Consider the following 69805-nt stretch of genomic DNA (forward strand, 5'->3'; position numbering starts at 1 on the left):
TACGTAATTGTGAGAGGTGAAAGATCACAATCACTACTGTGAAGGATGGTATTATTAAAGTAAAGGGCACTTAGATTCATTCGTTGGCATTAATCATTATGTCTGAATATAACCACTTAACCACATAATTGTGCAAAATAAGTAGTGATCTAAAGCCTCGGGCTGGGGATGTTGAGGGGCATTAAACTATGTCCTTGTTCTAATGAGGACAAATCCCTGAAGATGAAGTTATTTCACAATCACAGCCACTGTTATTTCACAGTGTGAGCCTATGGCACAAGAAAAAGCATCAACACAAAGACTACCTTGTTTGTTTTATGACATAGATTTAATATAGCCCAGTGGGTCTGCAGCTAATTTATTAAATGACAAAAATAATCATCACAAAAAATGCGGAATGACTAACAGCACCCTAATTTGGTTCCAAAATAAAGCTCTACTATAATGTAATAAATACAAAACACCAATTTTAAATTAGTACTTTAATTCCAAAAAACATTTGTTAAAATCTAAATCCCAAATTCAGAACTCATCACACTGTTCCTCCAGTTTCATTTTTTCACAGTTCATCCTAGGATGAAGATGCAGGGTTACTTGGATGCACACTTGGATGACACGTCACACGTTTCTATGCTGCCCTCTGCAGGACAGACACTTTAAGGCAACATGACTGTCTGTTAACAGAGCAGGCACAGCACTTCAGATGCATCATTTCACTGAACCAAAGTCACAGAACAGTAACTGGGATAAGACAAAAAACATTGGTAACCGGAACTACAAACTCTGTAACTTTACTTTTAGAACATGCTTTGACATACAGCATGTGTTTCTAAGCAGCAGGTCAATCATGATGATTTTAACAGTCGTCTTATAAAACAGAGAAGCATCCTGAGACAAACTCTGACATGCATCTAATTAGACCAAACACTAAGATTAAAGAAATGCTACAGCAGTTCTTCACAGGCATCTTTATATATTTAAAAAGAATTTTAAGATATCAAGTGGTTATTGAAAAAATTACTACAGAAGCTGTGAGAAGCCAGTCAGACAGATAACGAGTGGTCTTTTTCGAGGCAAAAATTGATTTTTCGTCACTCCTGTGTTAATGCAACTCATTCTCATTCCCAAGGCTTCAAATGCAGTCATTTTAGATGATACACACAAAGTGTCCGTTGGCATTGATGCACTGACACACTGGATTATGGCATTAGTTAGCGGCTGTCGTTCCCAGTTGGTCACATAAGGATGACCATAAACTACTCCTTTCACATCTGAATGTACTTGGTAAGTTTTTTTTCTTGAATGTAGAGTGTTAATGTTGTGAAGGGGCATCTTGTAAAAAGTGTGATCTTTCCTAAGCAAGTAGTTTTTGATGGTTAGATGTAACCAGTGGGTGATAGCATTTAGAAAAAATAAAAAGCTTAGAAATGTATTTTCTTTTGAAACGTGATAAAGGAAGTGGAAGCCACCAAGCTCTGAAATGTGGCACGAACTGCAGTCTCCTGGTGACAAACTCATGACTTCTTTCACATCTCCTCTAACCTCCGAAAGCGTATTTTGTCGGCCTTTAAAAGAGGACCCATTATGTCTCAGCACCTAATATTGCCTCAGCCAGTGCATCAAGGGACAGACGCCAAAAGGACACTTCATGGTATCTCTGCAGCACTGGCAGTATCTCACATAAATGCTTTATCTGTCACCTGAGAATGAGAATGAATTGATTTATGACTTAAGAACAGGCAGGACAAAGAAAAAAAAAAAATTCTATATTTAATATTATTCATATGGGAGAACAGATGAAAGAAAACAGACTGTTTAAGAGGGTAAAACTCTTTTTTTTTTCCTTCTTCATAAATCTGCCCAAAATTCACAATGTGTTTGTACAGTACAATTTTTGGTCAAGAGGTTGTCCCTGTGTTTTGAATGGAATATAAACTCTTATGTGAGAATGAGTGCAAAGGACAGTAACACTGATGACTATAAAAGATAAGAAAAGGTGGTAATTTAGACACATTTTACTTCAAGTTAAACCCAACACACCCCTAACACGCTACGATACATTTCTATCCACAAGAAATTCATAAAAGTAATGTTAAAAATGTGCCAACACACAATGTAAGTGCCTCATGTTTATACTAAATGCTGAAATTAACATTAGGGCATTTAGTTTTATTTATGATATGGAATAGAGATACCTCTAGTGGCCAAAATTAGTACTGCAAAAAACACTTTTTCCCTGTAAAATAACAAATTTAGAAAGATTACTCTGGCGAAAGAAATTCCAATTAGTCAAATACAGGAGAGTTAAGACCGTAGATAATGTGAATAAACCCTCACTTTGCCACCAGGGCTTCTACACAAAAGAGCCTCTTCATTAGGATTTTGACAGCCTCCTCCTCTGCTTCAGTTTCTCCAATAATTTCCTTCTCACTTATAAAATGTAGCATTAGCAAGACTGGTCCTCATCTCCTCTAGATCTGAGAGTGAAATGCTAACAGAGGAAAGAAGTAAAATACAAAACATCTGATAAACTACAATGTAACTTTAACCTGCGGAAAGTCGATTTCCAGTTCTAAAATATAAATTAATCAACAAGGAAGATAACAAAAAAAATCAGTACCAAGACTACAGCCCACATGGTAAACGTTGGTTGGAATGGTTCTCCAAAAGTTGAATCTGTTCATCTGGACGTAGCGTTTTGTGGGAGAAACGTTTCGTCACTCATCCAAGTGACTTCTTCAGTCTCAGCTGACTGCAGGTTTCCCCTTCAGCCCATTGTTCCTTCAGTGGGCTGGTTTCAGTCATTATGCAAATGTACTGTTTATAAGATTGGGGAAACCTGCAGTCAGCTGAGACTGAAGAAGTCACTCCCACAAAACGCTACGTCCAGATGAACAGATTCAACTTTTGGAGATTTACTTTCCTGGATGATTGAGGATGCATCAAGACGTTGGAATGGTTATTATGGAATTATGTAACAGCTTGTTTAGTCATGCTTCAGTAATGGCTTTGGTATTTACTGTTACTGTCTATCAGAGTTACACTGAGGACAAGGTCATGCTGGGTTTGTTTATAAGCTTCATAAGTAGATTTTACAACTCTATAAATCCTAATCATGGTCTTGGTATAATATGATAACAATCAAAGGTTAGAAAAGGACATATTTAAGCAATAATTGTTAATTAAATTGTTACAATCACGTACCAATCTGTAGCTAAAATTATCATGGATATCTATCTATAATTTTATTATCCGTCATTCTAATAACCCATTACAGACCCTTTAGATTAAGTCATTTCTAACTAATATCATACCATTAGTATTTATGGTAATCAGAAGAGGATTAGCTCCTTACTGGAAGTTGGTGCTCCAAATATAAAAACAATTCGACTTCTAGCTGTAATGTAGAGGTAGAGCTAAAGGAGAGGGAAAGCATACACCAGCATTATCAAACTGTGCATGTCTTCCTTCCTTCCCTTCTTTCCTTTGATGAACAGCAGAGTGACTGTGGGTGTATTGATAGGCAGTGAGGGTGGCTGAAGAGCGGCTGGTCGGAGGGCAATCAGGAGATGATACGAATGCCAAAGTATTTCTTGAGCTGCTCAAGGAAGATGAAGGTGAGCACTGTGTGGGGAATCAAGCGGATTCCTGCAGGAACAAGTCCCTGTGAACAAAAGTTACCAAGAGATTACTATTTGCAAGTTTCCTCAAACAAATCTTCAATTCAATTAGAGCTGCTACATGAGATTAGGCAATAAACTAAACAATACTTTTAATATTTTATTTCTTATTTTTTTATATGGGTATTTCTTTTGTCTTATTTTTATTTTGTGGAGGTAACAGGTACAGGTGTGAGGCTGTAGATGATAAATAGCTTCTTGGTGATCTCAGAGTCATTTGCAGCAATCTTTATTCATCTTTGCTGCCCTGTTGAATAAACTAATAAATAAAATGTTGCAGTTTGTGTTTATGCACAATGACAAGGTCAGCAACAGTTATCTCCAGCAACAACAAGAATAAGGAGTACTGTAAAAGATTATCTACCCCTTCATCCACCAGATCATAGCAACATAATCAATACAGGCCTGAAAGTCTGTCATGTCTGTATTTCCTTTGGTAGCAACATTTGTTTACCTCAGTTGATGTAGGCAACAAAGCTATATTTGAAGTGGGTTTGTATTCAAGGCAGGCCTAAACAGAACGTCCCTCTGATGGTTTAAATAAGTAGTCATGTTCATGTTTTAAGTCTTTTGACTGGGTATACGACTGTAAACTGAATATCTCTGTATGATAACAAAATGTAAAGCTGAATATGTAACCTGAATCCACAAACTTGAAGTGGTTAATAAAATGTACCTGATTAGCTATTTTAAAGCCTATCTGCAATTTTAATGTTTACAGCAAATGATGAGTAAACATAATACTTACGCTTCTTAAAATTTTAAAATAATCCACAGGCGTCCTCTTTGTTATTAACAGTGCTCCAGCTTTTAACTGACTATTGCTTTATTTTCTGTGAGGAAGTAAGAGTATGTGTAGGTGTACAAGTGCTGAGTTTGAGGTAAAAATTGGCCACATTTGTTGCTCTTCCCGCACCTGATTTTTAGTTTTGAAAGCATTGTGCTTAAAGTGTTTGTACAACAGTGTTTGACATTAAATAACTAAACTGAACCTTGTGGGCACATGCTAATATTTGTTCATTCAAATCGCACATAAAGCAAACACTTCTGTTTCACTATTACACTAGGCGAAAGGTAATCTTCAATGTACTTGGAAGTTAATATCAGAGCTTGAACTTTAGAGATATTTATCGGTTTTTGATCAGATATTTCTGTGGTTGATAAAGTTTATTTCAGGTCATACAACCCCCCTAAAATGTTTGTTTTAAAAGTGAGTAAAACAACTGAAATCATACATTTAGGTTTTAAATCTATTTTGTTTTGTGTGTCTTTTACCTTGTAAAATGCCAGTGGACCCAGTTTGGCCGTTTCTCGTAAGCAGTGTATCACCCCCTGTAGACAAAGAAGTATTAGTTAAAACTGAAGACCAACAAATGCAGAGGACTGAGGGATGAAAGTGTGAGAAATTAAAAAGTTATAAGGAATGATAAACTTACTGTATACTCTCCTTTTGAATTCATCAGCCTCGTCTTCAGTACATCTAGAGGCTGACACAGGAATGTAGCACAGCCTCCCTGCAAATGATGTAGATGCAGTTCATATGAGCGAAGATCAACTTGGTGCAAAAAGTCTGTGTAGTCAGTCATCCAGGGCATGATAGTCTTGAGAGCTTGAAAAGAAAGCCACTGAACTTCTTTAACTTTGTGAAGGCATTTTGCATCTCAAGATAAAGGCCCGTTCAGTTCTAAAAACTGACAAAACCTAAAGAAGTCCACTTGCTTATTAAAGCTCTCAAGACTTTATACCAACTGAATCCGACCACCACTGCACCAAAATAAAACCAGATACTTACAGCAATGAAGCTGGAAAGAAAGTGTGTGAATATGTTATCTCCCATCATGCCTGTTCCTAACACCAGCTGCTTGGCTTGGTCATAACATGCCAACTACAGAAAAAGAAAATAAGAGGAAAAAATATGAGTGTTAATGGTAAAAAGAAATAATGTTCTACAACTTTAAAATTAAATAGTTTGCTGCAATTTGGATCATTTAAAAAAACTTCTTGCCCAAAAGATAGTCACATCCTAGAATTTAGTCAGAACATTTTGAGTTTGGCTCCCCCTAGTGGTAGTACAGAAAAAAAGAAGATGTCAACAGGTGGGGGTGTTGAGTAAAACTATTAAGACAGCTGGCTGTAACAGTTACACAGCAATCAGTCATGCTTGGAGAAGTGATGTAACAAGCACAGCATGTTGTCAAAATATTCTTGCTTTCTTCATACACTCTAGAGCAGTGGTACCCAACCTTTTTTGTGCCACAGACCGGTTTATGTCTGACAATATTTTCATGGACCGGCCTTTAAGGTGTCGCGGATAAATACAACAAAATAAAACCAGTACCGGTACCAAAAAAAAGTAGATTTATTCATAACACACGGGAAAAGACCCAGGGAAACAGAGTTAACGATAAAAATGATTAAAAAAAAAAAAAAATAACGCTAAAACCCGATAAAAACCCTGAAAACCATCAATTTTTCCACCCGAGCCTCAACTCTTGCAGCCTGGTACCAAACGACTCACGGACCGGTACCCAGTTGAATGCACTAAAAATACATTTAAAATGTATTTTACATAATACACTCTTCAGATCATGAATTGACTAAATGATTTTAAAATACAAATGATGCCCTCTGTCAGAAAATATGCATATCACATTAATAACCCAACAATTTTAAAATAAAAAATGCAAATCGCCCATCATTGACCCAAGAACTATTAATGTCTCTAACATTCTCAGACATTATGATAATTGTTTAAAATTGGTATTGTTAAAAAAAATAAAAAAAATAATACACAGATAATGTTTCCTGTTAAGAAATTGTAGCCTGCGAGCAGATTTGGACTATCATAACTTGCCTGTCCCACAGTAACCATTGCTCCTCTGCTGGAGGCCATGGAGGCTCCTGAAAAGAGTTTCCTTATGCCCTCTGCGTAACAGGATAGAAATCAGAAGTCAGACATGATACCTGTGAGAGCTAAACATGAAGCTATAGTATATTCTATTTGGTTTTTACCTTCTCTGAAGACTCTAAAGAGCCCATCAATGGCATGTTTGTAGCTGGAAGAAAAGAAAAAAAAAAATAAAGCATTAAATTAATAAAAAACATTTAAGCCAAAATGTTTAGACTAGGAATTACAACACTCACTTTCTCCTCAGTTCTGGTGGTAGTTTCATGTCATTCTGCATCCTAGGGGAAAGCACATATCATATGTTCCGATTTCAGTATTTAGTGATTGCAGTAATTTGGATACTGTAACCATACGTTACCTGACATTCACCATGTCTGCAGGGGTCCCAACAAACCCACCAGTGAAACCTGTTGGAATGCATGTTTGTGAGAGCCCAAGTTACAGAAAAAAAAAAAAAGGCACAAAGAAGCAAAACATGTGTTTGTGTTCCAACCTCCAAAGGCTCCCAGCAGGACCTTCTGGTAAAAAGGCATGGGGCCCTGGTTCGTGCTGCCCAGCATGTCCCTCACTGTTTCATAGATGGCAAATCTGGTGAGGGAATATGACATCTGACAAGAGGAAGAAAAAGACAAGAACAGAAAGAATTCTTTATTTAATTATTGAAAATTTTGCATTCTGCCCCCCCTTTTCTTTAAAAAATAAAAATAAAAACAAATACTGTTCTAGAGAGCAAAGCAGTTTTGACAGCAGATTGTAGATTGGTGAACTTTCATACATTCTTCATTCATTATGTCCCAAGTAAAATATTTCAAGCCTTTTTTAAAAAATAAAATAAAAAAAAAAAAATTCCAGGATTCATAAGTCTTATACTTGGTGCATGAAGATAAAAAAAAAAAAAAAAAACCCACACAAAAAAAAAAAAAAAAACCCACACAAAAAAAAAAAAAAAAAAAACACAAAAAAAACCAGTAGCTCAAGTCACCAAAACATTTGCCAAGATCCATCAAAAGAGGATTTACAACACAAAAATTTTCAGTACACTCATACACTTGGCTGGGCCTCCTTTACCATAACTGCCAATGCCCCACAGATGTGACACAGCACTCAGGTCAGGCGAGTTAGCCTGCCAGTCAATCAGTCACATGGTCGGACTACTGTTTAAGAGTTTTGACACTATAGACAGGTGCTAAGACCTGTGGGAAAATGATATTGGCCTCTCCATAAAGCTTGGCAGCAGAAGGAAGCATGAAGTCCTCTAAAATCTTCTGCTAAATGGTTGCTGATAAAACCACGAGCAACAATAGCTGATGACATAGCACCCCAAACCATCACAGACTGCAGAAACTACACACTAGACTTCAAACGCTTTAGATTCTGTCTCTCTTCACTTTCCTCCAGACTGTACGACCCTGACATAAAACAAGGAAATAAAATGAAAATCACTTTCATCTGTAAAGAGGACTTTGGACCATTAAACAGCAGTCCAGCTCTGTTTTCTTCAGCCCAAGTACGATGTTTCTGACACCGTCTCTGGTTCAGGATGAGCTGTAGCTCCATTCCTGAAGATATTTGTGCATGGGGGCGCTTGAAGCATTGACACCAGCCTCAGTCCACTCCTTCTGAAGCTTTTCCAAGTTCCTGAAATTACTTTTCCTGGCAATCCTCTCACAGTTGTGATCATTCAGGCTGAGTGTTGACCTTTTGATACCACACTTTCCCCTCCTAGTCAACTTTCTATTGACCTTGTATTGATCTATGCATCGACACAGCATTCTGCAGCCAGGCTTTGTCACCTTTGTCAACTGGACAACAGTCAAGCCAGCAGGTTTCCCATGATTGTGGCCGAATGCGATAGAGTCCACAGTACTATTACTGTTTAAATTTACACAAAATCTAAATAAAATACAATAACAATTTGAGATCATTTGGATTTCTGATTTTTATGAGCCTGTAGCCATAAGAATTAAAGTTAAAACAAAAATATTGGAAATATTTGACTTTATTGGTAATGAAACAATATTATAGCTTTCTTTTTTAAATTAAATTACATAAAACCTTTTCAAAATAATCTTGAAATTGATGAATTCGTTTAAACGTTTGGATGTATTTGGTATGGCTTAGGTGCGTGTGCCTTTAATTACAGGGTGGTTGAGAGGAGAGTTTAGTTCATTTAAGGTCTAACAGGATCAAACTTGAACCCTTTATTGACAACTGTTCATTCTCACCGTGGTCACACCTCTGCAACATTTATAGACTTGCAATTCACCAGTGACTTATTTGATCATATTCTGCTGCCATAAACCAGTTATTTTATTCATCAACCAAAGGTAACTTCACATAATATTCAGCACTACAGTGTTTAAAGAGTAACATTTTAATCTCAGTGCTATGCATTTGCTACAGGAACTAAACATTCTGTACTGATTTAGATGCTTAAAGTAAATGTCTCACTCTGTTTTAGTAAGAGAAACAACCAATGAACAAAACAACACACACAAACTCAAGAAATCCTACAGTATGCACACAGGCACCCATACCTGTCTACACAGTGAAGCAGACAGACCACTGTATAGAGCCAGGACTCCGTCGTTCTTCACCACATGAACGGCCATTCCTATCATCCTCTTCTTCACCTCCTGCTGCGTCTGTAAGTGTACCTGGAAAGACAGTCATGTAGATAACACAGTAAATATACAGTAAATAATGAAGAAACTGATATAATGTGTGCTCCTATTGTGGCTGACACAGCAACCTCACAAACTTTTAGTTGTATGGAACAACTTGTACCGCAAGAGGGGACTCTTAAATGCCCTGAATTTTACTCTCTGGTATTAGTAAAGCTCTAAAACACTCACCAAGCTCTGATGAGACAGTCAAAGGAGGAGGAGTCATGATAATATGTGCAATTTAGGCAATCATACAGAAGTTTTCCAAATGTGTTACCAAGATGTACTTGTGTTTTATTTTTCTTATCAGAGAAGGTCAGCGGTCCACAATGTGGCTTTAATCCTACGTTATTACAAAGATTACAGCCTGAAGGTCACTGAGCCATCAAATCAAAATGTTGTCACTGTCTAATTATTACTCTGCAGTAAAAGAGCTGCACAACTAGTCATGATTCTTTGAGTTGTTTTTTTTGTGGGGGAAATTTAAGGGGAAATGTAATATTTATTTCCTAGTTTTACTTTGGAGCTCTCAGGATCTCCTTTGTCACAGGTCACTGTGTTTCAAAGTATCAGCAGTGACATGGAGAACTACTGACAGTCTGTACTGAATTATGTTGGGTTGGGCTTAGGACTCTCTGCTACGGCGAGGCAGCCAAGTTCTTCCACCCCAAACTCATTCATCCATGTCTTTATGGACTTTGCTTTGTGCAGTCAAGTCTTACTGTTCTAAACTCTTCCCACAAATTTGGGAGCATGAAATAGTCAGAATGGCTTGGTATAGTGAAGCATTAACAATTTCTTTCACTGGAACTAAGGGGCCGAGCCCCACTCCTGAAAAACAACACCACACAATAATCCCCCTTCCACCAAACTTTACACTTGACACAATGCAGTCAGACAAGTACTGTTCTTCTGGATTGAGTGATTAGTCTCTCCAGACAACATATCTCCACTGCTCTAGAGTCCAGTGGCAGCATGCTTTGCATCACTGCATCTAACACTTCGCATTGTGCTAAGTGATGAAAGGCTTGGATGCTGCTCAGCCATGGAAACCCATTCCACAAAGATCTCTACGCACTGTTCTTGAGCTAATCTGAGGGCCACATGAAGTTTGGAGGTCTGTAGCTATTGACTCTACAGAAAGTTAGGGACCTCTGTACACTATGTGCCTCAGTATCCACTGACCCCGCTCTGTGATTTTACATGATCTACCACTTTTTGGCCAAGTTGGTGTCACTCCCAGTAGCTTCCACTTTCTTACAATACCACTAAAAGTTGAATGTGAAATATTAAGCAGTGAGGAAATTTCATAACTGGACTTGTTCCACAGGTGGCATCTTATCACGGTACCACCCTGGAACTCACTGAGCTCCTGAGAGCGACCCATTCTTTCACAAATGTTTGTAGAAGCAGTGTGCATGACTGGGTGCTTGATTTTATACACCTGTGGCCATGGAAGTGATTGGAACACCTGAATTTAATGATTTGGATAAGTAAGTAAAAACTTTGGTAATAATTAGTATTGGGTGTTAACTGAACAATCACCACCCCAGCTTAAGCTGAGTTAAACTGGGCAACATTTTGGCATTTTACATGTTTCTGGAATCTTGTTTCAGTTACTTTAAGCATGGCTGCACTTGAGGAACATTTCCATTCTGTTCCTTGTTTATGCCAACACTGCTGTACGTGCTTTGTCCTCAGTGGTTACTATACTTAAGCTATCAGTGAACCAACACGAATTCACAAGCCAAGAAACACTTGTGCACACTCACCGTGTTGAAATATTACACCAGGATGAGGTGATAAGAGTCTGGCTAAATTATTGTCTTTCTAGGTGAGGTCAGAAAAATCTAGTTTAGCAACTCTCCAGTACAGGTTCAGAAAACAAAAAACACTTTATCTGATGGTGTAATAGATCTCCTGATTAACACAAAAAAGGTATGCTGATAGGGCATGACTAGGCAGTTTTCTTATTTGACGTGGGTTTGGTGATACTTACGCCCTAGCTTGAACAAAAATACAGGTCATTCCTAAATACAGATGTTAACATTTTATGGAAATGTGGTATTTTGGTATGTGTAGGCTTTGTAAGTAGCAAAGTCACAAACTGCCTTAATGTTGGGTTACAAACTACAGAATAAACCCTCAGTTCTTTTGTGTATTATATGCTGTCATTATAAGTTTATCCTTTCTTTTCTTTATCCAATGACAGCTCCCTACAAAACCAATAAAGTTGTTATTATGGTGTTTAACTCGTGGGTGACTGAACGTTATTACAGAGGAGTAAAAATGACATACTTAGGCTGCAGTGGAACACTGCTCAATGCTCAGACTGAATATTTTAAATCTGTTTTCATGCTAAAAGATAGCAAGACAAGCAGTGACAAGCAAAAATGGAATGCCATTCACTTCAACCGTATATCAAAAGTAAACAGATTCAAGAACGTCTGAAATTCACTTTTGTTAAGTAAACAAACAATTCTTTCGCATGGGATCCAATTCACTCTGACACAAAGAATAACAATGAGCAAAACAGCATTACCATTAGCTTTCAAAACAAACCCTTTCATTTTCACAACATGGAAATGAGCTTTCTTTACTTGCTCTCAGTTTATGGAAATAACCACAGTACTGTACACAACAGAATAAAAACTTGCACAGTCACTCTACTGTCTCACAATGAAATCACTTTCTAGTTTGCTAATCTTAGGCAAGAATAGCTTGTCAGTAATACATCTCAAAAACACCTTAAACTACTCTTTAAATTCAAGGGTTTTTTTGTTAGTAACCTGGAGGACAAATATTTTCCACTTTTTTATCATTTCCTGAAACCTAGTCCTCAAGGCCACATTTGTTTTGGTTTGGCACTATATAAATAATTTTGAACTGAACCAAACTGAATAGAAGCATCAATAATTTATGTTTTAAATGATACTTTTAGAGGTCAAAGGTTCATCACTGTCATGAACGTGGCCTTGATTTTTCTCTGCCATTAACTTATTTTTGAACCTTTCCTATAATTTTTGTGCCAACTCTGAAAATGAAGCTACACTTCAAAAACATCCCAAACCAGTTCACAAGCTAAGACACACATAAAGCACTTCAGGACATTTTCTGCAGTGGGGTAATTTCGAGCCTTAACTACATAATTACACACCACAGGATTTCCTGAGGACCAGTTGGCCTTATTAGGGTCACATGCTTCTTTTTTCTGTGCAATCAAATTGGAGTAACATAAAAAAAAAAAAAAGTATTTGAGTAATCTGAGATGTAGAAATGTACTTCTCTATGCAGCAGTGTGACGAAATCAACATGAATGAACACGAATGGGCCTACAAACACTCTCAGATGTGTACTCTCAAGCAAGCAGAGTAAGTGACAAAAATATTATTATTTCTCAGTGTGATTAATCTATTGATATCCATCTATACATTCTCTACCATGGAGTGAGAGGCAGGATATATTGCCAGCCTGTCACAGCACCACTTTCTATAATTTTACTCAAATAATCAACACGTTGCTAACTAGACCTGTATATCCTAGACTGGGAGTGCCCAACTCTTAATTCATAAGTCACATATGTGTCTTGAGTGGGCCAGATCAATAATGCCACTCTTCTAAAATTTGTCATATAACGGAAGGTATAACTTATCAATTTACACAACAGACAATGAGAAGCATGAGATAAGAACAATTTCAAAAATATATTTCAGTTTTCCATATTTAATGAGCCTACTGTCATTGCAGATCACAGGCACAGAACTGCACATGTAGTTTTAGTAACTAAACATCTTTAGTACATCTTTATGATTTAAACAACTTGTCTAAATATAGAAATACTTTTTTTTTATCCCATTTTACTACTGTAATTAAGGCCAACATCACTACCAAAAGATTAGCAGTGCATTTAAGTGAAACACTGGGGTAATCGATGCCTTCACTGCAGGTTTCACACTTTGAAGACAAACAATCTGAAGGCCCAGTTCGGGCTCCCGGACCGGATGTTTAACACACCTGTCCTGGACCATGATACCTCAAAGGCATTCTTAAATAAAAGCTGAAGGAGTGCAGCTTTAGAAAGCACAGACTGATATCTGGAAACCACTCGATTATAATTTATCCACGAATAACTGTAATCTGTCGTGTTCCCCAATACTGCCTCTGGGAACAGCTGTACCCATGTGTCAAGGCCTGCACGCCCGGCGGAAGGTTACTGTGGCACTTACGCCACTCACCTTAATGAGATCCAGAGGATGAGTGCAGCAGGCGGCTCCACATGATGCCAGCCCACCGAAATACCACCGCGACATTCGTTTTTCAGTCATGGTACTGGGCTCTGCTTGTCCCGATCAGATACAGCGGTTACTTCCTTCCTGTCAGTCCGACTCCACACGCTGTCCGGCTGCTATGGTGGCTTCGTGGCCTGCTGGGAACAGCTGCTGTAGCTCTGGTGGTCTAGAGGACACGGTTAACCTCGTTAATCTTCAAACATTCCGATAAGTGCCTGCGCTAAGGACCGGGGACTTTGGGCTCCAGCAGCATCGCGCACACTCGCGCCACATCATTTCTCTGTTTTGGTTACAAGCTGAAGCGCAATTGGAAGCAGCAGTAATTAAGAGAAGAGGAGCACAGCCAATTGTCAGCGAGGACGGCGGATCTACCTACTCTTCCCAAGGGCTGAGATCCAAAGGTCGACAGCGGTATGAAAATGCTACAGCCCCGGCACAGCAAAAACTCACATAGCTCACTTTCACGTCTATTAAGTGTCACGCGTTTTTAAAGCGACAGGCGTCCTCTGCGCAGCTGCAAACAAGACGAAGTGTCGCACTGTCCCTTTAAGAGACAACGGTCGACATTCTCACTCGAGCGGTAACGAGCCATGAAAAAAATGAGGAGTTTGGTAATGTAGTGGTACTGTGTATACGTCAGACAGCGTTTCTTCACGCGAGAGGACTTCAGGTGATTAAAAGTGTAATTTCATCACGCAGGAGGGGGTAGCATGTCCAAGAATATGCTCCAAACAATATGAATTATCTGCGTGTTTCTTTCTTTTTAAGGCAATGAAATATTAATATTTAGAGAAAGAAAAAGTTTAAAGGACTTAAAAAAAATAAATAAATATCAGCGAGGCGTAGTGTGGGTAATAGCAGGCCTTAACATAAATATTTTATGGGTATCCTTTGACAAATAAATATTACCTTTGGTTTTGCTAATTAACTAAAACCTAGTGATTAATTAAGTAAGGTTAACTGGTGATTCTAATCCGCTATATTTTTAATGACTAATTTTAAAGATTTTCTTCCATCTAGCGTGTTGTTGTCAGATCCACTGCTGAGAACACTCATAATGAATTCCCTGTCCAGAGGCCACCCTAGCTTTGCAGCTTGATGTTTAACTTTTTGCACTGAAGCTCCTGAGCTGGCTCTGAGTTAGCAGAGAACTTATTTTCTCTTCAGACTAAAAGAATAAGCCTAAGAGGAGTTGGAGTTGAATTTATAGAGAAAAAATGCCTCTCCAAAAATATTACTACAATTTAGGTAGCCATCAGTTTTAAAATGAGTTTTAAAACTGATGGCTTTTTCTGATGGTTTTAAAACTGCTCAGAAAACTGCCTTTAACATATCTTAACTCCTTGTTCGCATGCTGTCCCAAGCTCTCCTATGGTTGCAGTAAGGCTGATAGTTTCTTACATGAGTTGTTTGCTTAGAGGGAGGATTATTAGAGGCACTGTAACTCATTTATGATACATAAATTTTTACAGTGTACATCAACACAAACAATAAAGTGCAATCAAACAAATTAGTGTAATTTGAGCCGAACTGAACTGAATTGCATTTTAAACATTTTTCTTTTGTATTTTTTCTTCTTCATTTATTCTTTAAGTTGTATCATATTGCAGCTGAGGGTGCCTGGAAATAATTATGCTGTGAATTATGTTGTGTCAATACAAAAGAGATAAGGGTGACTGAAAATAAACTCACTGTTTGTTCCTTTCCAAGAAGGAAGAACTCCTTGCACAGAGCGTAGGTTTTTACTTGCCAATATATTGCCCAGTTGCTCAAAACAGGCCTACCTTTCTTTCTTTTCTTTTCTTTTTTTTTAACTGTAATTTTACTGTAGCTTCCCTGTTTTGAGCAGAAGGGCAATATGTTGTTGTGAAGGGTTAAGAGGGCAGCATAAAGGAAGAACTACACACATCTTCTCATGTGCTATGTGCTTATTTTCTTTCTGATATAAAACTAATGTGATTTAAAGTTTTATTTCCCAAACATAACTCGCATCTTAAAAACTCAAAATTATAGTAGCTCAGTTCCATATATGGACATGCACTGGTGTGTTTAAAACTTGCAGACATTATACTTTACAACACAATTCCAAAAGTGATACTAAAAGAGCAGTGTATGCCCAAATGTATTGTTTTTATTAGGTCATATTTTAAATGTAAAACTATAATATTTGTCTGCTCTGTCATAAAACTGGTAATCAGCATGTAACCCCTATAGACATGGTTACTAGAATTTTTTGTTTTTTGCCTTGTATTATTATTTCCGACACCCCTTGAACACACTTTGATTTTCCGTAGTTCAGGGAATGCAACAAAAGCACGCTGTTGCATTAAGCTAGAAAAAACGGAGCAAGACACCGAGAGCAATCAACAAGCTACACAGTGAGTCTTTTGATATAAAATAAGTATTCAAAAGTACCTTTAACAGTATCTAACTTAAAGTTATGTACTTTTCAGAGCCGTTTATGTGTTTTGCTCTCGACCAAACCAGGTGGAGCTTGTGTTTGTTTCATGGGAACTCTGGTGAGTTACTAAAGATGATAAGTTAGCAGGAAAACCTTTTCTGGTTTTACATGTGGTAAATACTGCAACAGTGTGAATTCTGTATTGTCTAAAAAGCTAAAACCAGTCGGAGTACTTGTGTGAAATGGAGTGTTGTACTTTATTTTATTGTCTATTTGATTAAGCACTTTCACAAATGCACAAAACTAATGCAAGATGCACTTTTCTTTTAGCTATAAATGTTATTCAGTGCTTTTTCTGCACTTTATCATTCCAGTTATGGGTTGATTCATGTAAATAAGTTATTTAAAACTAGTTACATTACAAACATTTCATGATGTGATTACATATGCCTTAAAAAGGGGTATATAAATATATTTAATTGTAATGCTGTAAAGCAATACAAATTGAATTCATAGAAACAGAACAATGTTAAAACAACAGTGTACTTGATTTTGAAAACTTTATGAGATCTCATTTTATTTAGAAAAACTGTTAAGAACTATTTTGTTTATTGCTCTGTACTGTATGTGCAGCCTGGTTTTTTGTGATCCTGGATCTGATCGCGAAGTGGTTCTGGATATGGATGGCGAGCCAGACCCTGTGAAAACTCTTTGCCGAATCCAAAAGCAGTGTGGCCAGCTGTTCTGGATGCAGGAGTAGATCTACAGATGTGAATTACTTCAAATCGCAGGATTTCAGATAAGCAAGAGCAAAAACTACTTACTCCATACGGATCGTTTCTCTGAAAAACTATTGAACTCACAATATCCTGCTCATCAGGAGTCAGGTCTAAAGAGACTGCTCATTTTATTTTATTTTATTTTGGTTGTTATTTTCAAAAGAGCGCACTTCTCTGTTGATCTTCTGTTAATTTTCTATGTTGTTTACATTGGGTTATTGCACCATTGTAACATTGTAATAAATCTGCCAGCTGTTCAACACTGTTCTCTCAAATTTATTTTACTCCTCTCGAATCTAGTCTATAAGCCTAACCTTACTATACTAAGCAGGTGTTACAAGCACATGGCGTGAGATCATGAAGTAAATTCAGCAAATAGAATGAGAACTCAATAATGACACCCAAACCGGTCCCAAAACCAATAGTTAAAGGTTCTTGTTGGAAGAGTGTATTGTTTCCGTACAGTTTACTGCCCCCTTGTGTTTTTTGTGTGTTGTTACTACTCAAAGTGCTTTAAGATGCAGCTGGGGTTGACTTACTGTTCATTTAAGTAAAATTGTGGTTAAGTGAACTTGGGGTTTTAGTTTTTATTAGTGCTGATTTCCAATTACTTCAGATCTGCAAATGATGTGATTTAACAATGCTCCTTCTCTTATTCTGCTGTTACTCATACTCTCTCTGGTAACAAACACATATGTGGTAGAACAAATATGCAGTAAACGGTTAACCAGAACAATGTGAACCTAATGCTTAAGCGATCATTTAGATTCTGCATATTGCTCAGGTTCAAACTGAAAAGGACAAATTTTACTCTAGAAAATAAGTAAAGGGAGCTGTGTTCATAATTGGTGACAAGTGAGGTAATCATTAACATATCATTGCAGCTGTCCTTCACCGAGAATGTGTGTTGCTCTTGAGTCCATTTTTTTAAAAAGCAAACCCAGCTTGGAAATGTTTTATTAGATTAATAAGTGTACAAAGTGTGTTAAAATCTTGAGAATAAAGAGCACTGGAAATAGTTATATTCAATACATGTTTACTCAGTTTCATTAGACATCAAATATGAACAGGATAACCAGTTGTTGTGATGGCAAACACATTTATTGTTGTGCATAGGTCATTACAATCCAAAGAAAACAATTAATTAAAAACAATAGGAATAAAAAATTATTAGTAAAGTATATTGTATCGTATATAGTGTATTATATTCATTGCATTCACTGAAAACACTGCAGTATTAAAACACAATCAGAAAAAAACAAAAGTAAAAGTTGATTTATTTTATCTTACTAAACTAGAACTAACTATGTTCTTTATTGGAAAGAACATTTAGATCAATAATGATTACTAGTGGAAAAAGTCCCAAGTGTTATCAGGGTATAAAATGTATGTCTGATAATAGCAGAAAATGAAATTTAATAATTTTTTGTGTGTGTGTTAAAAGTAAATGGCATTGCTCCAACTGCCCACACATAATTTCAGTGCACACACAGGCTGCAATATGTACACTGGCCTTCTGTACACAGACAGCCCACACACACACGCACAAACACAAGCAGAGGCAGAGTGGAATCTGACAAATGTAAGTCACATGCATTAGTAAACATCTGCAATCCACCCACAACTCATTTCACTTTCTACTCTTTCAAAAAGTCCATCCATCCATTTCCTTAGCCGCTTGTCCAAATTAGGATGAATTAGTCCTTTAAAACCTGAACCATGAAATAACTGCCAGAAATCTTAAATTTTTTTAAATGGAGTGTTTGTTGAACCTTTAGACAAAATATATATAACAATATATTAAATTTTAATCTGCATATATGAGTTTTAATTTGTATCACATTTGCTACATAAGCCATATATTTTGCAATTTAGTCATTAAAAATTTGTCATGCAATTTATATCATTTTTTAAGGTAAAAAAAAAATGCTGATGATGTAGAAGTCTCAAAAACTCACAAAAACACATGTATCAAATACAATACACTTGGCTTTAAAGGGTTAGGGTAACCTAACAAACATGTCTTTAGACACTGTGCCCCCTTGTTTTTAACTGGACCCTTCCTGCCATGAGACAATAGCATTAACCACTGCACCCATGCCACCTTCCACCTTATTATACCACCTTATTAAATAAACACAATTCAACAAAACAAACTTAACTTTATAATACTATGAAACCTATTACGTTCTGAATATCCTCTTGTAGATAATGACCTTGCAGTTTCCAGAAACTTAAATGATGAAGTTGTGACCTCTGTATCTTCATACAAAAGATTTCTCCTGTTGCTTCACCTCTCCTGTTGCTACTGTTTGTTGGCTGTCTTTTGCTGGTCTTCCGACAATGGGCATAGCTCTTGCTCCTGGTGGAGGAGAGCCGACATGCAGCAGAGATCCCCCCACCAGGAGCAGTATGCTGGCCCCCCAACCCAGGTACAATGCTGGCCCCAGTTCTCTTTTCAAAGGTGCAGCAATATTTGGATCATAGAAGTCCCTGATGATTGCATAGGCAGTCCCACAGATGGGTATCAAGTAGGCAAGGCCCGCCACAATGAAGAGCACCCCTGCTATCCTTCCCAGTCTTGCCTTGGTGTCCTGGTTATTGTCTCCCATGCAGTGAGTACACTTGGCTCCTGACACCCCGAGGATGATGGCCAGAAGACAGAGAAGTAAAGACAGAACTGTGAGGCTCCGGGCCGCTTGGGTAAACATAGGCAGTGCCAGGGTGGAGTCATAGGTCTTGCACTGGATCTGTCCTGTAGTTTGAGACAGACAGTTCATCCACAGTCCTTCCCACAACACCTGGGCAATGACTAGCTCTCCACCAACGAATGCAGATACGCGCCACAGAGGAGCAGCACACACCAGCGCCCCGCAAACCCAACCCAGCAGAGCCAGCACCAAGCCCATCAGCTGAAGACCTGTTGATGCCATTGTTGCTTATGAAACTTAAAAAAAATACCCAAAATGGATCTTTTCTTTGAAATACCCTGGTTCAGTTTTTTTTTTTTTCTTCTCCACTATATTCCAGTCATTTCAAGGGATTTTAAGCTGTTTGTATGGGTCCCTTCAATTCAGTTCAGTTCAATGAAATTTTATTTATACAGCTCTGAATAACAACAGCAGTTGCCTCAAAGGCACTTCTTCTCCTCGGTGTCCTTTCTTTTTCTTCCAATAGGTATGCTGCAAAGATGAAATCAACTTCAGGAAATTAACTTCATAGAGACACATTTCAAATTTGCTAAGACATAAAATAGTATCAGAAAATTTACACAGCAGTCAAAATGTAATCCTTTCAAAACATATCTTACACAAATTTCTTCAACACTTACTTTAATCTGTTGTCCACAGACGATGTGATGGTTTGTTAATCATTTGCGTGTTTCTAGTGATGGAGAGTAGCCATATGATGCAAGTAGTTGATGTCTTTCTTCTGTTGTGACTGACCAGTTTGTCTCACTAGATCTCGTACACAGAGATGTAGGAGGGCAGCAGTGTAATAGTGCATACTAAATACACACCACACACACAGAGCTGGTTATGCAAAAAAAATGAAATAACAGCACGAGGACACTAGGACACTTTGTTACAGACATTGTTGCTTGCTACTATGTTCTCATCTCTTTGAGTTTGAGTGGGCAGAATGAGGCGGAGGATGAAGTCAGGGAGGAGTAGTTTGAAGCTCATTAGCATATGCCAAACTAACTATAGTGGGATACTACAGAAATGGAAAAACTCTAATAAGAACTAAAAGTGACATATTAAACTATATATTATAAAATATATAATAAATTATATAATATATAAAATATTACATTATATGTTATATAATGTTTTAAGTTTTAAGCTGACAAAAAATGTGTTTGGTTTTTATAAGTTGTTCTGTGATCAGCCAGCCACTAGATGGCAGTAGAGACACTGCTAACACTGGCATAATGTCCGTTTTAAGGCCTATGTTCTCATTATTTCCGTGCTACACAGGCTTTCCTGATGGTGATATCCTGTTAACAGTTTTGAATAGCATCCTTTTCACACTGACTTATACTCCTTCTGACACAGCTGGTTTCATTGTTTCAACATGAGGCCCTGTGTTTGTTGTTGTCACTGCTTCTCCAGCCATCTTTTTGCTCAAAATAAACCTGCTAAATAACGCCACACTTAATGAGAGTAAAAACACTGTCTCTGAATTAATTACCTAAAAGTCGAGTCGGCTTCTAAACCTTTGGTCCAGTTATAACTCTACATAAATTAGTGTGAAAGTGGCAAAATGAGAGATAATGAAGGCAATTTAATAATCCATGTAACAGGTAATTTAATGGAGTTGTATTTGTTTAATTTTAATTTTAGTATGCACTTTTAAGAGTAATGCTGTGTCTGGTAATGTGCTGTTTGTTTATGAGCTGCCTGTTATGAGGGTAAAACAGGCACAAGATGTGAAAATCTGACTCCATATTCAGAACAGATTTCCACCTACCAGTTTACAGAAATTACTTATAAGAATTACCCATTCCCGCAGTTAATAATCACTGTTGGTGTAAAGGTTTTACAGGACACAATTGTCTTGTTATATTATTTGAGCTATTATTTACTTATGAAAGTGTCCCTTTTGCATTTGGTTGGTTCATACTTAATTCCCACAATATCAGAAAAATGGTAAAAAGGGACACATTTAAGAGCAAATTGTTGACACCTAGACATAAAAATCTGAGTTTTTATAACATTTACTTTGTTATGTTTTCTTTTCCACATCTGTACCAAGTGTCATTAATATTGACAATGCAAGGTGTCCCACAGCCTGGGAAACAATGTTTAGTACAGAACTGAAAGCCTTTGCTGTCATTGTATTCAGAATACAATGGGTTTAGGTGTGTTCCTCCTGCTTGGTGCAATTGAAGTTGTAAAGATATACTTATAATTAAAATATACTAAGAACACCATAAAACCACTTGCACACATTAAAAAAGAAGTAACTTTACCATGATGTGAAATGTAATGAAATAGCATAAAATTTAATAACATAGATTATAATACATGTTTTGCAATTCTCTGTTGCTGACCTTTCTTCAGATGTTTTTATGCTGTTTCCAGAACAGCTTATTACTTTGAGCTCCTGGACATGAAAAATTACAGTATTGTTTGAGTTTTAATTTCAGTTCAATTCCTGTATCTGTTTTATTTACACATCCAGTGTATTTTTGCTTTTTATTTATTTTATTTGTCTGCTGTAATTTTAACAGAATTTCATCTACACTGAAAAAAGAACCAACTTAATTGAATTATTTCAATTGGTAACACCTAATTTAGTTAAGTTCTTTGAAATGAAGTTAATACATTAGAGTGCACAACTGATTTATCTAATGTATTAACTTCATTTCAAAGAACTTAATTAAATTAGGTGTTACCAGTTGAAATAATTCAATTAAGTTGGTTCACCTATTTTCTTTTTACAGTGTATGTGTCAATCAAAGACTGGATACATAAGTGAAAAAAACTTTCAAGCTTCTCACAACAGGCTAATGGAAATTAGTTTCCAGATCTCCTTTAAAGATGTTTGCCATAGCTGAGGTTACAGTGTCACCTGCTTATGTAAAGTCTATTTTTAAGCAAATTACAATGCTTTTTTGAGCCTACTTATCAACATCTTACCTAAAGTTCTAGTTTTACCTTTGAAACCTCTGTGCTGTGAATAGTTTCATTTCACTGAAACCCACTGTGGTGAGCAAGAGTTTCATTTCACTGGAAAACACTGTGTTGGAGAGAGCCAGAGACAAAGAACGACAGAGGGTGACTGGCACGCTTCAGTACGAACATACCTGCTGTAGAAGAAAACATTACAAGGAACAACAGACAGGTTTTGTGGTTTTTCCTGTTCCTATTTTCCCTACAGCAAGATGGGTTTAACCACAACTGAAGGTAGGTATTTTTACTTTTGTGCATGCACGTGTTTTCTAACATGCTTATGTAACCTGATCCAGAACCCATGAGTTGTTTTGCTTTTTAAAATGTATGCCCACAGACTCCTTCTCCCCAGTGATCCGTGACTTGAGGATTGTTCTGCTGGGGAAAACTGGCTCAGGAAAGAGTGAAACAGGGAATACTATCCTGGGTTACACAGCTTTTAACACAGGAATATCTCCATCTTCTGTAACAAACATATGTAAGAAAGAGACTGGACATTTTGATGAAAGAACTGTGAGTGTTGTTGACACCCCTGGAATCTTTGACACATCAATTAAAGAAGAGGAACTGAAAAAGGAAATAGAAAAATGTATAATGCTGTCTGTCCCAGGACCCCATATGTTTCTGCTAGTGATCAGATTGGATGTGCGCTTCACAAAAGAAGAGAAGAGTTCTGTTAAATGGATCAAAGAAAACTTTGGGGATGAAGCCTCAAAGTATACAGCAGTGCTTTTCACAAGGGGTGATCAGCTCAAAGAAACATCCATTGAAAACTACTTAGAGCAAAGTCCTGATCTGAAGGAGCTCATCGCTGAGTGTAAAGCTGGGTATGTTGTATTTGACAACACATGCAAGAAAAATCGCACTCAGGTAGCTGATCTGTTTGAAAAGATAGACCAGACAGTGCAATTAAACGGGAACCATTACACCGGCAGCAAATACGAAGAGGCCCAGAAACAGATGAATTGGAACAAATGGTGGCGCAAATGTGGAGACACATTGAACTCTGCAGGTAATTATTTGCTTGTGGCAGGAGCGGCAGGAGCGGCAGCTGCTGCTCCTGCAGTTGGTGCTGCTGTAATGGCAGAGGAAGCAGCAGTCGCATCCGTCCGGCCTCTATTAATGTTTGTAGGAGCAGGGATTGTTAAAGGCATCGGGGGCTGGATCAGACCTAAAACAGAGAACAGCTAAGTAATACCAAGCCATGACCTTTATGAAGTCTCTTTATGAAGAAGAGGCTTTTTGTATACAAGGACAAATTCATGCTTGATATTATACCTGTTGTTTTAAACTTCATCAGGTTTAGTGTACGGTTTATGTAATTATGCTTTATTTATCATGCAATAGTTTGTTTCCATAGATAATCAAAAAAAAAGAGAATATTTATTAAAAACATATAGTTATGTAGAGGTGAAGCGAAAAGAAAATGATTCAACATCACTTAATCATATTTTAATCTGCAATGTCACTACTCTCTCATCTTTGTATTGTATTACTACATTTACAGCACTTTTTAAGCAGTATTACTTTTTCTATTTCTTTTTACAGTATTTTTTGCAGTATTTCTTTTTTCAATTTGTTTTTCTTGTTGAAGGGTACGACTTATTCAAATCATCTGTTCTGCAATGATAGTCAAGCTGGACTATGTACCTGAAGTTATCTGATACTTACGGTTCATTATAGATATTTACTGTAAATCAGGATTGGGTTTTTGTTTTTAAATTGAATGTATGATCTGATTTACAGTTTTATATTTAATTTGACTATAAAAGGGCATTTGAAAGTACATCTTCCACTAAAATCATTGCCTTTTCTTGTGCTAATGCCTGCTTTCATTGTTTTAAATAAAGTCATCCACTCTGTACCAGAATGTCATTAGTTCTTTTTTGCTCATGCCCCACCACCAAGATTGTGCAAAAACCTCCAAGTTGAAATTCATCAGTCTTGCTGATATACAACACTAATCATACACTGGCTGACAGCTAAATTACCGTGTCATGATATCACATTCAAACAGCATTAAAATAATTTGATTTTACACTAGGTCTGGTTTAGGCTATTTGAAAGGTCATGAGGTTTTCTTGGCATAAATGGATGGAAATACACACAAAACGCATAATAAATAAACAAACTACACTTATGACAAATGAAACTGAAACAAGAAATGATTCTTGGTACAAGTTTTCCTGTAAGATTCATTAGCAAATAACACATAACACTCATTCCATTGCAGGTATTAGTCAAACAGATCGAAATAGACCAATCTAACCTATAATACAGGTTGTAGGTGTAGTTGGCATTTAAAATATAACCTGTACATTTTAAGCGCCACCTAAAACTCAGTTTACAACCTTTTCACATCTGAACACACCAGTTATTTGATACTAAGCCTCCTTGCTTTTTTTTCATTTGTAATTTTAAATAAATAATGTTCAGCTTCACTGTCTTTTGTTCTTAATTGCAGAACAAGTAGCAGTGTCCTTACTTTGATCATTTTGTGGCTGACAGAAACTGACTACCATTCATTTTAACATCTGTGCTGGTCATGTTTGTACTGATGGTATGCACTGACATTGTTGTAGTGGCAGGACAATGAGGACTTGCTCTGTTTCCGCAGACGTGATGGGTCAATGGACGTCTACCATTGTTTCCCATTTCCTTTGGGGAAATGAGCTCAGAATGCTACAAATAAAAAGTAAAGGAAGCAGTGTGTCAGTGCCTGCGTATTTTAACGGTTATAAGTTACCAAGGTATAATCTATAGGTGAAAAATCTTTTTACATTTGGGTTTTAAAATCAATTATTTTGAATCCTACTAATGAGCCAAAAGAAGTGATACTCACATTCATATATAATATGTAAACGATAAAAAAGACAAACAAGTACATTTCATACCACTTGTTTACTATTAGCTTTAAATTCACATACTTGTTTTGAAACAGAAACAGAACCTAAACAAGTCACTTAGACATAGTTCCAAACCATAATGTGTGGGATACTAATACTGTATATGGAATATTTCTGTTTTTTATTCAGTGTCACAAACTGTAGCCGAACAATATCCTTGCCACTACCCTCCATCTTGTTATACAGGCACGTTTGCTTTAGCCTTGCATTTTATGCCTTTCCAAATGAAAATGGCAGATAAACCGCATAAGATTCCCAGGACAAGTGCAGGGGCGCCTAGAGCCAGGGCCACTGTGGTGTTAGCTCCCACTGCAATGACCACCCCAGCAAACACCAAGACAACAGCAGAAGCTGCGGCCACGCGTATATTCTTTCTTTGAACCTTTTTCTTCCTGATTTTCTTTTCCTCCTGCTTCTGTCTCTCCTCATCCCATATTTTCCTTTCCTCCTCTTTCTTCTGTTCCTCCTCTTGTTTCCTCCGCTCCTCCTCCTCTCTTAGCTTCCTCTGGGCTTTCTCATACATTTCATTCGTGTAGTGCTTACCGCCGTTATCCTGTACCATTTCCTTGACCATGTTGATCAGCTCTTTTACCTGTACGCGGTCATCCATGTCAATGTTGTTGAAAGCATGATATCTGCGTCCAAATGTGATCGAGAGTCTCCGCAGCTCCTTGCACTCCTTCAGAGCATTGTCAGCTTTAGCTTGATCTTTACACGTAAACAGCATGATTGTGTACATGGAAGCATCGTCTCCAAAGTTATCTTGGATCCACTTAACAGCATTTCTTTCCTCTTCTGTGAACCTTACTCCAAGCCGGATTACCAGTAGGAAAGCATGAGGGCCAGGAACTGACATTTTGACACACTCCTCTATTCTGACTTTTAATTCTTCCTCTGAGATGCCTGTATCAAACAGACCCGGAGTGTCAATAACCTGCACCAAAGTCCCATCCACTTCCCCACTCTGCATCTCACAGTGTTTGGTCACAGACACAGGGCTGGGATCCTCTTTGAAGGAAATTCTTCCAAGTATAGTGTTTCCTGTTGCACTCTTCCCTGATCCAGTCTTTCCCACTAAGACTATCCTCAAACCTCCAGACAAATCCAGACCTGTGATAGAAACAACAGACACAGAATTACTGGCATCTACAAAAAAACCCGAATCCTTTCTTTTCTGCCTTGTTAGTCTTAAGTAAGTGTGTTTTTTTGTTGTTGTTTTTTTTTTAAATTTAATCTCTGGACTATCTGGGGAAAAAAAGCCTTTAGCACATTTTCCTTGAAATATACTATGTATTCATTTGTTGTTGTTGTTTTTTTAAATAATAATAGTAAATAAAACAACATTTATATATTGTTGTTAGTTACTGTTCTTACTGTCTTGGAGCTCCTGTGATCTGTGACCACATAATTTCCCCTGGGATTAGTAAAGTATTCTGATTCTGATACATAATTACTGAAATTAGAGTAGAACAGCTACTAGTAGAGTCGAGTGACTACACAGAAAGTGAAGGAGCATACCATCAAAGTTTTTCAGACCACACCCATCAGACCGAGGTAGAGTTTTCTGCTTCTTTTCTCGGAGTTGTATTTCTGTCACAAGTTTCACCATTGAGAGAAAAAAGGTAAGATTAGTCACTGACATCTTTAAGAAGGTCTGCATCTTTTTGACTGCCTCTTTTACCCTTTTCAGTGTATCAATATCACATCCTAGAGTACTTAAATAATTAGTGCATTTTTTAAACTAGTTCAGAAAGATGATCTTACCTTCAGCCATTACTTCAGATCTATGCTTTATATGTCCCAGTTGGCCAAGTGAGTTATTTCAGACCTGAGTTCTGAACTTAGACAAGACAAACGTAGACTGTGGCTCGACACATTTCACATTAGTTTTGTGGGAAACTTCTGGAAGCCTAGTCACTGGGGGCTTCCCATTTCCTTGTATTGTCTTTGGTTTGAAATGTGAAAACTGTCTGTGTAGGCTGTCCGCAGCCCTCTAAATATGGTTAACAGGTTTGTGTTTGGACATTGCTGAGAAGTTTTCATAGCAAACCAACAAAAATATTAAGGTTTCTCATTTAATCGCATAAGAATATTTTATTATTTATATACAATTTATATATTTTACAATAACTCTATAATGACTTAGCTCTCTTTTTAAAGGAGCATGAGGGGGTCAAGAATATCACTCAAGTGCATCTTATTCTTTAAAAAAAATGTAAAGAAATTTAAAATAAAAGAAAAAGGATCTGTCTGAGCCTAGAGTTGTAGGTCAGTACAGATTAAAATGGTTTTACTTTGGTAGATGTTTGGTATTTGAAATAATAATAATAATGGACTGCATTTATATAGCCCTTTTCAAGACCCTCAAAGCACTTTACAATTCATTCACTCACTGGTGGAGGCAAGTTACAGTTGTAGCCACAGCTGCCCTGGGGCAGACTGACAGAGGAGAGGCTGCCATATCGCGCCATCGGCCCCTCACCAGTAGGCGAAGTGTCTTGCCCAAGGACACAACGACCGAGACTGTCCGAGCCAAGGCTCGAACCGGCAACCTTCCAATTACAAGACAAACTGCCAACTCTTGAGCCACGATCGCCCACGATCAAAGTCTCTTTTTTGTTTCCCATTTTAATTGACAAAAAAAGCAAAACTATAAACAAACAGTCAATAGGTAAATAAGAATGGAAAACAAGGGTATTCAAAAATTCCTTTCATGCGGATGGATGGAATGCACAAACATTTTAAAAGTACATGTTATTGAAAGTTATTATTTGCCACATTCTTAGCCATTATTTTCACTTTTTTTCCATCATAGAACTCATACCTAAGGAAAAAGGTCCATTGGATTTAATTGAATGTGTCCAAGTGCTCCAACTAATGTCACCAGAACATATGAGGGGCAACATGCTTCTACACCAAAAGGTCCCTGGCAAGTCTTTCCTCTAGTCTTTGCTTCCCCCTGCACATTTACTCTAGGTTTCCTATCTTATTGATGTAGTAATACCATCCATTGAATATTACTATGTTCTCTGTTTAACCTAGAATTTCCCTGACTTGGATTCGATTCTAACTCGGGTCATTAAAGAGAGAATATCTTCTTGGAGTCACATATTAGTTTCTTTAAATTTTTGTTCTCTTTCACGTATTCAAGATGGCGGCGCGAGCAGTCGCAGCGGCCCGGCGCTCTCCTCAACTTAGCGGTTTTCTTTTTATTTTGTGTATTTTTGTTTCACTTTTACTCCGATATGCAGGAGCACATATGCAGTACAGTAAAGCTGAACTGCTTGCGGTTCTAAACCACAAAAACCTCCACACCTTTGCTGACAATGACTGGGACTCAATTCCCCCTGAGATCCGGAGGGTCACCGACTCTAATTTCACCATACCACCGCTGAAGTGGCGTAGGCGACGGAGGCACAGGAAACAGAAGAGAGCGGGGCTGAAGGCTAGGCTACGTGCTAACCCACACGGACCGGCTATTCCGAGCCTCTTCCTCACCAACTCACGGTCACTAAATAACAAGATGGACGAGCTACGACTGCGGATCACCTCACGCTGTCTGGATTACTGTGTTATGATCATCACAGAGACTTGGCTGGACTCTTTTACCCCAGACACTGCGATTGAGCTAGCGGGCCACGCTACGTTCAGAGCGGACAGGAACAAAGAGTCCGGTAAGAAACGCGGGGGAGGTCTGCTAGTGTTTGTAAACAATAACTGGTGCACCAACAACACAGTTAAAGTCGTCCACTGCTGCCCGGACATAGAATACATGATGGTTCAGTGTAGACCTTTCTACTTGCCGAGAGAGCTCACAGCGATCACAATAATAGCAGTTTATGTGCCGCCGCAAGCTAATGCTAAGTCAGCCATGGAGCTACTCCAGCGCTCCATTAATAAACAGCTAACAACGCACCCGGACTGCGCCGTGATCGTGGCAGGAGATTTTAACCACGCAAACCTGAAATCTGTCCTGCCTGGATTCTTTAAAAACGTGAGCTTTCCGACGAGGGAAAACAACACACTAGACCAGGTCTACACCAACATCCCAGATGCTTACAAGGCCACCCCCCTGCCTCATCTCGGACTCTCTGATCATCTCTCTCTGTCCCTGATCCCTGCTTATAAACCTCTAATTCAAAGAGAAAAACCATCTGAAAAAACAGTAAGAGTGTGGACCATGGAAGCCACCACGGCCCTACAAGACTGTTTTGATAACACGAATTGGAGTGTATTTGCAGAAGGATCAGACTTGGAGGGCCACACATCTGCCGTACTCTCATACATCAGCTTCTGTACTGAGAGCGTAACAACAACAAAGACTGTTAAAGTGTTCCCGAACCAGAAGCCATGGCTCAACAGTGAGGTGAGAGCCCTACTAAGAGCACGTGACAGCGCCTTCAAATCAGGAGACCAACAAGTCTACAAAGAGGCACGCCAATCTCTGGTTAAAGGCATAAAAGAAGCCAAGCGCAAATACAAACAGCGCATCGAGGAACACTTTAACACAAAGAACTCCAGAAACATGTGGCAGGGGATCAAGACACTCACTGGCTACAAAGACAGTTGCACACAAACCAACTCCCCAGACATCACCTTACCTGACACCCTAAACCATTTCTTCGCCCGCTTTGACCAAGAAAACAGGGACACCATCACCCATCCTGCCATTACAGAGAGGGACGACGCTCCCATCCAGCTGGAGCAGCACCAGGTCAGAGCCACACTGCGCAGAGTCAACGCGAGGAAAGCAGCTGGTCCTGACGGTGTAGCCGGTAGAGTGCTTAAAGCATGTGCAGACCAACTAGCAAAGGTTTTCACCACCATCTTCAACCTCTCACTGCTACAGTCTGTAGTACCATCCTGCCTTAAGTCAGCCACCATCGTTCCAGTGCCCAAGAAGAACACAGTGAGCTGCTTGAATGACTATCGTCCAGTTGCTTTAACACCCATAATTGCCAAATGTTTCGAACAGCTCATCATGTCACACATTAAAGCTGCCATCCCTGCAAACCTCGATCCACACCAGTTTGCATACAGGGCAAACAGGTCGACAGAGGACGCCATAATAACAGCTCTTCACACAGCCCTCACACACCTGGACTGTAGTAACACCTATGTGAGAATGCTGTTTGTGGACTTCAGCTCTGCCTTCAATACAGTTCAACCCCACAAACTGGTTAATAAACTAAGCAACTTAGGACTCAGCAGCTCACTGTGCAGCTGGATACTGGACTTCCTGAGCAACAGACCCCAGAACGTAAGAATGGGAGAGCACACCTCCTCCACCCTCATTCTGAATGTGGGTGTCCCACAGGGGTGTGTCCTCAGTCCCCTCCTATACTCACTTTTCACCCATGACTGTTCACCAATCCACACCAGTAACACCATTATAAAATTTGCTGATGACACCACTGTCATAGGACTGATCGACAACAACAATGATTCAGCGTACAGAGAGGAGGTTCAGCATCTGAAGCAATGGTGTGACGACAACAACCTGCATCTGAACAAAGCCAAGACCAAGGAGATGGTAATCGACTTCAGAAGAACAAAGCGATCTGAGCACTCTACCCTCTACATTGATGGGGAGGAGGTAGAAAGGGTAGAAAGCTTCAAGTTTCTCGGAGTCCACATCTCGGCCGACCTTACCTGGTCCACAAACATCTCCCACCAGGTAGGGAAAGCACAACAAAGGCTGTACTTCCTCAGGAAACTACGTCAATTACCCCAAAGACTGCTAGTAAACTTCTACCGCTCCACCATTGAGAGCCTTCTGACTTACTGCTGCACACTCTGGTTCAACTGCTGCACTGCGGAGGACAAGAGGAAACTGCAGCGGGTGGTGAGGGCAGCAGAGCGGGCAATCGGCACCTCACTAACTCCCCTCAGAGACATCTATACTGGCAGACTTCAGCAGAAAGCCAGCATCATCATTAAAGACCCCTCACACCCTGGACACTCACTTTTTTCCCCCCTTCCCTCTGGTAAACGCTACAGGTCCATCAGGTCAAAGACAAACAGACTCAACAGAAGTTTTTACCCACAGGCTGTCAAACATGCCCTACCTCCACCCTGATTGGAGGATAACTGCACTGCCAACACTCATGGACATTACACCTTATTTATAAATCGTATTTCTGTTTATACTTCAATGCAAACAACACCCCTACCTCTTTAAACTGTATTTATTATAACATTATTTAGTATAGTTCCAACAGCACCCCCCCCACTCAATGTGCAATATCACTGATCACACTGCACCTCTCAATGCACCTGCTAGTTAGATGGCATGTATGTGTATGTATATAGATGTAAGTGTGTATGTGGAAATATGTGTGTGTATGCATGTACGGATGCAAATATGTATATATACATATATGTATGTATGTGCGTGTATGTTTGCAGGTGTATGTATAACTTGTACATATCTTTCTTGTGTAAATGTAAATTTGTCATTGTGTAAATACTTATGCTATTGTGTACTTCACACACATGGAGAGATGCCAAACTGCCTTTCACTGTTCTTGTAACAGTGACAATAAAAAGCTATTCTATTCTTCTATTCTAACCATCAAAAGATTTACCCTCAAGCAAAACAGCATCTGTAAGCAGGACTATGGTTTATGTGGAAGCATCTGCAACAACAGTATCCTGAATCCGCTTCACAGTGTCCTGCTCCTCTTGTCTGAACCTCAGTTCAGACTGATCACTATAAGGAAAGTGTGGTGTCCAACAACTGATTGCTCAATACACTCCTCAGTGTTTACTGTCACTTCATCTTCACCAGTGAATGCTGTGCTACAGAATAATTCAGAAAATCTGCAACTCTGCTGTTGAACTGATACACTTACATCGTTTTCTGCTTGCCAATCCAATATAATCTAAATTAAATAGATCTCATCACTTACAAGGAGTGTAAGTTTATGAATCATCTTAATAAAAAGTAGCTCAGTCTGCCCTAACTAGTACAAATGAGTGGTGGAGACATTAGAGGTCTTTCTGAAAGTGCTATAATTAAGTTCAAGGATATAAACCTCCACTGTTATCCTCTTTACTGCAATTCCAACTCCCAACCACCACTGTTTGTTTCACACAGCAAAAATCTACAGTAAAGCTAAAGACATTTTGTAGCATTATGTTTCAGATTTAATGTAAGATAATATAAAATAATATTATTTAATATGTATTCCTATTTCAAAATATACAAATAAAAGCTTATTTTTTCATTTTCTTTTACAGGCTAGTAAAAATGTACATGGGGCACTAAAACTCTGAAACATCAACCTCAGGCTGCTGGGTTAGACTCTGGTTTAATATTATCTTAATTAACATTAACACCATCAGAATGTTATTAAATGTGCAACCACCATGAGGTCCTTTCAAGGATTACAAAAACACATTCATTCATTCATTCTCAAGCACAATTAAACACTCAGATTAAGCACACACAAGATAGATAGAATTTTATTTCAAACATGCAAATATAACTGAAATAACAAGAGAAAAGAAACTTAAGACCTCTTCTCTGAGGAATTTGGGAGAGGGGGACAGAAGGTACAAAACTTTAAGGTTGACTCTCCTAGAGAAAAAACAGGGCCATAAATTCTTGTGTTAGGAAACGGTCCAACAGTCTGCTGGAGGTTTCTTGCTGTTAAAATTGAGTTTTCCTTTCGCACTGTAGCCAAAAAGCTTGCTTATGGGGGTCATCAGATTGTTGGTGTTGTCTCTGTTTTTTCTCCATTATTCTGGGGTCTGGGGTCGGGGACCGCTGCTCTAACAGTGAGTAACAGGCAGAACAATTACATTCTCTTCCACTAAAGGGCAGTAAAACTTCTTGCTCCAATTAAATGGGTTGCAACTTCCAGTAAAACTGAAGAAGACGAAGAAATTACATGCTGCAAGTGAGACAACGCAGCACGCAGTAGCAATAGATGAATATTTGAAGGGAAAAAAAAAAAGTAGTCAATCTGACCTGGGTCCTGGAAAAAATTCCAAATCAGATGAAGGTCCTAGCATGAGTGGTCAGAAGAAAGCAAAAAAAAAAAAAAAAAAAAAAAAAAAAGGTATATTGGGGACAAATCGAGCCAATTTCACTATGTCTGGTGTGCAGAGAAAAATTACATATTTGTTTGGTGGTGTGCCGTGTGATTTTTCTAATGTGAAATATGTGCAGTGGCTCCAAATGGTTGGGAAACACTGCCTTAAAATATACACCACCTGGAGGAAAATGTGGTTTTGAATTGGCACTATAAATCTGAACTGAACTAAATGAGGATGGTTCTACTGTGGTACATTGTTACGGTGCAATGAATTTAAAATATTAATGTATCTACAAATCTGTTTCACACATTCTTAAATTGTGATTTGACAAAAAATACTCTATTAAAAAAAACAGTCACATTAGATTAGAAATAAATGTAACATAAAGTAAATATAAAGTGAATTGAAACATAATTTAAAACCACCTAATCCCAGATGACAAGGATTTGATGCCCAGTGTGTTACCCATTATATATTGGCCTTTTTGTTTTGTAAAGGTGTAAGGCCCAAGTAAGCATACTTATTATGCAATTAAAGCCATGTCCTGAAGCTACTTCCATGAGAAGAGGTGAGGTATAAAACAGCCCTGCACCCAAAAGTGCTGCAGAGGTATACAATATCATTTTACGCCTCTCGTTTAATTTAATCCTCTCCTCTTCTTCCCTTTTTCTTTGCACTTCCTCCTTCTTCCTCTTTTCCCTTTCTTCTTCAAGTCTCTTCTGGGCTGTCTCATACATTTCATTGGTGTAGTGACTTCCTCCATTAAATTCCACCACTTCCTCAATTTTATCTAGAAGATTTTTGACCTGTTTTCTGCTTTCTTTCTGCTTATTGATGAGTGAATGGTACCTTCCTCCACACTTGTTTATCAGTCTTTGTAGATGTTTACTTTCTTTTACATAGTCTTCCACTGATTTATCCTGCAGCAGGTCACCATGTGTAAACAGAACTATGCTGTATATGGAAGCCTCTGAACCAAAGTTATCTTCAATCCACCTCACAGCATCCTGTTCCTCTTGTGTGAACCTTGACTTCAGGCTGATGACTAAAAGGAAAGCATGGGGTCCAGGGACTGACTGTTCAATGCACTCCTCAATTTTTGCTTTCACTTCATCTTGTGTTTGGGTTGTGTCAAACAGCCCTGGAGTGTCAATCACAACAATTTTTCTTCCACTTTTTTCTATCTCTTTTCTGAGACAGCCGTCAGTAACAGACTCAGGTGACATGTCCTCTTTGAAAGCGTTTGAATCCCCCAGAATGGTGTTTCCAGACGCACTATTTCCTGATCCTGTTTTACCAACCAGGATGAGTCTTAGTTCTTTATGATATGCAGAGTCTGTGGAAAATTAATGGTAACATTTGAATCATGTGAAGGAGTGTGCATGTATGACATGACTTGAGAGTGATTCTGTCAAACTGTAGAAGTTAATAACTGCACAAATAAGTGGCTGAAGCACTTGCCATTAAAGTGAGTTTGACTGTTCACCTTAAGAAACAACATTCAACTTTATTTGTTTTATATACATAAATATATGTTTTCAAATTCAGAAATATTAAACTGACTCCAGTACGAAACTAGGCTATTTGCTAATAACATGTTAAATAAAATATATGTTTATAACATGTTATAAACAAATTTTCTGCAAATGAAGTCATTTATACTGCAACATATGAGAACACTTGTTATGTTTATGTATTCATGACAAACCGGTGTTCTGGGAATCCATCCTACCTGGCAAACCATCCCACCCGTTGTTTCTGCGCATGCGCACAACACGAAATTCAGTGGCAAACCGTCCTACCTTTGTGAATGTCACCTACAAGCATACTTAAACTGCTAAAAGTTAGTGGCAAATCGTCCTACTTTTGTTAATCTGAGCTAGAAGCATACTTTAATAGCTACATTTAAGTGGTGAACCATCCTACCTTTGTGAATATGAGCTAGAAGCATACTTTAACAGCTAAAATTCAGTGGCAAATTATCCTACCTTTGTTAATAACAGCTACACACATACACTAACGGGTAAAATTAAGTGCCAAACCATGCTACCTTTGTGAATGTTACCTACAAGCATACTTTAACGGGTAAAATGAAGTGGCAAACCATCCTGGCTGTATGCATATGAGTAGGGCTGCTCAATTAATCGAATTTTAATCTCGATTACAATCTGGGTTTTCAACGATCATTAAAAATGACTGAGCCGATTATTAGCACCTCCCTCGTGCTTTAATCTCGCGCTGCTCCGTGTGGCAAATCGAGCGCACCTCTCTGCGTTTCGAACATGCGTCACAACAATTAAGAGGATCCGAGGGAAGCTCGGAAAGCTAAGCAGAAGTTATTTGGAGAGGAGAGGATAATGGCTGCTGAAGAAAGAATGCCGTTGGTTGAAAAGAGAGGTAAAACGACTTCAGTGGTGTGGAAACCAATGTTCCCTCTAAGCTGCGCACGTGTGCAATTGCGCACTGCTGGCACGGTCTCTGCGCACAGAAAATCTGCGTTGCGCACAAAAAAAATCTAACCTGAATTGAAATTAAAATTAAAACTTTAACAATTCTGTTTTGCAGTGTTAGTCAGTGAGTGACTGGCTGCTCCTGTATGGGATTAGAACGATGCCACCTTATCCTATAGTCCAGCCAATAATGCGATTCACATTCGTATATACGCAGCCAGTCAACGTGGTTGACAGGCTATGACAGCGTCCTTATGTGCCGACACCGGAGTTTTAGCTAGCAAAGCGGCGTGGCTGATGTGCAGTGAAGCCACATTAATGACAACGTGTACAACCATTGGAGATGTGAGCAGGACAGACGGAGCAATTGACGGGAAAAGTGTGGACTTTATACCAGTTTTTAAATTGTGTTGATAGGCCACGTAAAACCAGAGTTATGATAAAAATATGCAATGTTTGGTTTTCTTCCTGAATACTGTCGTTATTTATATTTACTGCAGGAAGAAACGGTAAAAACGGCGTTTAATAAGGAAAGCACTCTCCGCCTGTGAGCAGAGACGAAACCATAACACCCCCCACCCTTTCCTATTGGTCGAAAAAAGTACCGTGTCGACCAATCAAAAAATGATATGGCAACGTGGCATCTAGTTGTTAAGAAACGGGGGGAAGTTTTAGTAGTGACTGCGGTGTTCTGAGATGTGAGAGATTTAAGACGTTTAGCGCAAATCTTGTGTAGTTAGTGTGTAGTTAGTGTGTGGTGTAGTCAATAGTTTTGTTGTGTGTGTCAGAAAAATGAGGCGGCTGCTGAATGTTACAGGTGTTACAGGAGTGATACATCTCCTGTTTTCAGGCCTGCAGGTATCAGGCTGTTGTTCTCCTTTATCTCATAGTGGACAGAAATTATTTTTTGGAGTGGCACAAATAATTTGTGTGGCATCAGATTTGATGCAGAACAGCTGATTGTTCTGTAAATAGTTTGAAATGTTTATTTAAAAAAACACCTTGGCTGCATTTAAAAAAAAAAAAAAATAGCTGCAAAAAACTTTGTTGTTTGCCAAACTCAGTTACTTTTTTGAAGTAGTAACTATATAATTAATTGCCCAGCATTGGTCATTATATACTGTATTTTGCAGACAGAGAGTTACAGGACTCTCTCCCAGACCACAGACTCATACTCATAATACAAGTCAGAGCTTTATGAAAAAAAAAAGAAAGAAAGAAAGTTGTGTTTTCAAAATTGGAGTTCGTTATTTTTACTTCCAATAGTGTTAACATACTACACAGGTCATGAACAGGATTTTTTAAATTTTCATTGTAAGTGGGCTAAAGCAGTTAATTAAAAGTAGTCTAACATAAATGTAAATGCTGTAATTTGATTATTTTAATAAACCATGTAACTTGGATGGATTAGATGCTGGCGTGACCACAGTGCACACGTCTGATGTCGCTCACAGTGGTCCAAGGGACGCTCAGGGAGTTTGTGTGTTCGCTCAGACACATGAAATATTTGAGGGAACATTGGTGGAAACATTATGGGTTCGCGGAGTCAGACATGGATCAAATATTGTGCAGTATTTTGAAGTTCACTAAACATAGATGTTTACATTTTTCATTTATTTTTTATATTGCAAACATTTGCACTGTAATCAGTATTTGCACACTATTTTATATTATTTTTTGAAGCCATTATTCAATACATTGTTATCGTTAAATAAATATCGTCAAATAATCGAGATCTCAATTTCAGTGAAAATAATCGTGATTATCATTTTTGCCATAATCGAGCAGCCCTACATATGAGCTACAAGTCTGATGGGCAAAGTTAAGTGGCAAACCGTCATACCTACTTAAATTGGTGCTGGAATTACTCTGTGACAGCAGAGTGTTTCGGCAGGTTGCCACATACCTCTGTTAATTTCCACCACGTTTGCAAAAGTTCCTAACGAGTTCTGTCCGCACTTCACAAAAAAAGCCTCCAGCTTGTTTGGCGCTGTGAAGCTTTTAATATGAAGCAGCAGCAGCAGGAAGGTGATAGGTTTGTATCAGCGCTAGCTTCACCAGTTTTGAATCAACTGTTGAATTCCGTTGCAGTGCAGGAATGGTTCATCTATTAAAATATTTAAATGTTTTATTTTGAAAGTATCCGTCCAAGTGCTTCCTCGGGTGTGCAGTAAGCTGTTAGGTCACCAGCTTCTTTCACGACACACATTCATTTCACTGAAAAACAATTGTTGGAGCTATTTGTTCTTATTTTTTATTATTTTGAAATTAGTTAAAGTTTGTTGTTAGTTTACTTATATTTTGGGGTTTATTTTCAAGTTTATTTGTAGGTTAATATTTTGTTTCAATGTTTTGTTTGTTTGATGTTACTTTGTTAAATTAGTCAGTAAGAGCTGTAGGGCCATTTTGTTTCTATAAATAGAGAGACTGGTATAGGACCAGCATGCACTGGGGTGGGCCTATGTTTTTTTTTTTTTTACCAGAGCAGGAGAAGCAGCAGGAAGTAACAAAAAATGGATCCTGTTATTGCTTGCCAAACTGGATAAATAAACCATAAAAACGCAACTTTCAAGTTTGGACAGTGGACTTCTTTTGCCTGCGTACGAAATATTATCTCAGTGCAGTATACTGCTTGAGATAATATTAGTGGCTTGTGGACTTTTAATTGTGGGATTTTTGGTCTGTCAAACAAAAGGAATTGCCACTACAACAATACTTAAACCTATGAGGAATGACTGACTGAGCAGGCTAAGTATGAAAATGAAAACCAGCCATTATAATTTAAACTTTTATTTTATTGTTGCAAAATTATACACTGAGAAACCTTTGAATAAACAAACCCGTGCCCCTAACAGAGGAAGCATGCAAATTTTTAAATTTATTTTAAAATTAACAAAATAGTAATTCAAATAGTGATTACTGAAAACTATTTCTAAACTCATTCCTGGATCTTTTTTTTTTAAATTCCTCTGTTCCTCTGTCTATATGACAGAAGATGATAGAAGTTGAGTCATACTAAGGATCATATAAATGACTCGGTAGAGTAAAATAAATATCCTATATGAACAGACTATAAAGTATTTGTTTATTAAGTAGTCAGTTTTATGTAACACAAAACCCTGTCAGATGATTGGTCAGAAATCACACCATAGTATTATATAATTAAAAACTACAACCATCACTGGATGCATGACTTATTTTTTTGTTTGTTTTTTCTTTGCTGGAGGAGTGGGGTAGGTTTAGTGGTCCTATCTCCTACACTTATGTAAACATTGCCATTGTGCAATTTAACTGAGAATATCCAAGTGCTCCACCCAATGCCATGAGAGAATATGATGAAAAGTATGCTCCTGCACTAAATAATCCCGCAGAAGCGAAAGCAATCATTTTACACCACTCCTTTAAGTTGATCCTCTCCTCTTCAAGTCTCTTCTGGGCTGTCTCATACATCTCATTGGTGTAGTGACTTCCTCCATTAAATTCCACCATTTTCTCTATTTTATCTAGAAGACTTTTGACTTGTTTTCTGCTTTCTTTCTGATTATTGACGAGTGAATGGTACCTTCCTCCACACTGATTTATCAGTGTTTTAAGATGTATGCTTTCTTTTACATAGTCTTCCACTGATTTATCCTGCAGCAGGTCACCATGTGTAAACAGAACTATGGTGTATAAGGAAGCCTCTGAACCAAAGTTATCTTGAATCCACTTGACAGCATCCTGTTCCTCTTGTGTGAACCTTGACTTCAGGCTGATGACTAAAAGGAAAGCATGGGGTCCAGGAACTGACTGTTCAATGCACTCCTCAATTTTTGCTTTCACTTCATCTTGTGTTTTGCTTGTGTCAAACAGCCCTGGAGTGTCAATCACAACAATTTTTCTTCCACCTTTTTCTACCTCTTTTCTGAGACAGCCGTCAGTAACAGACTCAGGTGAAATGTCCTCTTTGAAAGTGTTTGTATCCCCCAGAATGGTGTTTCCAGACGCACTCTTTCCTGATCCTGTTTTACCAACCAGGATGAGTCTCAGTTCTTCATGATTTGCAGAGCCTGTGGAAAATAATGGTAACATCTGAAATATTTGAAGGAGTGTGCATGTATGACATGACTTTTTAAAACCTTTTTTTTAAGGTAAAGTTAGGAATTTTTCTGATACAGCTGAAGCAGGTGATTTTCCAGGTAGGTTCACTGACACTAGTGATTCTGTAGTCGCATACTTGCAGCTTTTATATGCTGGTGACCACTTAAATTAAAGGTATTGTAGATGTTGATTGAAAAAAACCTGACTCCAAAAACAGATATGTTGTCTGAACAAGGCAAAGTCCAACACTGGGTTAGTTGCTCATATGTGTTGATTAAAAATATATTTAAATGAACACAATGAAATATATTCTAAAGAAATCCTCTTTAAATTAAGTCATTCATACTACAACAAAGGTGAACACTTGTTATGTTTATGAATTCATGACAAACCGGCTGTACAAGTTCTTATTCTGCTTACCTTTGTATTGATTTTGGCAGTGAGCAGTTTGTCCACATAATGTCAGTAACACCAGCAGGATGCATCCTTGGATCCAAGCTTTTGCTGCCAACATTTTAGTAAACTCTCAAAAACTTTACATAGAAAAGAAAAAAGGGAAATCATTCAAGGAAAATGTTTCTAATCAGATCGCAAGTAAATGTTGAACTACACTGAAAATATATGTTGAATAAATCATGCCCCAAATTGGTTGTTTATACAATTAAGCACTGTAGACTTTTTATAGAAACTCTATCGATAAAATCCGTCTTCTATTGAAATATTTAAAGGTTCTATTTTGAACGTACCTGTGCAAGGACTTACTCTTCTGTACAGTAAACTGCTGGGTCACTAGAATCTTGCAAAGCAGACAGGACATGCCCACTTTGCATTTCCATGGAAAACGATACTTAAACCAATGCGGAATGGTCGGCTGAGCAGCACCAGCCAGTGGTGACAAGAGGAACAGCATCATGTTCAAGTGAAAAATGTGTTAGTCTGACGGTAGGTCTGCTTTCTCCAGAAAATGAATGCATTGAAACAAAAATAGTTTTGCATATGAAATAAAAATTATACAGTCATTTAAAGAAAAAGATACGTTGACCTCTATAACTTGATTAATACAGATGTGAAGAGCAGGTTTGTGGGTCAACAGATTATTTTGTAGTGGGCAGAACATATCCACTGTTACACTGAAAACAATACTTAAACCAATGTTGAATCACCAGCTGAGCAGCCTAAGTAATGAAGAAGCCAGCCAGTGATGAGAATAATAATAATGTTTAAGTGAACACTGTTTTAGTGTGTTTGTATGTGTGCTTTATCCAGAAAACATCAGAAATTCATTAAAACAAAAATAATTTTGCTTATTAAATGTAATAAAACAATAATTTAAAGAAAAAAATAGGTTGACCTTTTTTAACCTGACTCCTATGGACGTGACAAGCAGGTTGGTGAGTATCTACAAGTTGCTTTTAAACATAACAGCTGGTCTTATTTTCTTTCTGCAGGATTTACAAAAAGATAATAGGGATATAACAACTTTTAGACACAATAATTCATATATATTCATATATATAATATGATGTACAAGAAAATCTGAGAAAGCAAAACTCTCTTTCCCAGAATGCCTTGGGCTCTTCTTGTTTTCCAAGGCGGCCAACTGGGAAAGTAGAATGGAGGGGGACAGAACTTAGCCCATGCAGATCAGATGCACCTGTGTCTCCCTCATCAAACAAAGAAAGAGGTTGGCTGTGGGAGAGTGCTTGTACTGTGCTCCTGGGCCATTTTATTAACACTTGCCCCATGTGGCCAAAAGAGACTGCTCGTCAGTAACGGTGGGGATACTGACAGGCAATGAAAAAGATCCTCTCTAAACTGATCCCCTCTAAACTTGATTCCCTTCACCCTCCAAGCACTTATTGATTATGTTTCTGAGTAAAACTTCTTTTATTAAACCCTGGCACAATCGCGCAAAATTCCTCCCAAACCCCTTCCCAAGGTTCTGCAATTCACTGCCTTGGATGTAAATAGACTGCCGGATATCACACACAAAGTTCAAACCAGTCTCACTCGCACTCTCAGGAAACACACTGAAAAAATATGATTTGTGTTTAAGCTCCAATTACTCCAGTTATACTCTGTCACCCCGGCTACAAACTCACATCCTATACCTCGATTGGTAAAAGAATTTTGTGTCAGGTTGAAGTTAGTTTTGTCATGAAAACTGTTTAAGATCCGCGGCCCCCAACTTACCTTCCTGTACCTTCACTGTACAAGCCCCACCCACCTAATGTCTCATCCATGCCCCCTGTGTACCAGGATTTAGTGGAAGTTTTTCATAAGGATCTTGCCTTGTCTTTCCCTCCACACCGACCCTATGACTGTGCTATTGACCTGTTACCCAGCGCACCACTTCCTACATGTAAGCTGTAGAGTTTGTCAAAGCCCAAACATGAGATGATGAAAAAATACATAACAGACTCTCTGGCCACAGGTATCTTTTAGCCGTCTTCCTCTCATCTCTGTGCTGTTTTTTTCTTTGTGGAAAAGAAAGATAAGTCCCTTCAGCGCTGCATAGATTTTTGAGGATTAAACATGACTACTGTGAAAAATAACTATCCTTTGCCATGTCTTTCCTATGCTTGAGAGCCGTTACAGGGCACAACCATTTTCAGCAAATTGGATCTCTGCAATGCCTACCACCTGGTAAGGATTAGAGAGGGGGACGAGTGAAAGATAGCCTTCAACCCTCACCTTGGACACTTTGAGTATCTGGTAATGCCCTTTGGACTAACTAATGCACCCACTGTTTTTCAGGTCCTGGTAACAAAGTCCTGCGAGATTTCATAAATCATTTTGTGGTCGTGTATCTGGATGACATCCTGATCCTCTCCCGGTCCCTTAGTCATCATGAAGATCATGTAAGGTTGGTTTTGCAAAGGTTACTAGAGAACAAGCTGTTCGTGAAGGTTGATAAATGCGAGTTTCATGCAGAGAAGGTCTCCTTTCTTGGCGAAAAGGGACATTTCTGTTCCAACTAGTCTTAAGTACAAGCAGTAATGAACGGGCCTATTCCAGAAAACCGCAAACACTTGTAATGGTTCCTTGGCTTTGTTATCTTTTAACACAGATTTATCTGTGACTTCAGTAGAATTGCTTGCCCCTAACTCAACTTATCTCACCCTAGCTTCAGTTCCAGTGCACCACCATGGCACAAGATGCCTATGATAATCTCAAACACCACTTCTCTCAGCTCCCATTTTGTCTTTACCGGAACTCTCCAAGCAATTCTTCATGGAGATGGATGCAACAATCTGAAGGTTAAATGCACCCTTGTACTTTCTTTTCTCATCGTCTCTCATCCACAGAACAGAACAATGATGTTGGGTATCGACCAAGTCCATGCACAAAAATCTTATGAGGTTAAACTATCTAAATATCGCATGGATTATAGTGAGACACTTCAGGTTTAAGCAGATGTCACATTAAACTCACTACATGTCACGTGTTTTTTACACCAAGTACTAAGATCATCTCTTCTCCTTCTGATCATCATCAGCCTTTGTGATCTCATCTTCAATTTTCTTCTGATCTCTTGTAGTCTATTGTCATGCAGCACTTTTCTTTGCAGTCTTCTTTCATTACTTTCTCTCTGGACCATTGGAAATGTATTTTGGCCCCTTGTTGTAAAACATAACAAAGATAGCTCATCTGTGTGTTTTTGGCTGGTTAAAAAGCTAGCTATTTCTCCTGATTTTGATTCCATTAAAAACTGACCTTTAAAAAAGAATGCAACTATGTGCACAGCCCTCCCTCTAGTGAGCATTAGAAAGCATTGCAACATATATAGTTCCAGGGGTCTAGGTGTCATTTGAAAACTGAGTTGGAGACAAAGCATGGGGCTGGAGATGCTTCATCCAGATTTTTTTTTATTGTTCTACATTATTACATCTGTGTGTGTGTGTGTGTGTGTGTGTGTGTGTGTGTGTGTGTGTGTGTGTGTCCTGAAAGACCAAGAGAGTGAGAGAGAGAGATTTTGTTGGCAACAGCTGCTGAATAACTTTCAGAGCACAATAATCTGTCTAATAACTGAAAATTTTTAAAACAGAAAAATTAACGTCTAATAATGCGGCTGAGTTGAGAAGTTGAGAAGCTAAACCAGAAGAACTGAACAGAGAAAAGAGGCAATGATTGTCTGTGTGAATGTTTTAGCTTGTTTCAGTGTTAACATTATGTTTCTCTTGCGTGCCAAGCTGCCAGGCTGTCTCCATCCTTATCTCCACGACATGATCTTGCTTTAGCTGCTGTGAATTAACAGCTGATTAGACTGTTGACAAACACAGTCCCCCATGCATAAGGTGTAGACAGCCTTACATTTCCATCTCATGTCTGATAATAGTGGTTCTTGAGGTCCAAACCTATATAGTTCGTTGTAAATGTAAAATACAATAAAGGACTATTCTATTCTATTCTATTCTATTCTATTCTTTTTTTTTTTTTCTTTTTTCTTTCTATTCTATTCTATTCTATTCTATTCTAAGGAGAGCAGAAATCATACGAGAGAAAGTACCAAGAGACCTTTAATAACTAAATTACACGAATATATATGTAAGCTATAAAAGCATAAATGGGCTTTGCAGCCTGCATATATTCCTATTCAGGGTTTAGGTGTTGAAGCGCTCAGCAAAACACCTTAAAACATCAGTGAAATAGAAAAAGATGATTAAAAATACATTTATAATGTGTTATGCTGCGAAGCTGAACAAAAAGGAGTATCCGCCCATTTTCCCCATGAGCTACTAACTCAGAGCTTCTCAATTCCAGTTTTAAATGAACTTAAATGGCCTCTATGCTAATAAAACAACGCCTCTCCTTTACTGAGTTACATTCAGTTCTTTTTTTCAATTTCAATTCAATTCAATTTTATTTATACAGCACCAAATCAACACAACGGTCACATCAAGACACTTTATATTGTAAGGTAGACCCTAAAATAATACATGCAATAATAATACATTTCCTGCATGGCTTTTTGGAGGGAATGTAAAAATGTGAGAATAACAAAATGGATCCACATTGTAGAAATGGGGACTTGTGATTGTGAGCTGCCCTGAGTAGAATAACAATTGTGGAGGACAAGGCTGAGTAGAAAAACAGCATCACGTTTCAGTAGTCCATGCACTTAAGCAAGCCGTTAACTTATGTGTGTGTGTGCCCATTTGTGTGTCTATGTGTGTGTCAGAGAACAGAGAGAACAACAGGAACATATGTCAATCCTCCTCACGTGTAGGGACAGGAGCATCTGTTCAGATAAGTGTTTGTGTGTGTGCATGTCTTTATGTGTGTAATGATGGCTATACAACAACAAAAAAGTATCACTCCACGTGCAGTAAAGTCACTGGGACCCAAGCAGGAGTGAAAATTGCCAGAGTTTCTTGCAATATGAAATTCACAGCACGTGACTGCTTCACTGCAAAAACACAACCTGACATTAGAGGCAATCAATCAATGTTAATGAAAGATTATTTTAAACATTTCTATATAATACATTTCTTTTCACAAAATGTTTATTTCACTGATTCACTGGCATTACATGCTCTCAAAGATATTGTATAAGATTTTTATTATCAGTATATCAGTCTATCTTTGAAATGCCCATGTGATTTAGCATATGCAGAGAAACTGAGATTTAAAATTTCTGAACATAAAAGTAATTTCATCTGAGTTGGTCATGATGTGGGTTGTCTTTCAAGGCACATAAATTTTACCAACTCCAGCAGACCAACAGACTAGAGTTTTTCCCCTATTATATATATGATGTAATTTTATGTAAACATTAGGCTTACGGTATTTTCTATCATATTTTGTGCAGAAATACTAGTGATATTTTGAATTGTGTGTTAAATAGTGTAATGTTGAGTTTGTGATCAATGTATTTTTTCACTGATGATTCACTTGATGTTGATGTTGTCATTTCCTATAGTGTAGTATATTTTGTGTGTGTGTGTGTGTGTGTGTGTGTGTGTGTGTAGATAGATAACCATGGCCTAATCCAGGTGAATTAACATGTGCAGCTATTGGATTATCTTGTCCTGCAGTCATAATACATAATCTACAGTGACTACTTATCAGTTCAGCAGTAAAGGAGTATAGGAGCAGTGATGGCAAAGAACATGTTTGTGTCCCCTTGATCAGAAGTCAGAGAAACGTCATTAAAAAATATAATGAGAATTTCAAGTAGTAAATGGTTACCTCTGAAAAAAGTACAAAATAAATAAAATGAAAGGTGGACTTCAGTTTTAGACTACAACCTGCATTCACCCAGTCACACAGCGCTTTATCCTACGCTTTTTACCTGTCATCTTGCCCAAGGACACTTTGACACGTGGGCTGGAAAAGCGGGGGCTCCAACCATTCAGTGCAATACAACCAGGAGTCAGGTCTTAAGCAAACAGTCATTTGTAAATATACATAATTTTTTTAAATATAGGTGATGAAAATGATAAACTATTCTCTGGTGGTAGTTGTGAATGAATACCTTTCAACAAGCAATTAAAGAATTTAACTTGCAGCTTTATAAGCTATGAAAATGACGACTTGCAGATCTCATAAACCTAAATTTTACACACAATAAAACATACTAAATGATTAAACTGAGACATTTTACTATTGCCTGAAAATATTAGCTCATTTTGGACATTTTGGACAAAAAATTGGGAGGGTCAACAAAAGGTTGGAGACTGAAGAGGCAGAGCTTTACAGAAATAAAGGTGAGTAGAGGTTCATCAATTTGTGTTTATAAATTGTGAAACAATTTCCTTCATGTAAAATTGTGATATCTTTCCTTCAGTATTTAATCATCTACAACACATGATGTCATCAAAAGATTCTGAGAGTCTGGAGAAATCTCTGTGCGCTAAGGACAAGACCATAAATCGATGCTGGATGCCCCTGATCTTCACTCCCTCGGTTAAAACTGTAGTAAAAACAGGTATGATTCTGTCATGGTAATCGCTGCATAGTCTCAGCAGCACTTTCATCATCTGTGAAGTTTGACGTGCCACCCACAAATACAGGGTAAAGCTTTAATTGTGAAAAGAAGAAGCAACATGTGAACATGATTCAGAATGCCACAGTCTCTCGCAGCCAAAGCTAATTTAAAATGGACTGAGGCAAAGGGGACGATGAGGCAAATTGGTCATATGCATCAAAATTTGAAATTCATCTCTAAATTTACGGGGGTGCATTAATGTCTATGAGATTGGTAGTTCGTACATCTAGAGTGAAAAGTGCTGAAAGGTATTTGCAGGTTTTAGAGCAACATATGCTCACATCTAGATAACACCTTTTTCAGGAAAGGCCGTTCATATTTTAGCAAGACAGCGCTAAACCACATACTGCCTCTATTACAACAGTATGGGTTCGTATTAGAAGAGTCCGGCTTCTGAAGTCCGGGCCTGCAGACCATAACATTCACCAGCTGGAAACATTTGATCTGCTTTATGCACTGCTGTGAATAAAATGTGGGTTTATGAGATTTTTAAATCATTGTGTTCTGTTTTAATGTAAATTTTACGGAGCATCCTGACCTTTTTTTAAATTGGGATTTTAATTTCATGCTTGAATACATTGCAAGAAAACTTTTTGTCACTTGATTATGCATTTCATTAACCCACTGAATCAACATTTTAGTCCATAATAACCTGATTCTTTTCATCTGTTCTATATGTGCTTCTCCCAGATGTCTCTGAGCGTCTGTTGTACTTTAGTTCGGACATTGTTCTGAGGCTTTCAGGCATCATGACTCACACACTCACAAAACGAATTTTAAAATGGTGCCCAATTTTCTTTTCATTTTTTCTTTTTTTTTTTTGAGAAAACTGCATACAGAACATTAGTGTGATTATCAAGATTAAAAGAAGTTTGAGAGTTCACATTTCCATCACTATTTTTAGGTGATGTTGTTGGAAGGGTGTTATTAATGCTTTTATCAATGGACATGAAAAGCAGTATTTTATGTTGCTTGTTACTAATGAGCACACAGGAAAATAAACCCCTGCAAGGTTAGGATCACCTGAATGTAAAACCTGAGTGGTCTGTTAGCTGCAGCTCAATGAACTCAAAAGCAGTGCCCATGGAAACACATATTTCCAGCATGAGAAGTGAAAAGCCTTCTCCGAGTGCACACAGAAAACACCCAGAGATAAATCTATGCATGGCTTCTTTCTTATTGGCATCAAGCTAGCAAAATATATCATGTATCACTTCTTTAAAAAAAACACCCCAGTAGCTTTGGAATCTGTGACTCAAAGCCTGTTGTTTAAATAGAGACTTCTTCAGCTTCAAAAAAATGAAAAATGAAGAACAACCATGCAAGTGAAAGTTAAATAGTTGAGTTCATAGAAGCTCTTGAGTGGCAGGCTTATATTAGGAATAATTTATAGGGTATGATGTAGGATGAGGAAGGTGTATGCCAACTGGAAAACGTTAAGCTGGTTGTTTGGGATGTGTGGGATTCAGACTGTGGACTGCTGGCAATCACGAATCCAGTATTACACACATAGAGACTCACAGGAAGCAAAAACAAGCGTGGGTGAGGAAAAAGAGTTGCCATCTAATAGATTTCTGAATATAGGTTATGCAATAGTCATACAATAATCAAATAGTCAAGGTACTGACTCAACCTCCTCCTACTTTGTCCATACACTCAGAAAGAAAGGAAGAAAGAAAGAAAACATTATAATATTAAAAATATTTTATTTCAAAAACATTTCAAGTACATGTAAACGCACAATAAGGCATTATGTTATTTTTAAATAAATATCGGTGCTTTATGAACTGTGTTATTCGCTCTGTGTTTTCTCTCATAGTTTGTGTGTCTCTCACTGAATATAACATTTCTCCAGTCCTTTGCCGGGCTTTCTTGTCGTATGTGGTCCAACAACTTGACGAAGGTCGGTGGTAAAACTCGGTCGCCGGGCCAGTGGGTACAGTGTGCCGCAGGGAACATCTCTATCGGAGACCTGCTTCCCCCTCCCCGCTACACGGCCGCTCCGCATTGCCTGATACGAGCGGAGAGAGACTTTGCGGTGTTGCGACGGGCCAGTTTCGGTCGGAAGCCCACCTCGCTTTGCCAAAGTCTCGAATACTTTTTCGAGATTAGTGCTCTCTTTTGCAGACGTTTCAAAATAGGCGCAGTCATCCCCGAGGGCTTGGATAACCTCTGCCTTAGTTATCGCTCTCTCGGATTCCTGGAGATCCACCTTGTTGGCGCAGACCACCAGAGGAACCTGTGGCTGTGCGCAATGCTCTGGCACAGTGGATCTGATGAGCTTGGATTTAGCAGCCAGAATTTCCTTTCGCAGTGCGCACACCTCTTCGAAAGAGCTCCGATCATCTAAACTGAATACTAGAAGAAAAATGTCCCCTATAGAAGAAAAACATAACATAGCTGTTAGTTTTACACATTGCACATACACTTTCACATCCCAAATCTTTATTCTTATTTAACAAACGCATACAAGCAGCTTTTAAGTGTTTATTTTTAGCAGGACAGAGATTTTAACCGAGGAAATACGCACCAGTGAGGATAGACAGCCGCCGCTTGGCTGGGAAGTCCCGTTCCCTGGATGCATCCAGGATGTCAATTTGGTAGGTCTCCCCGCGGATGCGAAACAGTTTCCTTAGGAAATCCTCGGAGGTGGGCTTGTACTCCTCCACAAATCCGTCTCGCAGGTATCTTCTTAAGATTGAGGTCTTTCCGACCCGCGGAGCACCAAGAACTACGATGCGCTTAGAGTTCTGTGGCTTGGTGAAGTAAAGAGGATCTTGTGGGTGCCCCTGACTAATCTGGCGATGCCGGGTTTGACCATGGAGAACCAGAGCTGCCAGCTGATCCAGTGGGGATCTCTTGCAAGGGTGGCTGTTGTTGGCAGCGGACATTTGCCTTGCGGCTGCTCCTGAAAGCGTCTTTTTTTCCTGCTTCCATTGGGAGGTAGCGACTTTAAGTATGCCCAAGCCCGCTTTGATTCCAGACGAATTCAAGTGCTGCGATGCGTTTTTGTAAGCCAGTAAAACTTTGGATGAACCCGCGCACTGCCCTTCCATATTACCACGAAACTGAGGATGATCTGTTGTAGCGCGTTTGATCTGGTGGGAAACTGTGACGGGGGTGGTCGGTGTGCCGGTAGAGATGCTACCCATTTCCATCTTTTTAGGTGGCCGCTGACTCCGCGCTGTTGCAGCTTAGATAGAATCAATGATCTGCCGTTTTATGGGGCTGCTCAAGCGTGTGTTTGCTTGGGTGGCTGATGTCACTTGTCTTTATATAGATTTCAACAGCCCCGGGGTTTGATGACGTCATGCTGATTGACAGGAACGCTCGTGGTGTTCTCCAAGAGAACACCTTGTTTAGAAAGCAGAAGATGAAATAGGATGTGCAACCAAGCAGAAAAGTCGGCCTACTTAGTCTTTTCTACATGATATAGGAGACTACCAAGAAAAAAGAAAAGAAAAGAAAAGAATCATTAAGTGCAGCAACAATATGCCGACAGTATAAACCTTTATATAGTTTGATTCTGTATTTATTTACTGCTTTATTTATTTGACTTTGTATTGAGTTCCTTATTTATTACGTTTCTAATTATTTTTTTGTTGCATTTAATTTACTCATTTATTCATTCAAGAATCAACTAGCCTAAATACCGATTTGAAATACTTTAGCAGCTAATTTTCGTTGTTTACTTCTAATAGAGGAGTGCAGTGATTTGATTTTAATTAATTAAAATTTTAATTAAATCAATTAATATTTTAATTAATTAAACTACAAAATATAGCTAAATAAAATAAGGAATGGGAATACAATAAAAGGTTTAGAGGAAATTAAAAACAATATGTTGGTTAAACATTTTTAGAAAATAAAACTGAATAGATTAGTAAATAATATAGTAAGTTAAGGGGGAAAAAAACATTTTATTCACTCAACTAATATTAAATATCACTCTAATAGTTTGCTTTCTCGTGTCTGTGTAGCGACTCATTGCGCCACGTAAGTTAAGGCGTATGTTGCCATGGTTACTGTACACCAAACTGAAGCGTTAGCTTTGCTAATGCTACATTGCCTCTCTAGTACTACTGTATAAAAGGGGAAATGAGCTGCGGTAAGTAACCGAAGAAAGAGTTAAAAACTTGAAGTCATTCGGGTCACCTACACCCCTCTGTATCAGTCATTCGCCTCTGTCTGCTTCTTCCTCTTTTCTATTATGTCATGCTAAATGTGTGTCGCTGTGTGACTTCTCCACCTGTCAGTGGTTTCACTGGTGATTGTGGATAGTTTATCATATGTGTGTAGCTACGTGTACCTTTCTGTACTGTGGTGGAGGAAATACGTTGAGGTTTTACTTTTATAAAAAGAAAAAAGAAAAAAAAATACAGATAAACAAAGTCAAGGAAATAGTTTACTATTGTTCTCGCATACGGTTCTCCTGCATTCCTGTGCAGTTCTGTAAAATCTACAAAAAACCTACCTTCAACACATAGAGAGCAGAGCCAAACTAAATTAGGATTAGAATTAAGTACACAGGAATAATTCTCAGCTTCGGTCTGTTAACTGTTTTTATTCCTTTTGTTGGTAAGGTTGTGATTTACCAGTCAGATTTTAGCCAGTATAAACATAAACAATAGTATTTCTTTATTATGTCTTATATTTGTGTACTTGATTTTAATTGGATCTAGACTATTGAGAGCTCAAGATATGCATTTGAAATACAAAGGAGCAATATGAAGTAATGTAAAGCTTTAAATGAGAGAGATAAAAACACAAAATCTCAGTCAGAATATGTGTCAATATCAGTGACTTTTTGTTTGCAAACATGTGTAAAAGCACTGCAGCAGATTCTTTCCTCAAAGGACAAGGACATCTATCAAAAGCAGTTTGAAAATTGTATTGAACCTGTGATCAGAAGAATTGAAAAAAGGAAGAAAACACTTACAAAAGCCAGAAACGAATCATTTTTGTGGCCATGGAAACTATAATCACGAACTGTTGGATAAAGACAAATTAGCAGTATTGCATAACCATGTCAGTGTTCCAAGGCGCTCTTTGTATCAGCATGTGTGTCTGTGTATATCTGAGCACTGGGCTTTATGTACAATGAAGTGCAATCTGTTTTTACATTTTAAAGCCTTCAATTGTGGAATCACAATAAAACATTGCACATTTTAATTTGACTGTTAAATTAGACAGAAAACACAGTGTCATAACACCTCGTTTCTAATTTCCTCTTCTCAGGGACCAAGAAGCTACAACGGGGCTCTTACCATGTATCCACAGAAGCTCAATAAAGTAAATTTACTTCATCCACATAGACAGTATTAACAGTTCATAAGCAAAGCTTTTGTTCTGCAAATTTAATCTAAATTCTCCTTGATGCCACTTAAATGTTTAACTTGGTATATTATGACTGCAGCTTTGTATGCCAAAGATACCAAAGAGCCATCAGAAACAAGAGCTTATGGCACATGTAAGTAAAACATCAGCAGGTGATGAAGTGAGAACTAGGAAGCAAGGGAATTTGGATTCTGACTGCCAGCTTCTGGACTTCAGAGGTCAGTTGTTTTCCTTTGCCGTCATGGACAAATGGAAAATTATGTTGCATATTAGAGTAAGCTAAATATATCCTGTTTGTGATATACAACTTTTCTTTTTTTGTCCCTGTCCTTTCCACTCAGGACCAATGGGGGTTCGGTTTGATGAGCATGGGATGATTCTTTCACACACCATCCTGGGTAGCTTAGAGGATTACAGAAGTTATCTAGAGGCTAAAGGGGAGACAGAGGTATTTTTTTTAATGTCCCAATTTCTGTAGATGAACAAATACAACTGGAATTCTTTGACTTCGCTGTGTTACTAACCTTTCTTATCGCCAACCAGTTGGTGAAGCGAATATCAAATTCCCTAGGAGATCCTCTATGTGAGGCCAAAGAAAGGAGTCCCCCAGATGCTGTAGAAACAGAAACTCTGTCGAGCCAAAGAAACATCCAGGGTACTGCCTTACAGAATTGGGACAAACATGTGAGACATCGGAGACAACAGCAGGACTTCTTATCTGGTGAGCTGATTAGAGACTACAACAGCCTGCACCAAAAAGAGATAAACTGTGCATCATTATTACAGCATTACCCACAATCCCAAATTTCTCATTAGAAGAAAATGCAAATTTCCTAAGTCTGCATTAATGTCTTGTCTCTCTTTCAATGGTGTCAAGATTTGCTCCATAGGCCAGTCGAAAACTTGCTGATGAATCAAGCCAATCATTATAGAGAAACTCAGGAGCAGAGGGAATTTCTAAACCGAGTCATGCCACTCATCCACTCAGGATATGTATGACAGATATTTGCTTTTGCCGGTCTACTCTGTCTTTAGTCATCCATCAGATTGCTGGGTTTGTTTGTTTTTTTGGGTAGTTCTCCAGTGACTAAAATCTCTAAAGCTGTTCTTTAACTTCTCTAGGGTTATCGTGTGGGCAGTGAGTTTTGGAGTCTCCCACAGCGTTATGGAGATGAAATGAGCGGTATTACAGCCACTCTGACTCAGACAGAGCGGGGCAGACGAAAACCTATCACACAGATGGGACAACCACAGAGGATATGCCAGGAATCAGGTGCACACAGACACCTATGCTATATTCCAATTTTTACCGTTGTTTTGATGCAGTTTTTCTCATTGTTTATTCACCTGAAATAATAAAAAAATTGCATTTTCCCAAGCCAAAAAAAAAGATTTATGAAAGGACAGTTTTCTTGTAATAATTACGATTGGGATAAGAGAAAGAAAGCCCTCACATCATAAAATGGATGTTAAGTGGTTGCATACGAACAAACAAAGAAAACAAGCATGTAAATGCAGAATGAGCGTTCATTTGGGAGAGCTGGAAACATTAAATATAAACTCCTACACATGAGCAAATTCAGTCTGTAAAACTGAAATTCATTTTTTTGTTCCAGGAATCATTTGTGCTGAGACTCTACGGCCAGCTTCACAAACTTGGAGCCAGAGCGCATACCTGCAGCATCAGCGCCAGCTGCTTAAGGAGGTTTTACAGGACATGGACATAAACAAGCCAGTAATGAAACATAATGATTAAATCTAAAACTAATAAGACAAGACACTCCATAGGATAAGGTGGAAGAGGACTTCCCCAGCTATGGGGAAAAGGCTGTTCCTTGGTCATTTAGTGTATGTCCTGATGATCCTGTATCTTTGCCTAATGGGAGGAGGACAATCTGTGTCCAGGGTGCACTGAGTCTTTGATAATGTTGCTAACAGTGCAGCAGTGCTGTCTCTGCAGTGCAGCTGCTGTACCACACTGCGACACAGTAGTGCAGAGTGCTCTCTATTGTGTACCTGTAGAAATTCCCTAATATATGAGATGGGAGTTTGGCTTTTTAAGCTTTCTCGATAAGAAAAGCCTCTGCTGAGATTTCTTTGCTAGAAGGGACGTGTTAATGGTCCCCGCCAGATCCTTTGTGATGTTGTGACCCAGGCATTTGATGTCACTAAAACTCTCTACCCCCCCACCGTTTATATAGAGTGGGGAGAAGTCATTTTCCTGGTTCTCCTGAAGGCAGCAACTATCTCATTCACTGTAGGTGGATTAAGGACCAGTTATTTTCCAAACACAACCCGAATGGTTGTTGAACTAATTTCTCTATAAATATTTCCTCAAAATTCCAGTAGTCTTAATATTTTTTTCCACATTTCCACATTAAAATGTTTTATGACAAATCATTCTGCCATCAGCTTATAGTTTTCTCTATCAAGTCAAACAGTTCTTTAATGATAGTAGTATAGTATATAGTATATGTAGTATATAGGATCTTGTGCAGCACCCTTAGTTGCCTCCAACACATTTTCCAGTATAATATTGTGCACCAATACTGATGTTGTAGAACCCACTCCTGAAAACCTCTGATTATATCTAAAATCTAAACCACAATCCAAGTCCCAGTAAACACTGTGTTAAAAACAGCTGAAAACTTGGACTTGGACAGTAATATCTCCATGCGCTGTGTAGGAAACTAATTTGATATGCATAGTACAGTTTATCATTGCATTTAGTTTTTTTTTTTTGTAAGAAAGCTTCATTATTGGACAACTCTATCCACAGAAAAGCTGCTTACTCCCCCAGGACATTCTGTCTCAAGCTACAGGAGCTGCTAGCTCATCATAATCAGTCTCTATCTTCACAAACAGCTTGTGATCATCCAGCATTGGGCACACTGTCCTGGGTTTTCTGAACAAGGAACAAACTGCAGTATGTGGACTAGGCTGACAAGCACATGTACTCATACATCCACTCAAATCCACACAAGCCTGCAGCTTCGAGGGCATAAGCACACCTACACGCAAAAACTGTTCTCATATTGCAAATATACAGTCATACATTTTATTGCCTGTGAAGTATATATTCAGTGCACTCGTGTAAAAAGATTAATTAAGCTGGGTGGCCCTTCCATAAACCCTAACAGTTGTTCACATATATGCAAACACAGAAAAGGTACGATTATGAAATCTGGAGCGTGTCCTGTCATAGGGTAGAACTATTGAGACCTGTGAACTAACAGAACCCAAGAAAAGGGACTGAACATGCCTTACCTCTCTCTCTGCATCATAATTACTTCATCAGTGCAGGCTGGAGGTTCTGGGGTAAACACCTAAATAAAAATGTGCTTCTCTTCACAGCCAGTTCCCATTTAATCTTATTAGCTTAAAGTAGCAGGTGCTGAATATTGGAAGGTTTATTCAAATAACATCTTTTTAATTATTTATTTATTTATTTATTGGTGGTCTCAGCTGGTACATTCCCCCTATGTTTTATTGTCCTCCCCCATCTTTCGCACGCACACCAATTGTGCAATGGTAAAATTAGAGAAAATGGTTGCACTGTGTTCTATCAGGCTGGTGGCTAATGTGATGCTCAGGTGATTTAGGGTCTGGAGTACCTTGTGGCAAACAGAAACGGCTTGTTCTGATAGCATGAAAAAAAAAATGAGACGTGGGTAAGAGAGTGAAAGAAACGCCAAGCCTATAGGAAAAAATTAACCTGGATGAAAAAAATACATTAGCAATTTTTGTTTGTCCTCTGCCCTTTCCGTGTGCGTCAGAAAGTAGCAGACCAATAGTAAAATAATTATATATCCTTTAGTATGGTCAATGACAACGGACATTGTGCTCCACAAAACCTGATACTCTAAAGCTGAAGGTTTTGTCACCACCTGACTGTCACCTCTCTGCCTGACAGGACATACCTGTTGGAGTGAAACAAACTTAGTGTGTCAGTAACAAGAGCCACAGTGTTAGTTCTCACATGAAATTAACCTCTACCTTCCATAGTACCACTCTGTTGTCTGTCTGTCTATTACAGGACATCAGTGAACTGGTAGTGATTGGCTCTGGCAAACCATCCTACAGTCCTTTATTAGAGAACAAAGAAGAAGAGATGGAGAGCAAGCAGAACCTGTAAGAAATAACTGCTTTTTGGTGCTTGATGATTAATTAAATGTCTTCCATACTTAGGAAACAAAGGCCAGATTTTTCTACTGTTAATATCAAAATGAGGCAAAAATGCTGCCATTTGCAGAGTACTAAGAAGTCATTGTTTTTAACATGTAATTCAGTCACTGTTAAATGAAGTGTTAAACCTTGATATAAATAATGGAACCACTTCATTATTAGAACCTTCATTAGAACCATGGTTGGTTCTTGGATACTTGATGTCAGCCTGGGTATTTGTTAATGTTGCAGTGTTGCAGAGAAGCAATGATACAGTACTGTAACATGACTCATTTGTCCAGAGTGTGTTGAAGTTACATAACATGTATTGCAAACTCACATTGTGTAATTGGCTTTTCAATACTGTATGTTGTCAGATTTTTTGCTGCAAAGCTACATTTCATGATTGAGAAGAAGATTATGAATGTGGCTTCATAGGGAATGACCCCTATAGTTTACACGGGGACTGAGAGTATATCCTTTCATAAGCTGCCCACTGAAGGTCAGCGCTGTGTCGCTGAAGGTGCATCACATTATTTGAAGTTATTAAGAAACCCAACTCAGGTGGTGTCAGCCAGACTACATTTACACAGAAGAGTTGTCATAAATATGTAATTATGTTGCATATTGTTTTCAGTTGTTGGTCGTGATGCAATTTCCTGTTTGCTAGCTGGACAAAAACGAAGAGGTCATGTTGTTTAGATCCTTGGCTGTAGAGACACAGTTCTCCGCTCACTAGAAGCTAGGACCAGGTGACATATCACACAGATATGCACAAAAATGACTCGTGTTTTTTTCCCCACAAAAAAAAGTGTTTATGAATAAGAATCTATTGTGAGAGTATGCATAGCTAATGCATAAATCAGACTATGTATGTACACAGTTTTTAGTCAGTCTTCATAATGTGAAGTGAGGTGACTATTAAGGCAAGACAGAACTGAACATAAAACAGTGTTTCACAAAGGTTGTATTTTGTATCATCACTATTTTATATTTACAAGTTCACAAACATTAAAAAGTACGTTGTATAATTTTAAAAAAACTGCCCTTTAAATAATTTAGTGTACTAAATTTTATGAGGCCCATTATGATTGATTTGTATTTTATAATTATGTAATTATGGCTGCATTAAATAGCTCCCGCAGGCCTCCTTTCATTATGTGAACAGAGGAGCTTTTTTTGCATCTCGCTTCGGATCCAACCATTCTTTTCTTTTCTCTGTTTAATCTCTGCCAGCGTCTTTTACAGAATTACAGTGTTTATAACATCTGCTACAGTTCCTATTTTGTCAAAGTGTAATTCTTCTTTGCTCTGTCTAAAAATAATGCAAACAGAGATTTTAGAGTATAGCCAAACAATGTAAGGAGGAAATATCTTCACCTTTTAATGGCTAATGGTGGGACTGAATATCAAGTGCATATGCACATAATGCTGGTCTGGAATTAAGTTGTCCTCACACAAAATATTTTTTAGCAATAACTGACTTACATTAAATGTAGTCTTAGTTATTCTGCTTTGTGATTGTCTCCTACAGTGATTCACTGGCACAGCATGAAGATGTTCACTTAGATGTGCCTACCTTGAGATTCTGCGGTCAGGTTGCTACCTGGACTGGAAACTCTCTCTCAAAGCAGGTACAGCATGAATTCCTTACCTTAGAGACAGAGGGGGGGGGGGGGGAGAGGGGAACAGGTGCTTATTCAGTCTTTTCTGACAACTGTATATATTGTATTGATAAATTCACCAGAATAAGCCACTTTTCTTGCTTTTCCAAATAATGATATAATGAAAACAGTTTATGTAGAGTATTTGCATTAAGGGTCTTGTAGTCCTTCCTGTACGGTTAGACTTTCATGAGAAAAACAGCAGTTTTGTTGACAATTGTCCCTTAATGACCACTTTTTTTTAATCTGGTTGTTACATGAGTTTTGACTTTTAAAACCCATGTTTAATTAATAATGCTGTTTATATGATAATGCATGGGTTGCAGGTAGCCAAATACACATGTACACCCTGTGTTTTAAACATGACTTTGGCCCAAATCTGATTGTGTCTTCAGCACACACATAACACATGTGCAGATATATAAAAACACGCAACATAATGACATATTCTGTTTGCTACCTTTGACAATTAACACATAATTGCTTTTCTTTCTCCAACGCTCACTTATCAGGGAGAAGTAGGAATTAGTGCTACAATATTCTTTGAAGCCCTGACTGGAGAAATAGTCACATCCCACCTGGACCTACATAATGAGGGCAGCACCGTCATCTTCTACAGCTGGCAGCAGCTTCCCAAGCCATACAGTTTTCCTAATCTGGGTTCGCAAACACAGAAAGTGCACTTCTACTTTAATGCCTCCTCTGGTAACCACACAAACATGATCGAAACACCTGCCACCAACATTTGTACGTCATACACCGCTTGTCTATTGAACCATCACTCAACCGAGCTTTCTGTTTTCCCTGTTGCTTTCTGTTCCCTGTAGGTGTGATTCTTCCAGGTGAGACCCAGCGAGTGGAGTTTCTATTTAAGTCAGAGAAGCCAGTCATCAAAACAGAAATTTGGCAGCTCAGCACACATCCTGTGCTGCTGCAAGGAGCCTCCATGCAAGTTGTCTTAAGGGGAATATCTCTGTACCAAGACAGATCTGCAGATGAGAGGCTTTTCATAGAGGTAGTGTTGCTATTCAGCTGAGTCCACGAAAGTGAGATAAAAACACAAATAAACAGATAGCACTGATATTTCTCTTAACAGAAATAATCTTTCCTCTTTTTTTTTTTTGTTTGTGGACAAGCAGACAAAACTGGAAAAGGTAGTTTGGGAAAAGATCTGCCGGTCGATTGTCTATGAGGCGCTCTACCAGGTCCACAGTCCAGAAAGACCAAGCTCACCTGCAGAGCTCTACATCACTACAGAGCAACTGTTTCTGAGCAGAAACCCCAAGGTGGAACATATGCACAGAAAGAAGCAATATTCTTAGAGTATCTCAGTTAAACTTTTTTAGAGTATCAATTTCTTTGTTCACATCAATATTAGGACCTCAGCACATAAAGAATAGATGACTTTGAAATTTGTAACTCTTTCCTTTTTTTCACACATAGTGTGAAACACGTTGCTCATTGTGCAGCAGGGTGGCCCAGTTTCGTGTAGCACTAATGCATCACACATTTTTCTTTTAGAGTGTTTTTGTTCGTATTGATTTCAGTCTCAATCTTAGTCACACCACCTGATTCAGTGTGAGCTGACCCGCTAATGTGTTCTTCTATTTGAAAATTCACTGTGTGCGCAACAGTATGATTAGCTTGTTATGACTTCCCCTCCTCATCCTATATTCTGTCTTTGTCCCTATTCATTCAACACCAAGTAATTGCATTATTGCCATCGTAATTCATGGAAGGTCATTAACTAGTAATATATCATAAAAACTAAAATATAGAACCAGCCACTGTTGCCGCTGTACTATGCAACATAGTTTGTGTTCCCTGAGAACTACGATAGACACCAAGCTTTAAATGGGTTAATTAGAAGGCTGATTAGACTACTTTCCGGTACATATAGAGCAAAATAATAACATGGGACATTATGTTTAATAACAGACAGAAAGGTGTAGGCAGTCATTTGGATAAAACTGTTTACTTTTAAAGATGATTCTAATTCGAAATATTAAGTCATGTCAATTATTACCAGATGATGATTACTGTTCTTAGGGCCTTTCACATGGTCATTATATACATGGTATATTGATCTCTTTCTTTTGCCATAAGAATAAATAAAAATGATGACATCCATCATTTTGAGGGTAACTGTTTATGGTGATAACCTTAAGGTTTTGTGGCAGTAATTTCTGTTTTTTGAGCCTTGTGTGCACAGGCGCATACACCTCACATAAACTGCTTCAGACTGGTGAACACCTTCTATGGTTTTAGTTGCAGTACCGGGATGAACCAGTGGAGGGCCTGAAGGCACTGTGGCAAAAACTGGATCAAGGAAGCACCTGGGACTACTCTGTTGATACTCTCCGGCAGGTATACATATTATCTAGTAGTGACATGAAACCTGACACTACAATGAAAAGCAGTAAACTTAGTCTTTTTATAATATATATAGGTGAGCTTTCATATGGTGTTGATGATAAAAGACATCTTATTACTATGTTTGTTTTTCTTACCACACATTTAAGGCTGTGTTGTCTCTACCTGATGAAGAGTCATCTCAGGACTCCCTCAAAAGAGAAGAGGGTCTGGCCCAACTCAACTCTCTGTATTTGCAGCTTTCTGAACCTTTTGGACTGAAACATCCCCTAACAGCTGGCACCTTAGGGTGAATTCATTAACTTCTGAGTAGTAATGTAGGACTAGTTTCTCAATGTGTTTCTCTGTTGTACACATACCAATGTTCTATACTCTGCCTCAGTGCAACAACCCTTCAGCTTATGTTGGTGTGTGGTGCCCCCTGCAGGCGGCAGCTGTGGAGAAAACTGCTGGACAGAATGACTGCTGATGCCATGTGGCTACGGAACCTGCTGGGCCTTCCAGAGAAAGAAGCATGGACTGATAAGGAGGATAAACCTGTAATCACTGATGCTGGGGAAATACAAGCACTTTGGCAGGACCACGGACATATATATGTATATATTTCTTTTTGTGTTGCTTACTAGTGTGCTATTAAGTATAATTCTGGCTGAAAATATGAACATAGAAGTCAAAAGTGATATAAAGGTCAGTGAAGCTGGTATTAAGGAAAAGAATGGAGCAAGATCCAAATTTTAAAAAGACAAGGTACCAACAACTAAAAAAAAAGTAGAGGTGAGAAAAAATTGTATTTCAGCAGGAGAATGCAAAAATGAGAGGTATAGTGCAGGAGTGTGTGTGTGTGTGTGTGTGTGTGTGTGTGTGTGTGTGTGTGTGTGTGTGTGTGTGGCTGAATGACCTTCATTCAAAGGTTTTTGTTTGTGATCATGAATAAAGTGTCATTTTGTAAGATATGACACGTTACTTGAGCTGATACAAACATGAGTCACCTTCACCACTTCAGGCAAGCTGTCAGCTCTTCATTCATTCATCAGTCATTCAACAGATGCCTGTTTTGTTGTTACTACTGACTGCCTCGTTGTCAGTAATACAGACACCTGCAGTTTTCTGTTCTATAGGCTAATTTTCTGAAATACTTTTTTATATGTGTCATGGTATGTGTGCTTGGTTTACAGGGCTTTATTTTAAGTAAGGAAAACATTTTAACCATTTCTATAGTTGCCTGCTGGAAGCATCTTTATGGTACATTCATTTTGTCTCCCTCCACATTCTGTCTTACCACTAAAAAAGTAGTAATACAGAATGTGAAATGGCTCTATTTAGTGTTTTGCTCCCTAGAGAGATTATTATAATGGATAAGCAAAACATGGTACTGGCCATTCATGCTTTGGCAGATTGGTTGAGATATTCAGCAAAAATTTTATTCAGTACTAATTTTAATGCATTTGATTGCTTTGTTTTGTTGTTGTTGTTTTTGCATCTATCCACAATGCATCCTACCTCATTATAACCAGTCCTATTCACAAATTGTGAGCTTGAGTGATTGAGAAACTTGAATTGACTGTGTTGTTCAAAGATGATGAACTGCTGTGTCAGTTCTGGCCTTGAACCTGTCACAGCTCTCCTCTAATGGTTCACCCCTCCATTTTCCTGCTTCAAAGATTTTCAAGTATTAGATTAGAAGCACGGCTTTGTCTGTATGACTACATATTTTGCTGAGTGATTTTCTGCTCTGTATGACGGTTGAGTCATAGGTAAGGTGCAGCCTATTACTCGCAGGGTACCATGGTAACAGAACACTGTGTGAAAATGTGCACCTGCTCACCAACTGTGTGCCCAGGGTGTGAGTCCAAGCCATCTGTGGCAGCTATACATTAACTCAAAAAGGACAGGGCATCCAGTGTACAACATGACATGAAATAGGTGGTCGTCCTGAACTGGACAAGCCGCTTCAACTCATTGCATGGCCTCGTTTCCACAGGTCTGCAAAAAAGAATGCAGTGACTCTCGAGCCATTTAAATACTCTGTTAAAAGTACTTCAAAGACAACATGTTGGATTCTGAAATTGAGCAATATGACCTAAATATATATATGAAAATGTGCTGTCTTTTATTATGTCACTTTTTAATATATATTAATATACAATTCATAAAAGTAGGGCGTGGCTGTTTTTACTGCAGCATTCAGAAACAAAATAGATAAGCCACTGTGTTTGTCAAGTGTTTTCCCATTGTTGCTTGATACAGGAGTTTAGCTGCTCAAAAGTCATTGAGGCACTTTTTGTTTCATGTTGTTCTAGACTCTTCTACTTGCCTTGCAGCACTTTCCTGTATAAAATATGCATTTTTGGTTCAGCATAAGTGGAGCCAGCATGAACATCCCATGAAATAGCAGATTGTATTTTTTTAATTGTGTGCCACATGTATGTTTGTGGATGTAGAAACAGGATGACGAGTATTCACTGACAATAGTTTGATGTCCCCGAACCCATGCAGAGATTTTCACAACAGAATTGTATTTGGTTTTAATACAGTGCTTCCTTGAAGAACATGCCCATGAAGTGCTGGTTTTAAGCCTTGTGTACAAAGATTTATTTTGATAGCTGCCTAGATAATTATGATGCTTAGATAGGAAAATTCCTCGTACATTTATGTCCAGAAACATTATTTTTAAATTGTTAAATTATTTGCTAACAATATTATTTCTCTGTAAGCAATACTGATATCTTTCTCTCATTAATTTTAACTCTATCTTTCTGCAGGACACACAAAAGAAGGGGGGAAGAGAAAAGGAAACAGGAAAAGGGCATCAGGGAAAAACAACAAAGATAAAGAGCACTTTGGAAAACCAAGAAGATGAGTCAGAGAGCATCCTTCAACCGCCTCCTAAACAAAAAAATGTAGTGAAGATGATGCCCGTTTACACAAGGCTTCTGCACAGCAAGGCACGCAAATTAATTGACTTCAAATACTCCACACTGATGTTTAAATTTGGTACTTGACAAGACTTTCCAGAGTTTGAGAAAATTACCTTGATGATGACATTATCGTATATCTGAGGCCAGGCTGGAACACTTTGGGAGTTTTAGAAGGCATTACAAACTGCCTGTGTTTATGAATAGTGGGAATTTCTATACAAAGTGGAGTCTGCTGAAAAGACTAAACTGTTGTGTCATTAAAAATTGTGTCTGCATTTTTAAGCACTCTTGAGTCATACTCAGGAAATGTAGTTAGAATTTATGTCATTGCTTTAATCCGTTTGGTCTTCCTCATACCAAATATATGTCTCTACCTATCTGACAGGTTTATGCTCTGATGGAGGATCTAGTGGACAACCTGTGTGACCTGATGGATGAGCTTAATACGGAAGATGTGAAAGACACACATTATTAATAAGACATGAGAGGGGAGTCACAGCATTCTGGAGAATATTTGCAAACATATATAATAAAACCTGTTATAAAGGATGTATGCTATATTTTGTTGTGGAATTAATTAACTTTATTCCTCTGACACAGTGGATTTGGAGTATTTTTGTGTATGTATTGTATGTATTTACCTGCCTCATTCACTCTTTGTAACTCCCATCAGTGGATGATAGTAAGGTAACCGTACCACTGAGTATGCAAACGAGGCGCCCCCGTCCCCGCCTCTTTTTTTACGCTCACCCATGTGACCGCTGTGTGTGCTATGCGTCCCTGGCCTTGCCGGTGCTGTATGAGTGTGTGGACGAGGCTGCCTGAAGTGAGAGAGGCTGTGAGAGAGCCGTGTGCTGTGGCTTATCCTTGTCCTATGCGGATTTTACCACTGACTGTCAGGCCGAGCGGCTCGCATCATCCAGGGCAGGCCCCCCGTTCAGACATCCCCGTTCAAAGATTCCTCAAAACGCGCACCGCTGGAGGGTAATTGGGGTTGTCCTGCTTAGTCAGTTTTATTTCGGGGGAATATTATCGACGCTGAGGACTTGGGAGAGGAAAAAAGCGGAGAGGCGAGGATGCTCAGTGGGCAAGGCGAGAGATGAGCAGTGGGCATGGTAAGCTGCATGCTGTAGGGGTGATGCTGGAGAGGGATATAGTTTCCCGAGGTTCTTGGAAAATTACTTTCCTCTTAAGTGAGTCCAAAAATTATGCTATAGCAGTTGCGTTTCTGATGGAAGACAACTCCAGCAGCAGTTGGCTTTCCTCAGGAATCTGCTTCACATGGCAACCCGCACAGGGTTTCCACCGCAAGAGGGGGTGTGTTTGAGAGTGTGTGTGTGTGTGTGTGTGTGTGTGTGGAGGGGTGGGGGGGGGTGCATCATGCAGACCCACCATGGGCCCCTTGCCCCCTCTCCTTTGCCCCTTGAAAAAATATGTTGATTGCAGTACTCGGGAGTATTCTGGGGGAAATGATGCCTGTTTCCGCTTACATTAATCTGAAGCTGTCTTTATCCCTAATCCACGCGATGATGCTTAATCTGACCTCCAATCTCAGCCTTGATTTAAGGAGTTTTCGCCGTTTATTCCCAAACCCTGGGCTCTAATATTCAGCCACAAAAACACAGACGTTTTCACCTGTTTCAACAGCACGCATGCGCATCTACAGACGTGGCCGACGGAGTGACGTTCGTGTCTGAGCAATTTGACGCGTCAGATGGTCAAAGTTAATCACCCTAACTTGATTTTCTTTCTCCACAGGATAATTGTTCATTTTAATTGACATTTTAAAATTCGCTGATACATTCAGCTCTCACCTCGAGGAGCTGAACATCACAAATTCACTTTATGATGTAATCAAGTGACTCCTCTGGGTACTGGTTCCAATTTAATGACTGAGAGGGAACTTTTGTTTGAGTTGTACCTGCAGATGAGTCATTTGGATATAGTGCATACTGTATGGATATGGATCTAATAATGGACCAATACACCAGCCAAACCTCCGAAGTGCTGTTATTCATAGATGCGCTGTCCCTGTGCTGAGACTTAGATACACGCATTAGAAGTGAGCTGTGCAGACTTATCTGGGAAATAAACTATACAAACCCCCTGCTCTTTGAAAATTGGGATTCATATATAAATCAAATGGTGTATGTTATAGCAGAGTTAGAAATGGGTAAATGTATTTGTTAGACTCATGAAAGCTCCTCTCACCCAGCTCATCCTTTTGTCCAGGATTCCTTCCACTTACACACGCTGAGAATACACACAGAGATATAATATTACTTCGACAATGTGAAGTTTCTGCTGTCAAATCTCCAGATAAGTTGATTTAAAGAACTGTGGTCTAAAACATCTCATGTAAGTAGAAAGCACCAGGCTGCAATAACCTGTGCTTGTTGGCGCATATGTGTGTTTGAGGATCTGAGCTGAAGATGATTGTGCAGAAAGATGATACTGGTAAAGTTGCTGAGCATCACTTTCTTCTTTGTGCCCTTCGTTCTCACTCACTCCCTCTCTCCCTCTTGCACGGACCCTCTCAGACTCATCATCCTCTCAGAGTTTTGCTCTCTGTGTCCCTGCTGTGTGCATCTCATGTCCTCTGTGCTTCTGCTGATGTGGCTTTTCAGCAGGAAAAGGCGTCCTGTGACTTGTTTCAGTCTTTATGTACTGCTGTGCTACAGCAGAAGTTCAAATTAAACACAGCAGATTTGTGGATGGATTACTGAATGGTACTTACAGGTACATGTCAAGATGCCCAGTAGGTCAGTGTTCATATCAGAGTCCTTGTACTGGGAGTTCCAACTTACTATGTAGTCTTTTTTTTATTTAATAAAATTATTAAATATAGGAATTGTTGGATGGAAGTACATTTCTACTTAAGGAATACATCATCTGAATGACATAATCTTGTTTCATTTTCAAATTATAATTTTAAAGTGCTGCACCAAATTTATAAAATATTTTTACGCAGCAAAATGATACAGAAAGAAATATTTTACTAAAAATATTTAATAGCACCCAACTATTATTACAAATGTGTCAATATCTGTATATGTTGTTTGATGTTCGTTTTAATATACCCTAACATACCGAATATTTATATGTAAAGGATATAGGCAAATATATTATATATTGGTATTAAAATAGAAGTCCCTAAAAGCCTAATTGCAAGCAGGGCGACGGCTTTATGGCTTTAAGGAAACTCTTTTGTTTCCTAACATAACTATAGCATAAATTAATAAATAAATAACCTATCTCAGAAGATATAAAAGCTTTGATTTGGCAGAGTTGTACAGTTTTTCACTGGATACCCTTACTGTCGCAACCCCAAAAGGGATTTGTGTCTTCACCTGGAAGCAATCCAGTTATCTTTGGCGTGCCAAGCAAATGTGTTAACCACTCCATCATTTTCCTTGTGTGCTATTGCTCACTATCATTATCACAGAATCAAATAATACAATATCCAGGTGTGTTTATATTTATATAAACAGTGTTTTACTTATATAACACCTTGTTATTGCATTGCTCAGCAATCTGTTATAAAAAAAATAGTTTTCCATCAAAGTATTAGAAGAAAATGTGTGTGCTTTGTCTAGTGTGTTACATTATAGTCTGATAATTGTTTTTCTGAATCACTTTTTACCCGTATTTCTTTATTAAAATTTTATGTAACTTTTATGTCAGAAGATGCATTTCAGTCGGATCTAAAATCTCTTTTGTAAGAGTGACCACGTCAAAATATTATAAATAAATTACAATATTATGAAGCCTGAATATTAGTCTTTAAATATTTGCCACAAGAGGGATAATGACCTTGGAGGCACTGTACCTCACTGTATTCAGGAGAAAACCCTAACAATCAGATGAGCCCCTATGAGCAAGCAGTTTGCAACAGTGGGAAGAAAAAACTCCCTTTTAACAGAAAGAAACCTTCAGCAGAACCAGGCTCAGGGAGGGTAGTCCTCTGCTGTGACCGGTTGGAGGATGACGGCAAAGAGAAAAGTAAAAGTGAGCATAGTGAGACAGAACAAAATACAGAATAAATGAGAGAAGAGACAAACACTTAATGACATGTCTCAGTGGTATGTAAACATAATGAAAAGTGGTGAGTGGAGAAAAGCACTCAGTGCATCCACTCAAGTCCTACAGCAGTCAAAACCTTTAGCATGGTTCCTGGTCACCTGCTCAAGCCCTAGCTGTAATCTTGGTCCAAAATCAAAGTTTTAAGTCTAGTCTTAAAAACAGAGAGGGGCCTGAAAGCTGAAGGCTCTGCCTCCTACTTTTAGAAACTGTAGGAACTCCAGTAGCCTACAGTCTGAGAGCATTAGGATAACATGATACTATGAGGTCTTTAAAATACCCTCTGGTGATCTTCTTACCAGCAGACACTGAACTGGGATGGACACTCATCTGTATTGTGGAGAGTTTTCGTCTCTCTCTCTGCCAGTTATGGATCTTGGATCAGCACGTTTCTTTATGGTACAAAGACACAGGATACATATTTGATTGCCACATCTGGCCAATGTATTCAAACACTAAGAAACTCAAAGACTTACCTTGTCATGAGAAGGATTTTTTTATTTTAAGTATATATTTAAGTATATTTTCTGTCATCTGACATTTTAGTGAGTTGAAGACAGATGAAAAGAGATTTAATTTAGGGGGGTCACCCTAGCTCAGCTTTGGTTTAGTAGGTTAATTACGTTCTGTGTCAGTGGAAGCTTATAGTCGCTGGCAGAGGGAAATGTATCACAGGAAACCTTAATGATCAATTCCCTAATGTCCTTTGTGAAATACGAATTTGGAAGAGAAAATTGGGTTGCAAGTGTTTGTCTACGCGCACACAGACTGTGCACGGTGGCCTGAATAATATAAGCTACCAAGTAGCTTCATCAAACACCTGAGTGCCAGAGTTTTAGTATGACCTACTTCTGTATAATGGGGCACAAACTAGAAACCGCTCAGTCAGTCATTGTTTACATTGTCATTTCACTGTTCTCCAATTGATGCAGACAACAAAGAAATCAAAGCTTTTAAGTTAGCTTGTTGTATTTAGTGGTGATGGTCAAGTTAGAGGGCAGCGTCAGTCTGTTGATGGTTTTCTTGATACATTACTGGTGATTTCTGATTGAGTCAGCACATATAAAACTGTAATCAATGACTATGGAAGTACAGTGGAAACAGCACACAAATGCAACAACAGCAGCAACTGCTACACTACCTTTTCAAATGTCGAGCCACTGTGTGCAACATATAAAACTGGATCTGGTCTGGTAATCACTCACAGTCGTCATCTATCATCATGACAGGTCAACTGAAGGTGTGGAGAGAAGCACACCACCACAATACAGCAGGCATCAGTGACAACAAACAGAGCAGCAAGTAAATTAGAGACAGCATCAAGGGAGGAGCTTGGCAGGTTGCAAAGCAGCTTGCATATCTGGAAAAGCAGCTAAAATAACATACCGTATTTGAGATTTGATGATTGGATGTGTACAAGCCCAAGACGAGGGCTGCATTATGTTTCTGCATCAACCAGGGCAGATCGAGAAAGACATAAAAGTACTTCTAGAGTCATACCGTTCATACTTTTTATATATCATCTTCATTTCTTTCTTACAGGGGCATCTTACAACTCCCGACAGAAAAGAGGAGCCTTCACTGGCATAGCTACCTCCCCACTCCTCCCCTCCTCCCATCCACATTTCCCTCTTCTCCCCCATTCTTAACCAGTTGACCGTTTGTTTATCGCCTTCTCTCCCTCCATATTTCCCCATCATCTGTCACCATGACAACCTCAGCCCTGCGCAGGCAGGTGAAGAATATTGTACACAACTATTCAGAAGCAGAGATCAAGGTATTGTATTAAATGTGCTATCTTCTTCGAGTGTCACTGTTCATTAGTCATGTTAGATTAAAAACAAAAAGTCTGTGCTTCTTTCACTGCTGACCATCATACAGATAAGCACTCGAAATCTATCAGACATATAACATAAATGGATGTTATTCCTGTGTTGCCAACATGCAGGTTCGCGAGGCCACCTCAAACGATCCATGGGGGCCATCCTCGTCTCTCATGTCAGAGATTGCTGACTTAACCTTCAATGTGGTGGCGTTTGCTGAGGTCATGGGTATGGTGTGGAAGCGCCTCAATGACAGCGGCAAGAACTGGAGACATGTCTACAAGGTGATTTCATGAAAAGACATGAGTGTTGAGTCTCGTGTTTAATCTGACTTTGTGAACTGTAGCTTCTCTCTACTTGTTGGCCATCCACCGACACTCAGTCACTCCACTGAACAACAGTCACGCATCTTTAAATTTTGTTCTTTTGTATCAAAAGTTCAGTTGTAATGTGCAAAATATGTTGACAACAAAAATATTTGGGAATAAATGTGCTAATCGTGATTTGACTCCAGGCCCTGACACTGTTGGATTACTTGCTGAAGACAGGATCAGAAAGGGTGGCCCAGCAGTGCC

At 38.6% G+C, this 69805-nt stretch overlaps 9 protein-coding genes and 1 long non-coding RNA gene across 11 annotated transcripts in view; 4 read left to right on the forward strand and 6 right to left on the reverse strand.

The window, feature by feature from the left end:
• The first annotated feature begins 289 nt into the window (after window positions 1-289).
• On the forward strand, window positions 290-3610 carry LOC112847110 (uncharacterized). The gene is made up of 2 exons (XR_003220452.1): window positions 290-2690; window positions 2914-3610. It is a non-coding gene; the product is annotated as an uncharacterized LOC112847110 (long non-coding RNA).
• On the reverse strand, window positions 3009-13992 carry slc25a10b (solute carrier family 25 member 10b). The gene is made up of 11 exons (XM_003450022.5): window positions 13490-13992; window positions 9126-9245; window positions 7082-7196; window positions 6947-6995; window positions 6825-6866; window positions 6693-6736; window positions 6535-6605; window positions 5473-5565; window positions 5117-5194; window positions 4956-5012; window positions 3009-3664 (listed from the first exon to the last, which is right to left on the reverse strand). The coding sequence occupies exons 1-11, from the start codon at window positions 13577-13579 to the stop codon at window positions 3563-3565; spliced, it is 861 nt and encodes a 286-aa protein (XP_003450070.1). The 5' UTR covers window positions 13580-13992; the 3' UTR covers window positions 3009-3562.
• Window positions 13993-16622: 2630 nt separating this feature from the next.
• On the reverse strand, window positions 16623-21958 carry LOC100693541 (claudin-9). Its single transcript, XM_005454833.4, has 2 exons — window positions 20055-21958; window positions 16623-19905 (listed from the first exon to the last, which is right to left on the reverse strand). The coding sequence occupies exon 2, from the start codon at window positions 19654-19656 to the stop codon at window positions 18988-18990; it is 669 nt and encodes a 222-aa protein (XP_005454890.1). The 5' UTR covers window positions 19657-19905; window positions 20055-21958; the 3' UTR covers window positions 16623-18987.
• Window positions 21959-22414: 456 nt separating this feature from the next.
• On the forward strand, window positions 22415-24140 carry LOC100693802 (GTPase IMAP family member 4). Its single transcript, XM_005454834.4, has 2 exons — window positions 22415-22635; window positions 22739-24140. The coding sequence occupies exons 1-2, from the start codon at window positions 22614-22616 to the stop codon at window positions 23590-23592; spliced, it is 876 nt and encodes a 291-aa protein (XP_005454891.1). The 5' UTR covers window positions 22415-22613; the 3' UTR covers window positions 23593-24140.
• LOC100694076 (GTPase IMAP family member 7) lies at window positions 24075-27245 on the reverse strand. The gene is made up of 3 exons (XM_003450025.5): window positions 27072-27245; window positions 26826-26897; window positions 24075-26417 (listed from the first exon to the last, which is right to left on the reverse strand). The coding sequence occupies exons 1-3, from the start codon at window positions 27079-27081 to the stop codon at window positions 25486-25488; spliced, it is 1014 nt and encodes a 337-aa protein (XP_003450073.1). The 5' UTR covers window positions 27082-27245; the 3' UTR covers window positions 24075-25485.
• A 6448-nt stretch (window positions 27246-33693) lies between these two features.
• On the reverse strand, window positions 33694-35116 carry LOC100694349 (GTPase IMAP family member 7-like). Its single transcript, XM_019347409.2, has 2 exons — window positions 35083-35116; window positions 33694-34686 (listed from the first exon to the last, which is right to left on the reverse strand). The coding sequence occupies exons 1-2, from the start codon at window positions 35114-35116 to the stop codon at window positions 33812-33814; spliced, it is 909 nt and encodes a 302-aa protein (XP_019202954.1). The 3' UTR covers window positions 33694-33811.
• A 3646-nt stretch (window positions 35117-38762) lies between these two features.
• On the reverse strand, window positions 38763-40740 carry LOC100703276 (GTPase IMAP family member 7). Its single transcript, XM_003449978.4, has 3 exons — window positions 40627-40740; window positions 40301-40413; window positions 38763-39849 (listed from the first exon to the last, which is right to left on the reverse strand). The coding sequence occupies exons 2-3, from the start codon at window positions 40392-40394 to the stop codon at window positions 39062-39064; spliced, it is 882 nt and encodes a 293-aa protein (XP_003450026.1). The 5' UTR covers window positions 40395-40413; window positions 40627-40740; the 3' UTR covers window positions 38763-39061.
• A 7856-nt stretch (window positions 40741-48596) lies between these two features.
• rasd2b (RASD family member 2b) lies at window positions 48597-50298 on the reverse strand. Its single transcript, XM_003450027.4, has 2 exons — window positions 49402-50298; window positions 48597-49247 (listed from the first exon to the last, which is right to left on the reverse strand). The coding sequence occupies exons 1-2, from the start codon at window positions 50027-50029 to the stop codon at window positions 48703-48705; spliced, it is 1173 nt and encodes a 390-aa protein (XP_003450075.1). The 5' UTR covers window positions 50030-50298; the 3' UTR covers window positions 48597-48702.
• Window positions 50299-50832: 534 nt separating this feature from the next.
• On the forward strand, window positions 50833-63876 carry mycbpap (mycbp associated protein). 2 transcript variants are annotated; one of them, XM_005454835.4, is made up of 18 exons: window positions 50833-50979; window positions 52110-52163; window positions 52288-52426; window positions 52550-52656; window positions 52752-52929; window positions 53086-53201; window positions 53331-53481; window positions 53825-53943; window positions 56245-56339; window positions 57907-58006; window positions 58549-58741; window positions 58864-59051; window positions 59173-59322; window positions 60305-60403; window positions 60559-60698; window positions 60837-61005; window positions 63172-63354; window positions 63713-63876. In XM_005454835.4, the coding sequence occupies exons 2-18, from the start codon at window positions 52140-52142 to the stop codon at window positions 63800-63802; spliced, it is 2241 nt and encodes a 746-aa protein (XP_005454892.1). In that variant the 5' UTR covers window positions 50833-50979; window positions 52110-52139; the 3' UTR covers window positions 63803-63876. The 2 variants fall into 2 exon arrangements, with proteins under 2 accessions (XP_005454892.1, XP_005454893.1); XM_005454836.4 differs by having other exon boundaries at window positions 59176-59322.
• Window positions 63877-64088: 212 nt separating this feature from the next.
• epn3b (epsin 3b) overlaps window positions 64089-69805 on the forward strand; it is a 13739-nt gene continuing 8022 nt past the window's right edge. The window contains exons 1-4 of the mRNA XM_003450029.4: window positions 64089-64442; window positions 68950-69184; window positions 69356-69514; window positions 69745-69805. The exon at window positions 69745-69805 is cut by the window's right edge and continues 23 nt beyond it. Of these exons, the coding sequence (XP_003450077.1) occupies window positions 69116-69184; window positions 69356-69514; window positions 69745-69805 (289 nt within the window). The 5' untranslated portion in view covers window positions 64089-64442; window positions 68950-69115. The remainder of the gene's footprint in view (window positions 64443-68949; window positions 69185-69355; window positions 69515-69744) is intronic.

This window comes from Oreochromis niloticus, linkage group LG6 (genome assembly GCF_001858045.2).
Source record: "Oreochromis niloticus isolate F11D_XX linkage group LG6, O_niloticus_UMD_NMBU, whole genome shotgun sequence".
Taxonomy (NCBI): Eukaryota; Metazoa; Chordata; class Actinopteri; order Cichliformes; family Cichlidae; genus Oreochromis; species Oreochromis niloticus.

Excerpts from the sequence above, each read along its gene's own strand:
- LOC100694076 (XM_003450025.5), bottom strand. Across the intron at positions 26,418-26,825 it reads TGGTCTGAAAAACTTTGATG|GTCTGGATTTGTCTGGAGGT; the intron begins GTATGCTCCTTC and ends TTTCTATCACAG.
- rasd2b (XM_003450027.4), bottom strand. The coding sequence starts at position 50,029 with ATGGAAATGGGTAGCATCTCTACCGGCACACCGACCACCCCCGTCACA. Across the intron at positions 49,248-49,401 it reads GCGGCTGTCTATCCTCACTG|GGGACATTTTTCTTCTAGTA; the intron begins GTGCGTATTTCC and ends TTTCTTCTATAG.
- LOC100693802 (XM_005454834.4), top strand. The coding sequence starts at position 22,614 with ATGGGTTTAACCACAACTGAAG. Across the intron at positions 22,636-22,738 it reads GGGTTTAACCACAACTGAAG|ACTCCTTCTCCCCAGTGATC; the intron begins GTAGGTATTTTT and ends GTATGCCCACAG.
- LOC100694349 (XM_019347409.2), bottom strand. The coding sequence starts at position 35,116 with ATGCGCAGAAACAACGGGTGGGATGGTTTGCCAG. Across the intron at positions 34,687-35,082 it reads CGGGTGGGATGGTTTGCCAG|ACTCTGCATATCATAAAGAA; the intron begins GTAGGATGGATT and ends AATTTTCCACAG.
- LOC100693541 (XM_005454833.4), bottom strand. The coding sequence starts at position 19,656 with ATGGCATCAACAGGTCTTCAGCTGATGGGCTTGGTGCTGGCTCTGCTG.
- mycbpap (XM_005454835.4), top strand. The coding sequence starts at position 52,140 with ATGTATCCACAGAAGCTCAATAAA. Across the intron at positions 52,427-52,549 it reads CCAGCTTCTGGACTTCAGAG|GACCAATGGGGGTTCGGTTT; the intron begins GTCAGTTGTTTT and ends CTTTCCACTCAG. Across the intron at positions 60,404-60,558 it reads CTGTTGATACTCTCCGGCAG|GCTGTGTTGTCTCTACCTGA; the intron begins GTATACATATTA and ends CACACATTTAAG.
- slc25a10b (XM_003450022.5), bottom strand. The coding sequence starts at position 13,579 with ATGACTGAAAAACGAATGTCGCGGTGGTATTTCGGTGGGCTGGCATCA. Across the intron at positions 6,606-6,692 it reads CTTTAGAGTCTTCAGAGAAG|AGGGCATAAGGAAACTCTTT; the intron begins GTAAAAACCAAA and ends CCTGTTACGCAG. Across the intron at positions 5,013-5,116 it reads ATTCAAAAGGAGAGTATACA|GGGGTGATACACTGCTTACG; the intron begins GTAAGTTTATCA and ends CTTTGTCTACAG.
- LOC100703276 (XM_003449978.4), bottom strand. The coding sequence starts at position 40,394 with ATGTTGGCAGCAAAAGCTTGGATCCAAGGATGCATCCTGCTGGTGTTA. Across the intron at positions 39,850-40,300 it reads CTGCCAAAATCAATACAAAG|GCTCTGCAAATCATGAAGAA; the intron begins GTAAGCAGAATA and ends TATTTTCCACAG.